General features: G+C 45.4%; 1 protein-coding gene across 1 annotated transcript; it reads left to right on the top strand.

Moving 5' to 3' along the window:
• Positions 1-18,787: 18,787 nt before the first annotated feature.
• On the top strand, positions 18,788-43,386 carry LOC121002609 (MAM and LDL-receptor class A domain-containing protein 1-like). The gene is made up of 4 exons (XM_040434053.1): positions 18,788-18,866; positions 39,621-39,718; positions 43,140-43,301; positions 43,360-43,386. Exons 1-4 carry the CDS (start codon positions 18,788-18,790, stop codon positions 43,384-43,386), a joined length of 366 nt encoding a protein of 121 aa, XP_040289987.1.
• Positions 43,387-72,089: the final 28,703 nt, after the last annotated feature.

The raw sequence follows: 72,089 nt of genomic DNA, 5'->3' as shown, positions 1-72,089 counted from the left end.
GCGAAACGTTTGTTCATCTCGAAACAATGATCAAAGTTGCCAACACCAGCAGCCAGGAGCAATGATTTTGGATCGCTTGTCCTTATACTGTGGAGGTGATCATTGCATGTGAATGTAGTGCTTCACCTCCAGTAACGAGCAGCTGACTGTCGGGAAGGAACTCCTCGGAACGTGTAAATGCGACTTTAGAGTATAAAAGTTAGACACGGTACAAGAAACCTAAAATGACCCTATGACTGTCCATTAACGTACCAGTCTTCCAAACTGCAGTGCAGACCCATATAAATCTGATTTTCGGCCTGTAAAAATGAGCTACTGGTACACAATAAAAACACTGCTGTCCTTTTATTTAATGGTTAAACTAATGCAGCAATATCATTAGCTCCTTGAAAGAAAAAACAAACAAACAAACATGGAGACCTGTGGTGAAGTGGAAGAAAACAATGGCACATGCTGTGCCACATCCAAGCACCATACATAAGAAATGCTTAACTGTGAAGGCTAAGGATTATACTTAAAGGGGTTTTGCCACTTCAGCAAATAGTATTTATTATGCAAAGAAAGTTTCCATGGTTACTACAACCCTGCAGTCCAGCAGCATGACTCTGCTTGTACACAATACAAAAAAGCACCCCAGCTTAAGTATGCTCCCATAGTCCCGGCCACGAGAGAGGCCGGCATTTTTTCTTAGTGTGCAAGCACGACAACTTGTGGATTGCAGGGTGGTTGTAACTAGAGATGAGCGAATTTCTCAAAAATTAGATTCGGCCGGTTCGCCGAATTTATCGAAAAAATTCAGTTCTATCCAAATTTATTTGTGGCGAATCGCGTTACAAAATGTCTATTTCCTGGCTGCAGCAAGCTTTTATAGTGGTGTAGAAAACTGTGCCTTGTAATAACAAGCATAGGGAGTCTGCTGTGGTAGTGAAATAATACTGTGAGTCAGTATGACATGCAAATGACAGGCATCACTCTTAGACTCACTGCACACTTCACTTATTTGGGCAGTCACGGGCCCAAAACTCACCAAATAACTCAAGTGTGAACTCAGCCTAACAGGTCAATGTTAGCATCAAGAAGAAGCGCACTCCTTTTACACCGTTGACAGCTGATTCCAAATAGATGTCTACAGAACCTGTTCTATTAAACGCTTGTACAAGTAGAGTCCCCCCGACAGAGTAGAGAGGGTGTAAGCAGTAAGTTTGTGTTGATGTCACTGATTATTTTGCCCTTCTTCCTATCCGTCAGAACAATAACCCCCAAAAGACAGATACTGTCTGTGGAGCATCCGCCTTCACTCGGTCAGCATTTGGTCAGTAATCCATCAGTATTGCTAAAGCCCAAAAAAGCAGGAGTGGATCCAAAACATAGATGACGTGTGAATGGAATATTTGTATGTCTTCTGTGTTTTGTACCTACTCCTGCTTTTGGCTGCCAAATCATAAGCCAATTCTGATTCAAAATAGGGACCATGTCATGCAGGCCTTACAGGTGTTACATAGACAGGATCCGTTGTGCGTCTAATTTTTCCTTCCTTCTGACAGATCAGAAGAAGGTTCAAATAAATGATGATGTCAGCCAGGCCAAAAGGCAAAATAGGGGCCCAGTCATGAAGTGGGAAGGGTGGCAACAGCATGAGAAGTCCACAGAGTAGCCCTATGACATAGTGATGAGGTGGAAACAGCATGAGGAGACCACAGAGTGGCTCAATGACAGAGTCTGAAGGTGGCAGTAGTATCAGGAGGAGGCCACAAAGTGGCACAATGACAGTGTGGATGTGACAGCAGCATCAGGAGGCCACAGAGTAGCACAATAACAAAGTGTGGAGGTGGCAGCAGCAGCATCAGGAGGAGGCCACAGGGTTGCACAATGACAGTGTGGAGGTGGCGGCATCAGCATCAGGAGGAGGCCACAGGGTTGCACAATGACAGTGTGGAGGTGGCGGCATCAGCATCAGGAGGAGGCCACAAGGTTGCACAATGACAGTGTGGAGGTGGCAGCAGCATCATCAGGAGGCCACAGAGTGGCACACTGACATAGTGTGGCGGCAGCAGCAGCATCAAGAGGAGGCCACAAGGTGGCACAATGACAGTGTGGAGGTGGCAACAGCATCACAAGGCCACAGAGTGGCACAATGACAGAGTGTGGAGGTGACGGCAGCAGCAGCATCAGGAGGAGGCCATAGGGTGGCACAATGACAGAGTGGAGTTGGCAGCAGCAGCATGAGGAGACCACAGAGTGGCACAATGGCAGAGTGTGGAGATGGCGGCAGCAGCATCAGGAGGAGGCCACAGGGTGGCACAATGACAGTGTGGAGGTGGCAGCAGCAGCATCCCGAGGCCACAGAGTGGCAAGGTGACATGGTGTAGAGGTAGCAGCAGCATCAGGAGACCACCGAGTGGCAAAGTGACATAGTGTGGAGGTGGCAGCAGCATCAGGAGACCACAGGGTGGCAAGGTAACATAGTGTGGAGGTGGCAGAAGCATCAGGAGACTACAGAGTGACCCGGTGACAGAGTTGGGAGGTAGGTGGAAATACCAGTACGAGCTGAAGATGATGGATGAAAGAAGGAGCACTTGGCATCAGATGTGTAGCATCAGGCGGGTGGCAGCATCAGAATAGTAGCTGAGGCAGGTAGCCAGATGAAACCGGTCTCTTTTATCAAAGTGTTGGTGTGGCACCATGGATGATCTAGTTTGATGCATCAGGCATTGGTGGGTGGAAATCCTGGCTGATCCACGCCTGATTCATCTTGACAAAGGTCAGTCTCCCCACACTTTGGGTGGACAGGTGAGTTCTTCTTGGGGTAACTATGGCCCCCACCGCACTAAACACCCGCTCTGATGCCACACTACTGGCCGGGCAGGACAGCTTTTCTAGGGAGAACGCTGCCAGTTGCAGCCACAAATCCAGTTTAACTGCCCAGTAGCTGCTCATCAGCGACTCAAGTTGCTGCTGATGGAGCTGGAACTGCTCCTACCCCCCCACCCTGCCACAGCAGCCATGACAAAGGAACGTGAGCGCAGAGGACCCCACGGTCAGACCTGCGAGAGGATGGACGATGGCGCAGATAGGCAGCGGCCAACTGACTACATAGTATGTCTATAGTAGTTCAGTTTGTCCTCCCTCTCAGCGGGTGTAAAAATGGCCCCAATTTTGGAACGGTAGCGAGGTCCTACAAGATGAAGAGCCATAAGTCATCCCTCTGCCGAATGGTGACAATTTGGCTGTCACTATGCAAGCAAGTGAGCATGCATCGGGCCATTTGTGCAAATGACTTGGAGGGACTCCCTGCCTCCATCTCCACTGCATACTGCTACAGTGTGTCTGAGTCCTCTGTCTCGTCTTCCTCATCGACATGTAGCTCCTCTGGCTGCTCCTGCTCCTCGTCTCCTGTCACCTGTGTAGAAAAACCACCCATTTCGCTACACATTGCTTGTGCTCTAATATCCTCCTCCTCCAGTTCAGCCCCCACAGGGCTCATGTGGCCGTAAGATCTAGGCACCACGTCTCCAGTCTCCTGACCAGCCATTTTTACAAGCATCTGTTCCAGGACATGAAGCAGTGGAATGACGTTGTTCAATCTGTAGTTCTGGCGACTGACAAATAACGTGGCCTCCTCAAAGGGCCTGAGCAAACAGCAGGTGTCACGCATGAGCTGCCACTGCTTAACATCAAAGTTACACAGGGGAGTACTCCTGTCCGCTTGGATCATCAAGAAATCGTTTATGGCCTTTCTCTGTTCGTATAGTCATTCCAACATATGGAGGGTGGAATTCCAATGGGTGGAAACGTCGCATATCAGCCTATGATGGGGGATGCCGTTCGGCCACTGCAGCTCAAGGAGGTTGTGCTTGGCAGTGTACGAGTGGCTGAAGTGCATGCAAAGTTTCCTGGCCATTTTTAGGATGTCTTGCAGATAGGTGGAAGACTTCAGGAACCGCTTGACAACTAGATTGAACACATGTGCCATGCAGGGCGCATGGCTCAGCCCTCCTTGATGCAGCACCGTCACCATGTTCTTCCCATTGTCGGTCACCATGGTTCTGATTTTGAGTTGTCGCGGAGAAAGCCAGGATTCGATTTCTTGATGAAGGACACAGAGCAGTTCCTCCCCTGTGCGACTCCGTTTGCCCAGGCAAACGAGGTGCAGAACAGCGTGACACTGCCTTGCCCTGCACATGTAGTATGCTGGAGGGGCACTGTGAATTGTCCCTGCAGTGGAGGCTGAGGACACGGTGGAGGATGAGGAGGCAGAGGCGGACATTGTCGCAGGACCAATGGTGTGAGAGCCTGAAGGCGGAAGCGGCGTCACCTGGCCAAGTTGCTGGTGTGGCTGTGCAGGAACCACATTCACCCAGTGGGCCGTAAAGGACATGTATTGTCCCTGACCGTAGATACAGCTCCACACGTCGGCGCTGCCATGCACTTTGGCAGACACCGACAGGCTCAAAGACTGGCCCATCTTCTGTTCTGCATACGTGTACAGGGCTGGTACAGCCTTTTTGGCAAATAAATGACGGCCTGGGACTCTTCACCTCAGCTTGGCACAAGCCATCAGTTCTCTGAAAGGTGCAGAGTCCACAACTTGGAAAGGGAGGGACTGTAGCACCAGGAAACTTGGCCAGGAGCACGTTCAGCTTCTGCGCCGTTGGATGAGTGCACGCACACTATTGTCTCTTAGCAATCGCTTCGTTGATCGATTGCTGACGGAATGACTGACGAGGAGTAGGAGGAGGAGCAGGAGCATCAGGACCAGCAGATGATGGGAAGGACAGACACCTCCCTTCCGCTGAGGTGGTGGAGCCTTGACTGCCTGAAATTGGGTGAGTGCCACTGGGTGATGCAGTGGTTGCTGCGGCAGGCTGGACCACCACATCAGAGCCATGGTTCCCCAGGCCACTTTATGGTGACGTTGCATATGTTGACGCAGGGCCATGGTGCTAACATTGGCACCCTGGCCACGCTTCACCTTCTGCCCACAGATTCTACAAATGGCCATGTTTACCTCCTTCGGCAGCTTAACAAAAAACTGCCACACCACCGAGTAGGTGATTTTACCCCCAACACTCAGCACTGACTGACTGCTACCGCCGCTGCTTCTGTGAACCACTGCACCACAGGCTCCTGTGAAGCAGGTGGTCTACCCCGGGCACGTTTGGCTCCCGACCTCTCACTGCTGCCACTCTGCTGACACGCTAGATACTTGCTGACTCTGCCGCTGCCTCACGGGCAAGCTGCCACCCTCTTCTCCCCATGATAATGAAGCCCCTAATTCACCCGGCTCCCAAGTGCGATCAGCTACATTATCATCATCGAGTACTGTCTGCACGTCACTGATGTCCTCCTCAATGGTCTCTGGTTCAGGAGCCTGACCGCTCGCAACACCAGCTCCTACGCCACTCTTCTCATCACTACTTACCCGCCTACCGGAGGAAACGGCGGATGTCTCCTCCACATCTTGGCTGGCCAGTAGCTGCTGACTGTCCTCTAGTAGCTTGTCCTCGCTGTATAGTGGAGCTGAACCCACAGCATATAATATTTCTCTGGCTGAGGGAACAGTAAAGGACAGAGGCAGGTTGAGGACAGGTGAGGGCACAGGGCCTGCTCCCGGGTCATGCCAACTAAGGGTTGTGTCTGACGAACTCACTGACTCTTGGCTTGGGGTGTCTGATGTCACTTGGGACAAAGTGAATGACCGAGTCAACCATTCAAGAACCTCTGGGTTGCTGGTCCAGATACGACTGCTAGATGACACCGGGATCTCAGGCCTCTGGCTGCGACTCCTGCTGCTATGCCCCCTTACTCTGCTGTGACCTACGCCTGCACCAGAAACATTTAGGCCTCTGCCACTCCCCTGCGCACGGCCTGGCACTACTCTGTCTCACATACTGTTAGATCAAGTAAATAAATAAAAAGGAAATTAAAACTGTCACGGAACCATGAACCAGACGTACAACAAGAGATAAGTGAAAATAAGAAGGCTTTATTGAAAATAAAGCTGTAAAGCAAAAGTCCAAACGGATGGTGAAACCGAGCAGAGTCTTTGCGAAGCCAGAGGTCAGGAACCAGAAGGGTAGTCAGACGAAGCCAGGATCAGGAACCAGCAGGGTAGTCAGACGAAGCCAGGATCAGGAACCAGCAGGGTAGTCAGACGAAGCCAGGATCAGGAACCAGCAGGGTAGTCAGACGAAGCCAGGATCAGGAACCAGAAGCAGCAGCAGTCTTAGAAGCATGTGAACACAAGAGGACCAAGCAAGGAACTGAAGCCACAGACCTCCTATATATATGAGCTAGGCATCCAGCTCCTCCCAGGGGAAGGAGGAGCCGCAGGGTGGAAGGCTACAAGAAACCCAGAAACCAAGATGGCCGCCAGCACATGTCAAACGAAGGAGAGCAGCAAGCAGGTAAGACCATGACAGTACCTCCCCCTCAAGGGCCCCTCCTCCGCGGAGCACAAAACGGTTTCTGAGGGAAGCGTGCGTGGAAGGCTCGGAGCAAGGCAGGAGCATGGACATCTGCGGAGGGAACCCAGGAACGCTCCTCTGGACCATAACCACGCCAATGGACCAAAAACTGCAACCGACCGCGGACCAGGCGTGAGTCCAGGATATTGCTCACCTCATATTCCTCACGATTGCCCACTTGGACCGGACGAGGCCGAGGAACCGAGGAAGTGAAACGATTACACACCAGTGGCTTCAACAGGGAGACATGAAACACGTTGGAGATCCGCATGCCAGGAGGAAGCGCAAGGGCATAGGCTACCGGGTTTACCCTGCGAAGCACTCGGAAGGGACCAACAAAGCGAGGCGCCAGCTTGGGAGTGGGCACTCGAAGGTTGAGGTTGCGGGTGGACAACCATACACGGTCTCCGACCTGGTAGGAAGGAGCAGGCGCTCGTCTGCGATCAGCCTGGAGTCTCTGGCGCTGCGCAGAGACCTCAAGGGACTTCTGGATCTGTACCCAAGAAGCACGTAGGACGGAAAGGTGATCCTCCACAGCCGGAATATCCTGGGGAGAGAATACCTCCGGTAACACGGCAGGTTGGAACCCATAATTGGCCATGAAGGGAGACGTCCCAGAGGAAGAGTTCACCGCCGTGTTCCTGGCAAACTCAGCCCAAGGCAGGAGGTCAACCCAATTGTCTTGGTGATAGGAGACATAGCAACGAAGGAATTGCTCCAAGGCCTGATTGGATCGTTCTGCGGCCCCATTGGACTGAGGGTGGTAGGCCGAGGAGAAGGAGAGATGAATCCCCAACTGGGAGCAAAAGGCGCGCCAGAACCTGGACACAAACTGACTCCCCCGATCCGACACAATCTCCTTAGGCAAACCGTGCAACCGGAAGACCTCCCTGGCAAAAATCGTGGCCAACTCTTGTGCAGAGGGTAACTTCTTGAGAGGAACACAGTGGCACATTTTGGAAAACCGATCCACAATCATGAGAATGACCGTATGGCCTCGGGATGCAGGGAGGTCCACAATGAAATCCATCCCCAGGTGTGACCATGGGCGCTCCCCGGTGGCTATGGGTTGCAGAAGGCCCAACGGAAGGTGCCGAGGGGACTTACTCTGGGCACAAACGGAGCATGCCGCTACATATGCGGCGATGTCGGAACGTAGGGAAGGCCACCAGAACAGACGTGAAACAGCCCAGGACAGCTGATTCTTTCCAGGATGCCCCGCGGTCTTGGAGTTATGGTAGGTTCGCAACAACCGAGTGCGCAACTCCTCAGGCACAAAACATCTGCCGTTGGGTCTCCCAGAGGGAGCACCAGATTGAGCCGCCAAAATCTGCTCACCCAGGGGAGAGGTCAGGCTGGTGCGAATGGCGGCCAGGATCTGATTCGGAGGTATGACCGAAGTCGGAATCGACTCCTCCCTGGACAGCTCGGAGTACTGCCGTGATAAGGCATCCGCCCTGATGTTCTTGGAACCGGGTAGGTAGGAGACCACGTAATTAAAACGTGACAAGAACAGAGCCCATCTGGCCTGACGTGGTGTCAATCTCTTGGCCTCAGAAAGGTAGGTCAGATTCTTGTGGTCCGTCAGGATGAGAACCGGAACCACCGAACCCTCGAGCAAGTGCCTCCATTCTTTAAGGGCCTGCACGATGGCCAATAACTCCCTGTCACCAATCTGATAGTTGCACTCCGCGGAAGACAGTTTCCGGGAGTAAAACCCACAAGGAAGCAGAGGACCCTCTGGTGTTCTACGCTGAGACAGAAGGGTGCCTACTCCCGTCTCAGACGCGTCCACCTCGAGGACAAAGGGCAACCCAGGGTTGGGATGCGACAGAATCGGAGCCGACACAAAGGCGGACTTTAGGGCCTCAAAAGCTCGGATGGCCTCGAGCGGCCAGACCTGGGAATTACTGCCCTTCCTGGTCAGATCCGTGAGAGGCTTGGCCAGCATGGAAAAGTCCCTGATGAACTTCCGATAATAATTGGCGAAGCCCAAAAAGCGCTGCAGGGAACGAAGACCACTGGGCTGGGGCCACTGTAAGACAGCCGAAACCTTCTCAGGATCCATGGAGAACCCCTCAGCGGAAATGATGTAACCTAAGAAGGTTACCTGGGATCGGTGAAATTCGCATTTCTCAAGCTTACCGAACAGCTTGTTCTCTCGTAACCGTTGCAACACTCGTCTGACATCCAGAATGTGGGCCTCCATGGATTCAGAATATACCAAGATGTCATCCAAATAGACTACCACACACTGCTGCAACAGGTCACGGAAAACATCGTTGATGAATTCCTGAAAGACTGCGGGCGCATTGCACAACCCAAAGGGCATAACCAAGGATTCGTAATGACCGGTCCTGGTGTTAAACGCGGTCTTCCACTCATCGCCCGCCTTGATCCTTACCAGGTTATATGCCGCCCTCAGGTCGAGTTTGGTAAAGACCGTGGCCCCTTTAAGGCGATCGAACAGCTCGGAAATCAAGGGTATCGGGTAAGCGTTCTTGATCGTGATGCGATTGAGACCCCTGTAATCGATGCAAGGCCTCAACTCACCGCCCTTCTTTTTCACAAAGAAAAATCCAGCCCCTGCCGGGGACGAAGATTTGCGAATGTGTCCGCGTGAAAGCGCCTCCCTCACGTACTCCTCCATGGCCTCATTCTCCGCTACCGAGGAACGGCACCAGATTGTAACTCTATGGCACAATCGTATGGGCGGTGCGGAGGTAGGGCAACCGCGCGCACCTTATCGAATACATCCCGGTACTCCTCGTATTCAGGAGGCAACAGAGAGTCCGAGGAAGTACACAGCAACTTGACAGACCCATGGATGCAACTAGCCCCACACTGCGGTGACCACGAGAGGATCTCGACCGATCTCCAATCGAAAGTCGGATTATGCTTCTGGAGCCAGGGGTACCCCAAGACCACCGAGTAGTGTGGAGACGAAATAACCTGGAGGCAGACCGACTCTCTGTGAACGGCACCAATGGCTATCCCCACTGGAAGGGTCTCATGAGTCACGTGTGGCGGCAGAAGGGGTCTGCCGTCTATCGCCTCAAGAGCCAGTGGGGAACCTCGAGCCTGCAGAGGAATGGAATTGGCGGCAGCGAACACACTATCAATGAACAAACCACCAGCACCAGAGTCCACCAATGCCTGGGTCGTCACCGAGCCCCCGACCCAGGAGAGGACAACAGTGATCAGTGGTTTGTCAACACGGGAAACCGGGGACGAGGAGACTCCACCCAAGATCTGCCCCCGACAGGATCTCAGGGTACGAGCGTTTCCCGGACGGTTCGGACATGCCAACCGAAAATGCCCACCGAGACCACAGTACATGCATCGGCCCTCGCGTCTCCGGAGTGCCCTCTCCCCCTCGGACAGGCGAGCAAACCCCAGCTGCATGGGTTCACCCCCAGACAAGTCATCCCCAGGAGGCGTGGGAGGAGAGGGAGGCACGGGTGGGACAGCAAACGTAGGCACCAATCTGTTAGAAGACCTCCGCAGGTTCTCCTTAAAGGAAGGTCTCTCCCTGAGTCTGGTGTCAATCAAAATCAGGAAAGAAATAAGAGACTCGAGCTCAACTGGTAGGTCCTTAGCTGCAACCTCATCCTTCAAGGCATCCGAGAGACCATGAGAGAAAGCAGCGACCAGAGCCTCATTATTCCAGCCCACCTCTGCTGCCAGGGTACGAAACTCAATGGCGTATTCAGCTACGGATCGTGAACCCTGTCTGATGGACATAAGGAGCTTCGCAGCAGAGGCAGCACGAGCCGGCACATCGAATACCTTCCGAAGAGAAGCAACAAAACCGGAAAACTCGGCAACCACCGGATTGTTGTTCTCCCATAAAGGGCTGGCCCAGGCCAAGGCCTTGTCCGAGAGCAGCGAGATCAAGAAGCCCACCTTTGATCTCTCAGTAGGAAAGGCATGTGGCAGCAACTCGAAATAAATGCCCACCTGGTTAAGGAAACCTCGGCACTGAGTTGGCTCTCCCCCAAAGCGCTGGGGAAGAGGGGCAGAACCGGTCATACCCCGAAACACCGCAGGCGCAACAACAGGTGTCGGGGTAGACTCTGGCGCAACAACCGGAGCGGCAGTAGGAGCGAGCCCAGGAGCGACAACCGACCCATCGGCAACGGGAGCGAAATGAGCCGTGCGTTCAAGCAGGGTTTGCAACGCCACAGCGAACCGACCCAACAGGTTATCCTGCTGATCAAGTCTGGCAACCAGCGTGGGTAGCGAGGATGGCCCTGTACCGTCAGAATTCATGGCTTGGTCCTAATGTCACGGAACCATGAACCAGACGTACAACAAGAGATAAGTGAAAATAAGAAGGCTTTATTGAAAATAAAGCTGTAAAGCAAAAGTCCAAACGGATGGTGAAACCGAGCAGAGTCTTTGCGAAGCCAGAGGTCAGGAACCAGAAGGGTAGTCAGACGAAGCCAGGATCAGGAACCAGCAGGGTAGTCAGACGAAGCCAGGATCAGGAACCAGCAGGGTAGTCAGACGAAGCCAGGATCAGGAACCAGCAGGGTAGTCAGACGAAGCCAGGATCAGGAACCAGAAGCAGCAGCAGTCTTAGAAGCATGTGAACACAAGAGGACCAAGCAAGGAACTGAAGCCACAGACCTCCTATATATATGAGCTAGGCATCCAGCTCCTCCCAGGGGAAGGAGGAGCCGCAGGGTGGAAGGCTACAAGAAACCCAGAAACCAAGATGGCCGCCAGCACATGTCAAACGAAGGAGAGCCGCAAGCAGCAAAGACCATGACAAAAACACCCCAAAAAAGTCTGTAATTTTCTCACTTCACCACACAACGCCTAAAAAGCCTTTTTTTTCCTACTAATACACGCCAAAAAGGGCTTTAGAACATATAACTGTACCGCTGAACGGCAAAAAAATATATAATTTTTTGCCACTAATACACGCCAAAAAGAGCTTTCGAACATATAACTGCACCGCTGAACGGCAAATAATAGATTTTTTTGGAACTAAAACACGCCAAAAAGGGCTGTAATTTTCTCACCTCACCACACAACGGCTAATAAGCCCTTTTTTCCCCCACTAATACAAGCCAAAGAATGCTTTAGAACATATAACTGCACCACTGAACGGCAAATAAGACGTAGAAATATTTCCTTGTAATAAACCCTTTTAATGGCTGTATCAAACAGCACTTACACCCCAATAACAAGAACTGTTTGCTGGAATTACAGAGCTGTATAATGGCAATTTGGATTCCCAGTCAGTGCCGCAAGGTGTAATAGGATTGTTCCTATTACCCAGGCTGTAACCTCCCCTACTGAACCCTGTTCTGCTTTAGTACTGTGGAATAATTCCTCCCTATCCTTTCACTGAACTTCTATACAGCAAAATAAAAGTTTTAAAGTCTTTCCTAGCACTGTCCCTAGCGCCTGCTGACGCCTCTCCCTGCACTAAGTACACTGGAAAATGGCAGAATCCAAGATGACTGAGGCTATTTATAGGGCTGTGACATCACAGGGCTGGCTGGCTGCTGATTGGCTGCATGCATGGCATTGTGGGTGAACCCTCGTTCCCAGAGTTCCTTGCTCCATGTCCTATCACGTGCAGCAGCCATTTTAGGAAAAAAAAAATGATTCGTTACCACGAAGCGTGAGGAAATTTGGATTTGGTGCGAATTGAATTTTTCCTGAAATTCGGATCGAATTCCACTTTGTCAACTTCGATTCGCTCATCTCTAGTTGTAACCATGGGAACGAGCAGTGTATAATGTAATGGAAAAATGAACCAAGCCAACAAAGCAGACAATCACAATGATAAATCCATGATAAATGGATGGGGACAGCACACATATAGCATTTGTGCGCTGTCCACCTTTTTTTGCGGCCCCATAGAAATGAATGGGTCTCCATTTGATCCGTAAAAAATTCAAACCGAAAATTTGTTCGTGTGCATGAGGCCTGTGTGTGTATACATACAGTACAGACCAAAAGTTTGGACACACCTTCTCATTCAAAGAGTTTTCATGACTATGAAAATTGTAGATTCACACTGAAGGCATCAAAACTATGAATTAACAGATGTGGAATTATATACATAACAAACAAGTGTGAAACAACTGAAAATATGTCATATTCTAGGTTCTTCAAAGTAGCCACCTTTTGCTTTGATTACTGCTTTGCACACTCTTGGCATTCTCTTGATGAGCTTCAAGAGGTAGTCCCCTGAAATGGTTTTCACTTCACATGTGTGCCCTGTCAGGTTTAATAAGTGGGATTTCTTGCCTTATAAATGGGGTTAGGGCCATCAGTTGCGTTGAGGAGAAGTCAGGTGGATACACAGCTGATAGTCCTACTGAATAGACTGTTAGAATTTGTATTATGGCAAGAAAAAAGCAGCTAAGTAAAGAAAAACGAGTGGCCATCATTACTTTAAGAAATGAAGGTCAGTCAGTCAGCCAAAAAATTGGGAAAACTTTGAACGTAAGGGCCATTTGACCATGAAGGAGATTGATGGGGTGCTGCGCCAGATGACCTGGCCTCCACAGTCACCGGACCTGAACCCAATCGAGATGGTTTGGGGTGAGCTGGACCGCAGAGTGAAGGCAAAAGGGCCAACAAGTGCTAAGCATCTCTGGGAACTCCTTCAAGACTGTTGGAAGACCATTTCAGGGGACTTCCTCTTGAAGCTCATCAAGAGAATGCCAAGAGTGTGCAAAGCAGTAATCAAAGCAAAAGGTGACTACTTTGAAGAACCTAGAATATGACATATTTTCAGTTGTTTCACATTTGTTTGTTATGTATATAATTCCACATGTGTTAATTCATAGTTTTGATGCCTTCATAGTCATGAAAATAAAGAAAACTCTTTGAATGAGAAGGTGTGTCCAAACTTTTGGTCTGTACTGTATGTACATAGCTCTCAGTCACTGATAGTTGACCGGGGGTGATCTTAAAAGTTGTCTCACTTCAGCAAGAGGCATTTATCATGTAGAGGAAGTTAATAAGAGCCACTTACTAATGTATTGTGGTTTCTCCATATTGCTTCCTTTGCTGGAGTGGTTCATTTTTCTATCACATTGTACACTGCTCGTTTCCATGGTTACAACCACCCTGTAACCCAGCAGTGGTGCTTGTGCTTGCACACAAAAAAAAAAAATGCCAGCCTCTCTGGTGGCCAGGACCGTGGGAGCTGGTACTTTTTTCTGTAGTGTACAAGCACAGCCATGCTGCTGGACTGCAGGGTCGTCGTAACCATGGAAACTCTCTCTGCTTAATAAATGCTAAATGCTGAAATGGCAAAATCCCTTTCATTTTAGATGTAGGATAAAATAGTACTTCCCTCCTCATCTAGTCTGGGTTCATATTTGAAATAAATTGTTATAAAGAAAACTAAAAAAAACTAAAAACAATGATACCATATATATACTTTTGCTGGGCAGACAGTGGTTTGGACTCCGCACTGCTTCATGAAATAACCTCTTTCCATGTGCCCTATTGATTCTTATGGGCAAGAGAATTAAGGGCCCCATAACAAGGATAAAACCAGGCCCCCCACACAGGACAGAAGGGTTTCTGCCTAAATGCTTTTCAATGACCCTTGGGCCATTTTCCCACTGCCTCATTTGCTAAAAGTTGTTCCTTTAGAGGGTAGAGTGCTGACCAAGTTTTCACCTCCAGTAGAAGAGGAGATGATCTCAACTGGGCCCCCTTTTGCCCTGGGCCCAATAGCAGTCGCATGGTCTGCCATTATGGTAGTTACGCCCCTGCTTATGGGCATCATAGAGAGGACCCCCACCCTCAGCTCCCTTCTACGACTTACTTGTGAACCCAATCTATCCATTCACCTAGGGAAACAAAAAAACTATGCTCTTTACCCCAGGTCCACGTTAATCACTTGAGGGTCCGCAGCTGAAGCAATGGAGAACATCGGCCATCGGTACAAAACTTGTATGAAGAAAGGTCCAAATCATCATAAAATTACCAACACTTTATTTGTAATCCACAAAAAGATTTCCTCTAATCAGGGCATCATGCTTCGGTGTGTGAGGGAAACACCACACCGAGCATAGGAGGGAAGGGGGGAACATGGAATCAGGCCTGAGAACTAGGGAAGGAAAATGGAAACCTCCTAGTGAAAACCCTAACCAAAATCCTCGTTGACTACCAGTATGAACAGACCCCAAAGGTAGGTGAGTTCATACGCAGGAATACCTATAGTCCTATCAAGCCCTATAGGACCCTGGTACTAATGGCAGGGACGAGACTACCTGTTACTCCAAAAGGAAGGACGAACAGGAGTCTCCTACAGGCCTAATACAAACAATAGGGAAATGCAACACACAGAACCCAAACAAAATACAAAAGTGAAAGGAAAGACTTAACTTCAAAGGAGCAATGGAAGCACCAGGAACTCAGCCGAGATTCAACCACAATCTATCCAAAGGTCCAAACAGAAGCTATAAACCACAGCATTGTGGAAGAAGCAACTATAAATAGAGAAGGTTAAAACCTGGGGAAAGAAGGTTTGGCAAGCACTAGAACCACACAGACGTCATTTGATCCAAATGGAAAACATGTCAGATCAAACCACGTGTTACCAGTCTCCACGATCTCCTGCAACCTGTCGCGGGCCGGGAATTTCTGCAGTCTACCTTGCTTGCTCATGTAGCTCAATCATGACCCACCTGGGAACTTGCATATAAGAAATGCACCTGTAGACTTTATGGTAATTGCCCATATAGGTCAGATCATGACAACCACTGCCTGGACCCTGAATGCGCAGCAGGGGTAGCTTGCCAGAAGACATTCAAGGATCCCCTAAATGCAGGGATCACTTGGCTTTGGAGTCAGGATACGCTTGCTTACTCTGAGTAATTATTTCAGGTCAGAATGATTCTGTCTATTCTGGGCAATAGCTGCATTTTCAGTGCATTTGGAATACAATAGTAATTAAAGGGCCTTCTTCTACAGCTCTACTTTCAGGGGCAGACTGGGAACTTAAAGTGGCCCTGGACAAAAATACTAAAAGTGGCCCTGTTTTGTAGTTAGGTCCAAATTGATGGAAGGCAGGGCAAGCAATACCATATTGTAGCACATTATACCACACCAACAGAGCCAAATACCACAGTCCATCACAAAATACTGCCAGCAGCACAAAATACTTCCCCAACAACTTCCACTGGCTGGCAGTGAAGAGGGCTCAGGGGCCCCCTGGGCATCGGCCCACTGGGAAATTTCCCTGTAAGGTCTATGGCCAATCTGCCCCTGTCTGTTTTTACGAGGCTGCAGAACACGTCCTGCACAGACGTCCCTGGTATTCGATTGTCAATTCACAGATTTACTCCTGCCAGTAAAAAAACAATACATGAGAATATTTAGAATATGTTATGATTATGTTTTTAAAAATTCTATTTGGCTGCTTCGACGGATTTTACAAAAAAAAATAAAGTAATTTGTCACAAAGCACATTTTTTTGTAAGTAGCAGGTGTAATGATAGGGAACTGCGATTGCTCTGCTCCCTGTCATTGAACCCCTCAGATGCCGCGTTCATCACTGATTGCGGCATCTGAGATCAATATTAAAGCATTTTAAAGCCTCTTGCACATGACCGTATGGCTTTTTCAGTATTTTGCGGTCCGAAAAAACGGATCCGCAAAAAATACGGATGATGTCCATGTGCATTCCGTTTTTTTGAGGAACGGAACATATGGCCCCTGTTAGAACAGTATTATCCTTGTCCGTTATGCGGACAATAATCGAACATGTTCTATCTTTGAATGGAAAAACGGAAATGCGGAAATGGAAGGCATACGGAGTACCTTCTGTTTTTCTTGCAGATCCATTGAAATGAATGGTTCCGTATACGGAACGCAAAAATCGGAACAGAAACGGAAAAAAAAAACATTTGTGTGCAAGAGGCCTAAGAGTTGCTCCTAAAATAACAAATAATTAAATTGTACTTACCTCATCTATTTGTATGTGAAGAGGTTGCCGATGCCATCTTGCTTGAAGATCCAGTGCGAAATCTCGTGCTGCGCATGATGGCGTCATCATGTGAGCAGGCGTGGTGACGCCATACGTCACCGCACACAAGATTTCCCGTGGGATTTTCAAGCAAGATGGCCACAGCGGCCTCTTCGCGCTCAAATGAATAAGGTAAGTATGACTTTTTTTAAAATATTACTGCCATTTCAGGGAAAATTGATTAGCTACCACAAAGCACAAGGACATTTGGTTTTGCGTCTGTGATTTCCAGCAGGGATTGTGAGCCAAAACCAGGAGTGGAGGCTACACAGACATCTGGTATAAGGGCTCATTCACATGACCGTATGGTCGCCGTGCCCGTGCTGTGGACCGCAAATATCGGTACTACACCCGAAAGCACAGAAAAGCAATTCTGTTGACATCCAATCCAAGCCCCCGCTCCGCAAAAGATAAGACGTATCTTTTGCTGTATCTTGTGGATCGCGGACTCATTCAAGTCAATGAGTCCGCATCTGCAGCACGGAGTGCACACGGACGGTGCTTATGTATTGCGGACCCAGTTTGCGATCTGAAATATGGGCACGGATGCCTTACATTTGTGTGAATGGGGCCTAGTGGAAAGATTTGCCTATTCTTTGTTTAGAGCAGCACCTAGTTTTGACTCAAAGTCACTGATGGAAATCACTGACCGAACACTGACTGTGTGAATAAGGCGATATTTCACGAATATTTTGGCGAAAAATTTGTCATATATTCACGAATTAGCGAATTCTAGATTATTTTATTGATTGCAAAAGATTGGCAATGTAATATTCGCATAATGCGCGCGAAATACAGGCGTGGGTCACTTTTGATAAATTTTCCAAGCTGCTAGAAGTTTCCTGAGATTGGAGAAAATGGTTGGCACGGCAGAACATTAAAAATGGCTTTATATGCAGTTAGACTGCTCCAATATATTCACAATTGCACTAATCGGCACTAATAATGCGAATATTTTGGCGCAATACGTGAAACTTCACATTTTAGCAGGTCTGCATGTATGTATGGACAGCAGAACCTAACACACTACCTAACACCCTGCACTGCAACAGCTCCACTATATCAGGATCTAACCTACACTGACTATCTCCCACTAAGGCCCACTTTACACGGGCGTTGCGGGTGAGGGCCGAATGCAGTAGGCACGCAATTTCAGTCAGTTTTGACTGCGATTGCGTTCCGTTGTTCAGTTTTTTCCACACGAGTGCAATGCGTTTTGCACGCGCGTGAGAAAAAACTGAATGAGGTACCCAGACCCAAACCCGGAGTTCTTCACTGAAGGACCTTCTATCTTCATTCAGGAGGACCTGCACTGACACCACCACACTCACCACGTGGTGAGCGCGATGACGTCAGCGAAGGTCCTTTTGCAGGCCGTTCAAGAAGAACAAAGAAGAGGATCCCGGCTGCGCGATCAAGTGGATGAGGGGAGTTATGTTTTTATTATTTTTTTACCCTCAATTGACATTATACTTAACATTCTGTATTAAAGAATGCAATTATTTTCCATTATAACCATGTTATAATGGAAAATAAAAAAGTAGATGGGGTCCCGGGTCATACATTCCTTGTCTCCTTAGCAACCATGCGTGAAAATCGCACCGCATCCGCCCTTGCTTGCTGACAAGCCTAATACACTGCAGTACAGAAGTACTGCAGTGTATTATATCAACAATCAAGTGATCTCATCGTCTAGTCCCCTAATAAGACTTGAAAAAAAAAAAGTAAAGTGTCACAGATTTCCCATGACAGATTTTCAGTTCTACCATATATTCTGCATACTTACCAACTTTTTTTGAGAAGACAAAATCACAGAAGAGAATTTTCGAGTGACATTTTGCATGGTCTCTCAAACCATTTCCCGAACTCGGGTTCGGTTCCAAGGTACCACTTGGAACTGAACCCGAGTTCAGGAAATGTTTTTTTTACAGTAGAAATTGATTTATGAAGTTATTACACAAAGTCTCGCGAGTAATAACTTCGGCTCATCGGAGCCAATACATTCTAATACTGTACGGAGCGCTTGCTCCGTACAGTATTGAAACGAAGTTTTATGCGAATCGACTTCGGATGTTTTATCCGAAGTCGATTCTCTCATCCCTAATCACAATGAAAACTGTGATATACCAATAGCAATTGGATATCCTGTTTAAAGGGGCTGTATTCCAATCCAATTTTGCATATTGTTTAGAACATTTCTCAGTTCTGCATAGATGAAATTCAATATGTTTCCAATCATTCTCACATCTGATATCATTGAATAGGCTCCCTCTACGAAAGATGTGATTTTGAGACGGATTTCTGCGGCATGACATCTGAAGGGTGGGTCCGAACCAATGGTTTAGAAATTGGAAGCGCACTTTTGGATCAAAGAGATAATATTACAGGTAAGCTAATAATGTCAATATTTTTTAAAAAATTTTACTGTACACAGTGCATACTTTTTAGAGAGCAGTAAGACCAGCGATATAAGGTTAGGATGTGAAGAGCCTTTCTACCACAACGAGCAGTCCCCGGTATTCATCATCATTTGTATTGCTAACAAATTAGGCAATTTGCTTACAAACACACTATTTCAGGTTCAGATACTCTTTAAAGAGAGACTACACATACCGCTTTAAGAATAGTAAAATAATTAACTACATTTATTAAGGGAATAAGGATAATTAGGCAAATATATGTCCTTTTTAGCAAAATTAGGTAAATTCACCAACACCAAATAGAAAACTTACAAACAATAAGGGGTTAGACAAAAGACAACACACATCTACTGTACTATTTACATACGTACAACCACACTTCATCTAAAGTCCTGACTACATCCAGAATGAAGGTACAGTACTTACATCACCAATTGAGTTAGCATCATCTGAGAGTGACACACATCATCTGGGGAGCCCGTTTCAGCAAAAGCAGTCAGGGACTCGATTGGGAAAAAATTTCTACGTAGGGGGCGCCTCCTTCCCTCATAGATGAACTCCAACTTTTTAACTGAAAAGTTCCAGCTTTTATACTGTTTTAACCAAAAAGCTTCACCCCCTAAGGCCTCCTGCACACGAACGTGTACGCCCTGTTGCCGTATTGCGGACACGGGTGCCGTTCCGTGGGCATTCCGCATCACGGATGCAGACCCTTTCCCTTGAATGGGTCTGCAAATCCGGAGATGCGGAACGGAAGCACGGAACAGAACCCTACGGGAGCACTACGGAGTGCTTCCGTGGGGTTTCGTCCCGTACTTCCGTTCCGCAAAAAGATAGAACATGTCCTATTTTTTTTGCGCAACGGCCGGATCGCGGACCCATTAAAGTGAATGGGTCCGCGATCCGCTGCGGCTGCCCCACGGACGGTGTTTGTGCATTGCGGCCAGCAATTTGCAGGCCGCAGCACGGCCACGGGGCGCACACGTTCGTGTGCAGGAGGCCTAATGGAATGTAGCTTGATTAAGCAATCCATGATGGTCACTGCGCATATCTTGTTTTTCAGTTATTATTTCGGACCTTGGAGTGGCCAATTCTCACACAATAAATACAATCCCAAGACAAACTATGCAGACAATGCTAACTCTCTTATACACACATTTACAACCAAGTCCTTGTTCATTTAGAGGTCCTCTAATAAATGAGACAATACCTAGTACACATTTCAGACCTGCCTTCTTTCTTCAGTCTATCAGGTAGAATGAACAAAGGTTTCCACAGTTTTCTGCTCATTCCATCTGATAGAAATGGACAAGGTCTTGCACCAACAGTTAAGACAGATATTCACTTCATACATAGGTCATTATTTCAATCAGATCCATTCTATTCCTGCTTGGGAGAGATGTGTTATAGTCCATGATGCTTATTCCAGTATGGTCATGACGAGGGTATTGGTTATCCATGTTCGCCTCAACCATTACTTTCATACCCACCTTACTCACCTCTAACCACCATTACACTTTCCCGCCCCAGAGCCCTAATCCCAATAAAACTCGGACCACCAATTGGAAATGTAATGGCCACAGCAGCCGTTTATTAAATAACATTTACAACCATAACACAATACAGTAAAAACCCCAATGGGGGGAGGTCCTTGAAGCCCCAAAACATCGAGCTGTCGAACCGGGGTGAGCCATTCTTGCCTCCAGCCGTACCGCCCAGCTCAAAGGCACCATCGAATGACCCCCCCTCGATTCACCACAACCGCTCGGTCCACCTGGGAGTCCAGCCCCCATCGTGGGGCCCCCCCCAATTGTCCTCAGATTCCACCGTGCCCAACTCCAAGGACTCCCCCCCCACCGCCACAAGCCGCCGTGACAAAAAACCCACTCCCCACAAAAAACCCAGCACCACAACCCCGATCCCCTCAATTCCAAACTGGCCAAAAAAGGGGGAAGGGTGGGTGGGAGCTTTTTCTCTCTACCTAAAATGGCCTCTAGCCTTCCTCTTCCCTGCCTATTTAACCCCTTATCTCCACCCCCTCACACCACCTAACCTATCCTAACCTTTCTCCCTGCCAAAGCCCCCTCCCTCTCCCCTAGCCCGACCACTCCCCCCCCCAGCTCACTAAACCAAACCCCTGTCATGGGGGCCTCCCCTAAAGGGGGCTCCGCCCCCCCTCAGTCCGCCCACTGCTATATGAGGGAGCCTAAAGGAGATGCACTATAAGCCCCCGTCCCAGAGGATCCTGATGGTAGAGGAAAGCCAGATCATTCTCTTCTTTATGTTATGTCTTATCTTCACTGCACCAGTCCATGCCAAAGTAAACCAAACTGATTCAACCTTTAAGCTGGGATGAAAAGTACTGCAAAACCCCAACTATTTTTGAGAACATAGTCATTAGTGTCGAGTGAATCGAACTCCACAAAGTAGACTTTGATCCGAATTTCAGGGAAAATGTGATTCGACGCAAAGCTGAATTTCCTCTGGCTTCGTGGTAGCGAATCGATTTTCCCTGAATGGTGTAAAAAAAAACATACTGTCTTCCTCCGTTTGAGAGCCAGCCGCCGCCATCTTGATTGAAGATCTTGCATGAAATCCCGTGTGCGGTGACGTATGACATCACAACGCCGGCCGATGTGATGACAGCCACACAAGATTTCGCACTAGATCTTCAATCAAGTTGGCGGCGGGTGGCTCGTTGCGATCAAATAGATGAGGTAAGTATGATTTATAAATAAATATTACACACTTTTTACTGTCTGATGCCACGATCAGCTATGAATGTGGGTACATGGGGGGAGCCATGCAATCGCCACTCCTTATCATTGCACCCACTACTTACAAAGAAATGCGCTTCTTGAGGAAGTAATTTGTCACCAAGCTAATTTTATTTTTTTTATTCGGAGAAGCAGCGAATCAAATTTTTTAATACTTCACTCATCACCAATAGTCATCTACGTAGTATTAGCAATCTGACAATGTTCAAATTGGGGGAATTTATCAATTGTCACCCTTCTAGAAGACCATTTTTCAATGCAATTTTGGGAAGTCACCTCACAGAGGGTTCATTGTATATTGTCAAAGGGAAATTCCCAATTGTCCTAAATATCCTATCGGTCCAGACCAGGACCCACTCCAGTTTCAAGAACAGTGCATTGGCATGAATGGAGGAGAGCAAGCTGAGCATGTCGGCTTTCTCCATTAATTGCTACAGGGCTTCAAAAAAAAGCTGAGTGCTGGCTCAGTTATGTTTGAAAGTCCCATAGCAGGGAATGGAGAGAACACTGGTCCTGCACGGCTATGCCTTAATTCTCCACTGGGGAATTAGTGAGGAATGGGCCACTGCTAAGCTATTTTTGAAATTCCCATAGCAATGAATAGAAAAAGCCATGCATTTGTTGCTTGCTCTTCAGTCACATCAGTGCCCCGTTCTAAAGAGAGGAGTGGGTGCCAGAGGTGGGACCCACACCTATCGGACTTTTGTGATGTATCCTATTGAAATGTCCAGATGGGAATATCCCATTATGTAGAATTATCCAAGTGCATATCAAAGAAACCGACAAAACCCGAATAAAGAACATATTCAGTCATAAGATAGAAGGAAGAGGGTGTAGAAAGAATCAGCAATCTCTAGAACAAAAGAAGGTTATGGCCATTGTCAAATAACAAAATGCAACTTGCTGTAAAGGGACTCACTAGCACGTTTCCGAAAGTCATTGAAGGTAGATTTATCATTTTGTTTTACCTGTAAGGCACATGCTCCAGAATTGTTATTACATGGGGAATGCAAGTAGTTGCTAAAACAGACATGTCAGGAGAGGGGACGAGTCCTCTTTAAGCTTTTCTGGACCTCCGTCGTACATGTACGATGGAAGTCTTTGAAGATAGCACCAGCTTGTGAGCGCAGTGGGTGCTATAACTGCCAGTTTCTGCTGTTTTACATAGAAGAGGCCCAGCTCTAATGTCTGCGATTGGTGATGATGCTGATTGCAGCCATTTAATCCCTCAGATGCAGTGGTTAAATGTGGCCACCGCATCTGGGAATGTTAAAACCAGGAGCCACGCACTTTCCGGCCCAGGACGACTTCCCCTGGCTGAGATAGGGGGAAGACGTCCCATACTAGTAATAGGTCTGAGCCTGTACAAGGCTTTCAGGATAATTACTAGTATATTACAATGCTGGCCTGCAGGTGTCAGCACTGAAGGTTGCTGCACTGCATAGTAATATACTGAATGCTGTATTCTGCAATGCATAGATATTCATCACAGAATACAAGAGGCAATCTAATGATTGAATGTTATAGTCAACTGACTAAAAAAAAAGTTTAAAAAGTAAAAAAAAAATTATAAATATAAAAAATAAAAAATGCAGAAAAATTCTGCGCTTTGCGGACAAGAATAGGCATTTATATTGACGGCCGCCCGTTCCGTTCCGCAAATTGCGGAAGGCACACGAGCGGCTTCCGTTTTTATGCGGATTCGCGGTTTGCGGACCGCAAAAAATTGAATGGTCGTGTGCATGAGGCCTAATTCGCATTGCACCCGAGCGATAAAAACTGAACAACTGAACGGGATCGTAGACAAAACTGAATAACTTTGTTTGCGAAATCGTGCATTTTTCACTGAACGCAACCTAATCCGGACACGCTCGTCTGCAAGGGGCCTTATTGACGCTTTTTTTTTATTTACAAAGCACCAGGACTTTCTGTGTCAGTATGGATAATTGCACCCAATTGCTTTAGTATTTGTGCATAAACTTACTTAGTTACAAAGGATGGTCCAGGATTAGAAAAAAGGTCAGTTCTCTACAAAAACAGCACCAATGTTGTACCTAGGATTACTTTGGTGTTTTAGCTGAGTCTCATGAGTAGTGATGAGCGGCAGGGGCTATATTCGAATTTGCGATATTTCACGAATATTTGGGCGATTATTTTCTTGATTGCGAAAAATCAGCAATGTAATATTCGCATAATGAGCACGAAATACAGGCGTGGGTCACTTTTACTACATTTTCCAAGCTGCTAGAAGTTTCCTGAGACTGGAGAAAATAGTTGGCACGGCAAAACATTACAATGGCTTTATATGCAGTTAGAGTGCTCCAATATATTAGCGATTGCGCTAATCGGCACTAATAATGCGAATATTTTGGCGCAATACATGAAACTTCACATTTTAGCAGGTCTGCATGTATGTATGGACAGCAGAACCTATCACACCACCTAACACACTGCACTGCAACAACTACACTATATCAGGATATAACCTACACTGACTATCTCCCACTAAGGACCCCTTCACAGGGGCGTCGCGGGTGAGGGCCGGATGCGATGCAGGCGCATTCAGGGAAAATTGTGCGAGTAGGCACGCAATTTCAGTCAGTCTTGACTGCGATTGCGTTCCATTGTTCAGTTTTTTCTGCACGAGTGCGAGTGCGTTTTGCACGCGCGTGAGAAAAAACTGAATGTGGTACCCAGATCCGAACCCGGACTTCTTCACTGAAGTTCGGGTTCTGGTTTGGTGTTCTGTAGATTGTATTATTTTCCATTATAACATGGTTATAATGGAAAATAATAGCATTCTTTAATACAGAATGCTAAGTATAATGTCAATTGAGGGTTAAAAAATAATAAAAACATAACTCACCTCATCCACTTGAGCGCGCAGTGGGGATCCTCTTCTTTGTTCTTCTTGAAGGACCTGCAAAAGGACCTTCGCTGATGTCATCGCGCTCACCAGGTGGTGAGTGCGGTGACGTCAGCGCAGGTCCTGCTGAATGAAGATAGAAGGTCCTTCTATCTTCATTCAGCAGGACCTGCGCTAACATCCCCACGCTCACCATATGGTGAGTGCAATGACGTCAGCGAAGGTCCTTTTGCAGGTCCTTCAAGAAGAACAAAGAAGAGGATCCCCACTGCGCGCTCAAGTGGATGAGGTGAGTTATGTTTTTATTATTTTTTAACTCTCAATTGACATTATACTTAGCATTCTGTATTAAAGAATGCCATTATGTTATAATGGAAAATAATAAAGTAAATGGGGTCCCGGGTCATACATCCCTCGTCTCCTTAGCAACCATGTGTGAAAATCGCACCGCATCCGCACTTGCTTGACGATGCGATGCAATTTTCACGCAGCCCCATTCATTTCTATGGGGCCTGCGTTGCGTGAAAAACGCAGAATATAGAACATGCTGCGATTTTCACGCAACGCACAAGTGATGCGTGAAAAACATCGCTTATGTACACAGCCCCATTGAAATGAATGGGTCCGGATTCAGTGCGGGTGCAATGAGTTCACCTCACGCATTGCACCCGTGCGGAATACTCGTCCGTATGAAAGGGGCCTAACTATCTGTATTATATATATAAGCTATCTAACTATCTAATGTAATGAGTGTTAAGCACAGAGCGCAGCGATGACACTGCTGTCTCTCTCAGAACTCCATAAAACTACAGAAAATGGCTTATGGGGAATTTCTTATGGAACACATCTACATTCAAAAATCACGACCTACGTCACAGTTATGTTACACACGTCCGTGCGATAAATGGTTGTAGGGCACTGATTATATTCAATTAGAACAAATGTCCAGTTATCGCCATCTGTTATAAGGAATAAGCAATGGTAGTGGAATAAGCAGTGGTAGATAGTTATATCCTCATGTCAGTCGCGCATGCGCGTGCTGCGGCACACCAATGGAACACACGTCCCTGCGATATATGTTGCTTATAAATCATCGCGTTATCTTGAAACAAAAGCCATTGAAAAGCAATTGAAGGTGTTTGCTTAGTTTAGATAACACAACTCAGAAATCTCAGAAAACAGGAGTGTTAACTCTACTAGATCAGTATATATATTAAGCCACATGTCCAGTTAATATCCTCCCAAATATTGCTTGTAGCATCCCATTATATGCGCTGCATATCGAGATATAGACACACTTTCTCTCCTCAATATATTAACAGCACTCCGTGATTCAACAATTGCACCGAAGTAGACACGTATAAAGGGTCACATCAACACACTCATAGTAGTGTACGTTACCAGTCCACCGGCGGTTTCACGTCTTGAGTCTCGCTGTAAAGTTGAGGAACCGCCGTTGAATCGTGCGCCGTTCCTGGCTTCCAGGAAGTGAACAGCAGAGTTGGCTGAAGCTTTTGAAGATTGACAACACGAGATATTCAGCGGCACAATTACAGACATACGAGTCGTCACGTGATACGCCATAACACACATGGGACGCCACGTAGTGCTAACATTGCACGATTCCTCAACTTTACAGCGAGACTCAAGACGTGAAACCGCCGGTGGACTGGTAACGTACACTACTATGAGTGTGTGGATGTGACCATTTATACGTGTCTACTTCGGTGCAATTGTTGAATCACGGAGTGCTGTTAATATATTCAGGAGAGAAAGTGTGTCTATATCTCGATATGCAGCGCATATAATGGGATGCTACAAGCAATATTTAGGAGGATATTAACTGGACATGTGGCTTAATATATAAAGCTGCTGATATATAAGCAACATATATCGCAGGGAAATGTGTTCCGTTGGTGTGCCGCAGCACGTGCATGCGCGACTGACATGAGGATATAACTATCTACCACTGCTATTCCAGTGAAACAGCTAAATTAGGCTTTTCAACAAAGGAGTCGCGCTGCCTCACTTTGGCTATATTTTCTGAGTCTTGATAAGGATAGGATAAGTCAGCTTTTTAGTGATGCCAAACCACAAGATTCCACCAGAGGCAGCGCGTGAGGCAGCGCGATTCCTTCTTTGAATTGACTGTTTTTATGTGAATGAGCCCGCTTCACACGGTGGTCTGCGACGCCAAAAGAAGAAAAGAAAACACAGTGGTGAACTTTTATTTATTTTGTTTTTTGTTTTCTCTTTTTCTTTTTCATTTTTTCTATTTTATTTTATTTATTTTTTATTTAAAGAGCTAAATTAGGCTAGGTCTACACGACGACACTTGTCGCGCGAAATTTTGTCGCACCAATGTCGCGTGACAATTTTTATACTGATAGTCTATGGTGTCGTGCTGCGACTGCAACGCGACAGTCGCAAAAAATCCATTTGAAATGGATTTTTCTGCGACTGTCGCGTCGCAGTCGCAGCATGTCGCATGTCACAGTGCGACACCATAGACTATCATTGTAAAAATTGTCACACGACATTGGTGCGACAAGATGTCGCGCGACATATGTTGCAGTGTAGTTGTGCCCTATCTGTCGCGCAACTTTTTGTCACGCGACAAATGTCGTTGTGTAGACCTAGCCTTAAAAGTGTTGTTGTTACATCATGGAGAGACGGTGTAATCACCCTGCAATACGTAACTGGATGTGACCAATGTTACACAGATGGCGATAACTGGACATTTGTTCTAATTGAACATAATCAGTGCCCTACGACCATTTATCGCACGGACGTGTGTACCATAACTGTGACGTAGGTCGTGATTTTTGAATGTAGACGTGTTCCATGGAAAGTTAACCATATTTCTGTGCGTGTATTACTGAGCGCTATTCATATATACCACATATGAGCAGTTCATGTTGTTTATATATCTTTTACATATTTTATAAGTTTTATAAGTGTATGTTGAATAAATCTAATTTTATTTATTGATTTTGGAGTCTGTGTAGAACCAGATATTTGTGTGCCCTCCAACAGTTACGATATTCTGTTTCTGAAAAAATGCTGACTTTTTTTCCCTATTCCTGGAAACCCTTTTAATTGTGCATCTAGAAACTAAACTATAAAATGCTAAATAAAAATAGCAACCTATTGATATCATCCAGTTGTGTTAGGCAAGAGACTCGTACACTGAATACATATTGTTGTATGAGCTGATGTTATCTTCATTCATTTTGATAATATGCAGTAATTTCAACAAAAGCACAAAGTCCTAGGAACAGTTTCTATTACTAATATCCCTTTACTAAATCATTAACTTTGGCATGATAATCGTCAGTGATTTCATTTTGACTTCAATGGATTTATATGACTGATTATTTGCATTATTAGCTGCCTAAAGATGCATTAAAAGAAAATAGCTAAATTGACATCATTATTTTCATGGTCATGGTGTCTGGTTTATTATTTAATAAGCAATGATGCCAATTATAAAATTCATAGTGAAAATAGATAGGCTGTAAAACTTAATACCGTCATATTGACAAAAATTATGTAAGTAGCAAAAATAAAAAATAAAAATAAAAACCATTGCTAAAAAGAATACTTAACCCCTAAGTGACCAGCCTGTCTTGGGCCTTACTGACTAAGCATTTTTCTTCCTCTTTTCCTTGCCTTCCAAGAGCTATACCTGTTTTTATTTTTCCGTCTTTATAGCTGTAGGAGGGCTTGTTTTTTGCGGGATAAGTTGTAGTTTTGATGGCGCCATTTTGGGGCACACATAACTTTCTGATAAACTTTTATTAACTCTTTCTGGGAGGGTGATGGGAAAAACAGCAATACTGCCATTGAGTTTTTAAGTTAGAAATTTTAGGGCATTTATTTTTCGGTATAAATAACAGAATATCTTTATTCTCTGAGTCAGTACAATTACAGCTATACCAAATACATATCGTTTTTTTTATGTTTAAGGTTACTTTCACACTTGCGGCAGAGTGATCCGTCTCACAAATGCATTGCAAGAACGGATCCGTCTGTCCGTTTGTCATATGGAGAAACGGATCCGTTTGTATTTTTTTTTCACATTTTTATCCGGCGGACGGATCCGGCATTGCGGTATTTTGGATGTAAATTAATGCCAGATCCGGCATTCCGGCAAGTGTTCAGTCTTTTTGGACAGAGATAAAACCGTAGCATGCTGCGGTATTATTTCCGTCCTGAAAAGTAAAAAAAAATGAACTGAAGACATCCTGATGCATCCTGAATGGATTTCTCTCCATTCAGAATTCATGGGGATAAAACTGATCAGTTCTTTTCCGGTATTGAGCCCCTGTGACGGAACTCTATGGCGGAAAAGAAAAACGCTAGTGTGAAAGTACTCTTACTACTTTTGTGCAATAAAACCCCTTTTTTTAAAAGGAAGAAAATCTTTTTGCCTTGCCGCTTCCCAAGACCTATAACTTTTTTATTTTTCTTTCTAGGGAGTTGTGTGAGGGCTTGATTTTTGCCAGACAATTTTCATTGGTATCATTTGGAGTAAATCACGCTTTTGGTTCGCTTGTTATTAACATTTTTTTCGGGGGCAGCTAAGAATAAATGATCAATTCTGTCATTTTTTTTATTTTTTACGGAATTCACTGTAGGGGACAATTTACATTATATTTATGTAGCGTGGGTCGTTGTGGATGCAGCGATACCAAACATAGGGAGATTTTTTTGCAATTTTTTTTCATTGACAAGTGTATTTTCAGAAAAAAATGCTTTTTTTTAAACTGAAATTTTTTTATTTAATAAATGTTTTTTGTTTTTTTTACCCCTTAATAGTCCCATAAGGGGACTATAAGGGCTCATGCACACGACCGTATGGCTTTTTTAGTGTTTTGCGGTCTGTTTTTTACGGATCCGTTGTTCCGTTTTTTTCCGTTGTGTTTCCGTTTCCTTTCCGTTTTTCCGTTCCATTTTTCCATATGCCATATACAGTATACAGTAATTACATAGAAAGAATTGGGCTGGGCATAAAATTTTCAATAGATGGTTCCGCAGTTTTTTTTGCCGGACCCATTGACTTGAATGGAGCCAAGCACCGTGATTTACGTACAAGAATAGGACATGTTTTATCTTTTCACGGTACGGAAATACGGAAATACTGAAATAGAATGCATACGGAGACACTTCAGTTTTTTTTGCTGAACCATTGAAATGAATGGTTCAGTATATGTACAGCATACTGAACTCAAAAAACAGCCAGTATACTGAACGCAAAATACTGTCGTGTGCATGAGCCCTAACTGACAACATTTTGATTGATTTTAAAATACAATGCACTATCCCTATAGTGCATTGCATTTTAATGTCACGGCATGTAAAGTGTTAAACAGCCTGGATCAGCACTCCTGCTGGTCCAGGCTGTTAGAGCAGGAGCGCGGCTTAAAAAGTGATGGCCCAGCCTAAGGCCCCTTAGTGACCGCTATAAAAATTTGTATGGGTGGTCACCAAGGGATTAAAGGGCATCTGTCAGCAGTTTTGTCCCTATGACACTGGCTGACCTGTTACATGTGCGCTTGGCAGCTGAAGGCATCAGTGTTGGTCCCATGTTCATATGTATCCGCATTGCTGAGAAATATGATGTTTTAATATATGCAAATGATCCTCTAGGAGCTACGGGGGAGTTGCCGTTACACCTAGAGGTTCTGCTCTCTCTGCAGTTGCTCCTAGAGGATCATTTGCATATATCAAAACATAATTTTTCTCAGCAATGTGGGAAGATATGAACATGGGACCAACACTGATGCCTTCAGCTGCCAAGGGCACATGCAACAGGTCAGCCAGTGTCATAGGTACAAAACTGCTGACAGATGCCCTTTAAAAGTATCGGTCAGCAGAATTAGCCCTATTAAACCTGGCAGATTGCGTAGAAGGGACCCTGACCCTGCTGATTAAAATAATACCTTTCTTGCGAAAATCAGTTTCTGCATTCCAGAGAAAATGTACTTTTATTCTTTATGCAAATAAGAGCTTCAGTACCCCAAGAGGCAGGGCCTAGTCCCCTGGTGGACCTCACCTTCTTAGTTTCCAGTGCTGGCCATACTCCTTGCCCCCTTGGTGCACTGAAACCCTCATATGCATCAGGATTAAAAGTATTTTTCTTAAGAACACAACAATTTTCACAAAACAGTTATCACTTTAATCAGTAGGATCAGAGCTATAGCTGATCCTGGACATTTAAAGGGTGTTTCCAAGTAAAAAAATGATTAAGACAGGGAGGTTGTTAGCAATAAATAAGTTATACCCAGTGCTCTGAACTCCTGCCACTGCAGAGCGACTGCTCCAGGGCAGCCAAGGGCCTAATAAATATTGTAGTGCATTGCGTATTGTGTAAGCTATTGAAAAATGCAAAAAAAATCCCCTTTTCCACATTAACATTATTTTATGATATAATAAAAAAGTACAAATAAATGGCATCGCTGCACAATTGGTTTGCAGAACTATAAAGCTATGACATTATTAAACTCACACAGTGAACGCCATAAAAAAAATGTTAAGTATAGCGGATCTTGCCATCTTCTACCCACCCTGGACCTACGACAAGGCTTCCAGGTTCCAGTGGGTGAACCTCTCTTCCTTCAGAGAGCAATGCAGGAACAGGAACAGCTCTTACAAGAGCTAAGGATTATACTCTGGAGAGTATAATGATTATAGCAATCCCCAGAGTGTAGTTCTCCAATCCCCCAAACATGAGCCCAGACTTCATGAAGGGTAGAACAGGACACTTTAATGAGGCTACATGCCTGCCTTTTATGCAGGTCTTCCAGCAAGGGACACTCCCCATGGAGACCTTGTGGAAGACTGAGACAGTTTTTACATAAGCATAAACTTCTGTTTTTCATCCCTCCCCATACAAAAAAAACTGAACAAAAAGTGATCAAAAAGTCACATGTACCATATAAAGGTACCAATGAAAAATTCAAGCCGCCCCAGCTCTGTCAACAAAAAAAATTAAAAGTTATTAATGGCCCTGAGAATATGGTGACACAAATATGGTGTTTTTTTTATGTTTTTAATGTGAGAAAGTAGTAAAAGGTCAATATTTGTGATGAGCGAAGTATTGAAAAATTCGATTTGGCTGCTTTGCCGAATTTTACAAGAAAATGTGACAAATTACTTCATCATGAAGCGCATTTCTTTGTAAGTAGTGGGTGCAATGACAGGGAGCTTGGATTGTGCCGCCCCCCGTCATTGTACTCCTCAGATGCCACATTCATAGCTGATCGCGCCACCTGACAGCAATAATACAGTGTAAAATAAAATAAAAACTAATAAAATCATACTTACCCTCATCCATTTCATTGTGAAGAGCCAGCCGCTGCCATCTTAATTGAAGACCTAGCGCGAAATCTCGTGCGGCCCGTGGTGGCGATGTACGTCACTGGTCATGGAATTTCGTGCTAGATCTTCAATCAAGATGGCGGCGGCCGGCTCTTTACGGTCAAATGGATGAAGTAAGTATGATTTTTTTTTTTACCGCCATTTTAGGGAAAATTGATTTGCAACCACGAAGGATGAGGAAATTTGGGCTTTGTGTCGAATTAAATTTTTCCTGGAAGGGAGGTCGCGGTTGATGAGTCTCTCATTGCGTTCAAGGGGAGACTCATTTTCCGCCAGTATGTGCCCTCCAAGCGGGCGAGGTATGGCGTGAAGCTATACAAAATTTGTGAGAGTACCTCAGGGTACACTTACAAATTTCGTGTATACGAGGGGCGAGATTCCCGGATTCAACCCCCAGAATGTCCCCCCACTCTGGGTGTTACCGGGAAACTTGTGTGGGACCTTATGTACCCACTGCTAGATAAGGGTTACCACCTTTACGTGGATAACTTTTATACCAGTATCCCCTTGTTCCAGTCCCTTGCCGCCAGATCCACGTCCGCTTGTGGGACCATGTGGAAAAATCAACGCGGCCTCCCTGCCCACCCCCTCCAGGTACCTATCCCCAGGGGTGAGACTCGTGCCCTTACCACTGGAAACCTGTTGCTGGTCAGGTATAAGGACAAGAGGGATGTCCTTATGCTGTCCACAATTAATGGTAACGTCATCACCCCTGTCCCTGTGCGAGGTACCGCGGCAACGGTCCTCAAGCCTGATTGTATCGTCGACTACAATCAGTATATGGGAGGAGTTGATCTCTCTGATCAAGTCCTCAAGCCATATAACGCCATGCGCAAAACCCGGGCATGGTACAAAAAAGTTGCCGTCTACTTGGTACAGGTTGCCATGTACAACTCTTTTGTGCTGTCCCGGAGCGCTGGCAACACAGGGACATTCCTTCAGTTCTATGAGGCAGTCCTCAAGGCCCTGATCTTTTCGGACCAGGAAAGAGCAGGCTGGAGTACCTCGGGAACTGTAGGCGCCCGGATCGTCCCTGGCCAACACTTTCCAGGTGTGGTCCCCCATACTGGAAAGAAGGGACGAACCCAAAAAAAGTGCAGAGTCTGTTGCAGGAGGGGGATACGGAAGGACACCACTACTCAGTGCGACACGTGCCCCGATCATCCGGGCCTCTGCATTGACGGTTGCTTCAGGGAGTATCACACTTCCATGGAGTACTAAATTTATATCCCAATTTAGCACTGACATCGGATAAAAAAACTGGTTCTCAGACTTGAGACACCCAAAAAAACTAAAATAATTTATTAAAAGTAGACATATTAGGTATCGCCGCGTCAGTAATAATCTCGTCTATAAAAATCCCCTATGACCTACCCCACAGATTAACACGGTCCAAAAAAAAAAAAACGGTGCAAAAAAAGATTTTTTTGTCACCTTACATAACAAAAAGTTTAATAGCAAGCGATCAAAAAGTCATATAGCCCCCAAAATAGTGCCAATAAAACCGTCTGCTTATCCCGCAAAAAATGAGCCCCCACATAAGATATTCGGATTAAAAAAAAAAAAAAATTACACTTAGACTTTAGAGATACAAAAAAAATATTTTTGCATCAAAAAGGATAATATAGTAAAAAACCGAAATAATTATAAAAAAAAAGTAGACTTATTAGGTATAGCCGCGTCCGTAAGAATCTCCTCTATAAAAATGTCCCATGACCTAACCCCCCAGATTAACACGGTCAAAAAAAAACAAAAAAACGGTGCCAAACCGCTATTTTGGACACTTTTCCATTTCAATCCGTTTTTTCCGGTAACAAAACAAGGGTTAACAACCAAACAAAAGTTAATATTTATTACCCTGATACTGCAGTTTACAGAAATGCCACATTTGTGGTCGTAAACTGCTGTATCAGTAAAAGGGAGGCCGCAAAAGGAAAGGACCGACATGGTTTCTGGAAGGCTGATTTTGATGGCCTTTTTTATTGACACCATGTCCCTTTTGAAGCCCCCCTGATGCCCCCCTAGAGTAAAAACTCCCTAAAAGTGACCCCATCTAAGAAACTACACCCCTCAAGGTATTCAAAACTGATTATACAAACTTTATTAACCCTTTAGGTGTTCCTCAACAGTTAATGGCAAATGGAGATGAAATTTCAGATTTTAATTTTTGGTAACCTTGCCTCACAGAAATGTAATATAGAGCAACCAAAAATCATATGTACCCTAAAAATAGTCCCCAAAAAAATACCACCTTATCCCGTAGTTTCCAAAATGGGGTCACTTTTAGGGAGTTTCTACTCCAGGGGTGCATCAGGGGGTTTGAAACAGGACACGGTGTAAATAAACCGGTCCATAAAAATCAGCCCTCCAAAAACCAAACGGCGAACCTTTCCCTCTACGCCCGCTGTGTGGCCGTACAGTAGTGTACGGACACATATTGGGTGTTTCTGTAAATGACAGAGTCAGGGCAATAAAGATACAGTCTTGTTTGGCTGTTAACCCTTGCTTTGTTAGTGGAAAAAATTGGTTAAAATTGAAAATTAGGTAAAAAAATGAAATTCTCAAATTTCATCCCCATTTGCCAATAACTCTTGTGCAACACCTAAAGTGTTAACGACGTATGTAAAATCAGTTTTGAATACCTTGAGGGGTGTAGTTTCTTAGATAGGGTCACTTTTAAGGAGTTTCTACTCTAGGGGTGCATCAGGGGGGCTTCAAATGGGACATGGTGTATATAAACCAGTCCAGCAAAATCGGTCTTCCAAAAACCAAACGGCGCACCTTTCACTCTACAGCCCGCTGTGTGGCCGTACAGTAGTTTACGGCCACATATGGGGTGTTTCTGTAAACGGCATAGTCAGGGCAATAAAGATACAGTCTTGTTTGGCTGTTAACCCTTGCTTCGTTAGTGGAAAAAATGGGTTAAAATGGAAAATTAGGCAAAAACATTAAATTCTCAAATTTCATCCCCATTTGCCAATAACTCTTGTGCAACACCTAAAGGGTTAATGAAGTTTGTAAAATCAGTTTTGAATACCTTGAGGGGTGTAGTTTATAGAATGGGGTCATTTTTGTGTGGTTTCTATTATGTAAGCCTCGCAAAGTGACTTCAGACCTGTAGTGGTCCCTAAAAATTGGGTTTTTGTAAATTTCTGAAAAGTTTCAAGATTTGCTTCTAAACTTATAAGCCTTGTAACATCCCCAAAAAATGAAATATCATTCCCAAAATAATTCAAACATGAAGTAGACATATGGGGAATGTAAAATCATCACAATTTTTGGGGCTATTACTATGTATTACAGAAGTAGAGAAACTGAAACTTTGAAATTTGCTAATTTTTCCAAATTTTTGGTAAATTAGGTATTTTTTTATGCAAAAAAAATAATTTTTTTGACTTCATTTTACCAGTGTCATGAAGTACAATATGTGACGAAAAAACAATCTCAGAATGGCCTGGATAAGTCAAAGCGTTTTAAAGTTATCAGCAATTAAAGTGACACTGGTCAGATTTGCAAAAAATGGCCAAGTCCTTAAGGTGAAATAAGTAGTCAAAAGGCAATTTGACTACGGCAATTCCGGATTATATAATCTGAAAGAAACAGCGCGCTGTAATTCGTAAAGAGGTGACGTACAGAAACCACGTGGGACGCCACGTGAGACGCCTCCAGGTGCACGATTACCCTCCGAATAAATGGGATTACTACTCGTAAGTTTCGCTTGATACGCTACCGAAACCTACATTTATATCGGACTATTGGAAAAAGAAATAATCGCTGATCAAGCGTGAGGTCTGTCTCGTTGAATAAAAAACACTGGGAAGTGGCGAAGACATGGTAAAGAGACTGCTTGTTTCTATCCATATGTTCGTTTATTTGTTTATATGAAGCTACGAATGGTTACATATCCTAACAAAGGAAGTACAAGTGGTTATATATGCTACCATTGGGAATAACACCTGGAGGACTTTGTCACGATTCCCCCCCTTTTTTTCTATCATTCAATTTTTTGTGGTTTTCCAACAATCGATGCTCCTAACAACTGACCCTTTTCTTCTCAACAGTCGATTATAACATCGATTATAACATCGATTTATATTCGAATGTTGATTTGATTTGTTTTAAATGCTATGTTTTAAATTTAAATTTTAATGTTATAGTGATATGTTTATATAAACTTTTTTGATGCAACTCCCTATGACTTGAGTGCCCGTTTCTACATAAATTTACAGAACATGCCCACAACTTTGAAGATGTTTTTTTTTTTATTGTGAAGTAAACAACAAAAAGGACAAAATAACAGAAAAGGTCAATGTGCATAACTATTCACCCCCCCCCTAAAGTCAATACTTTGTAGAGCCACCTTTTGCAGCAATCACAGCTCCAAGTCGCTTTAGACTCTATGAGCTTGCCACATCTTACCACTGGGATTTTTGCCCATTTCTCCTTGCAAAACTGCTCCAGCTCCTTCAAGTTGGATGTTTGCGCTTGTGAACAGCAATCTTTAAGTCTGACCACAGATTTTCTATTAGATTGAGATCTGGGCTTTGACTAGGTCATTCCAACACATTTACATGTTTCCCCTAAAACCACTCAAGTGTTACTTTAGCCGTGTGTTTGGGGTCATTGTCCTGCTGGAAGGTGAACCTCCGTCCTAGCCTCAAATCACGCACAGAGTGGTACAGGTTGTGCTCAAGAATATCCCTGTATTTAGCACCATCCATCTTTCCCTCAACTCTGACCAGTTTCCCAGTTCCGGCTGCTGAAAAACATCCCCACAGCATGATGCTGTCACCACCATGTTTCACTGTGGGGATGGTGTTCTTTGGGTGATGTGTTGGGTTTGCGCCAGACATAGCGTTTTCTTTGATGTCCGAAAAGTTTAATTTTTGTCTCATCAGACCAGAGCACCTTCCTCCATACATTTTGGGAGTCTCCCACAGGCCTTTTCGCAAACTAACAGCGTGCCTTTTTGTTTTTAGCTGAAAGTAATGGCTTTCTTCTGGCCACTCTGCCATAAAGACCAACTCTATGGAGCGTACGGCTTATTGTCATCCTATGTGAAGATACTCCAGTCTCTGCTGTGGAACTCTGCAGCTCCCTTAGGGTTACCTTAGGTCTCTGTGCTGCCTCTCTGATTAATGCCCTCCTTGCCCGGTCCGTGAGTTTTGGTGGGCGGCCTTCTCTTGGCAGGTTTACTGTTGTGCCATGTTCTTTCCATTTGGTTATGATAGATTTGATGGTGCTCCTGGGGATCATCAAAGATTTGGATATTTTTTTATAACCTAACCCTGACTTGTACTTCTCAACAACATTGTCCCTTACTTGTTTGGAGAGTTCCTTGGTCTTCATGGTAGTGTTTGGTTAGTGATGCCTCTTGCTTGGGTGTTGCAGCCTCTGGGGCCTTTCAAAAAAGGTGTGTATATGTAATGACAGATCATGTGACACTTAGATTGCACACAGGTGACATCATTTCACAAATTATGTGACTTCTGAAGGTAATTGGTTGCACCAGAGCTTTTTATGGGCTTCCTAACAAAGGGGGTGAATACATACGCACATGCCAATTTTCCGTTTTCTATTTCTAAACAATAGTTTTATTTATATATTTTTCTCATTTCACTTCACCAACTTAGACTATTGTGTTATGATCCATCACATCAAATTCCGATTAACAAAACATTGAACTTAAGGCTGTAATGTAACAAAATACAAAAAAAGTCAAGGGGGGTGACTACTTTTGTAAGGCACTGTAAATTTGAATCATTGTATTTATACTGAGCTGCAGAATAAAGTTAACCTGTGACTTATACCACACAGTTAATGCCATAAAATGATCTTGAAAAACAAAGCCCCAGACATTGCAGTATTACTTTTTTCCATCTCCCCTAACAAAATGAATAAAAGTTTTTAATGCTGTATACAGTATGTACCCAAAAATACAACACACCTGGAAAAAATACACTATTGTACTGTTCACCTGTACTGTATGGTAAATAATTACAATTTTAGACAATTTTGAAATGACTTTCCGATGAACACTCGGAACTTGTATTTCCAGAAGCCGATTCACAACTCTGTCATATCTGACAAACACTAGTAACTGGTATAATTAAGGAGTTGTCCCATCAGAAGCATCTCCTTTCAAATTGTGGTGCCAAATTGTGGTACCTTCCTCTGGATCAACTTGCAGGATAAAAGGCTGAACTGGATGGACAAATGTATTTTTTCGACCTTATGTACTATGTTACTATGTTACTAGGGTGATCAACCAATTGCCCCAGACCACGCATCTGGCATACAATTGCAACACTGCAGGGAAAATGTAGCATTACATGACAGCCATTCAAAGGACAAAAGGACTGCTAAAATCCGGCAGAAACAGAAATGCTCATACAGTACATAGTGGCTCTGTGTTCTAGCTTATAGAAGGTGGGCCCTAATAGGTGATATAGATAGGGCTTTCCAGGATTTATGCATATATTTAATGTATTTATTTATTTATTTATTTATTGTCTAAGTAGTTGTGTTAAGCCCCATTCACATGTCCGTGCTCAAATCCGTGAGAAGGTGGTCAGTGATGCATCCGTGAAGGATCCGTGTTGGGTCCGTGTGTCCGTCTTTTTCTGTCCGTGTGCCATCCGTGTTTCACTGACAATAATTTTCAAAGCATCTCTTCCTAATGATCCGTGAACCACGGATGGCATCTGTGTTGCATTCGTGGCTTTCACAAACCCATAGACTATGAGGCCTCATCCACAATTCCGTGTCAGTGACACGTCCGTGAAAAAAAGGGTACGTGTTTCATCCGTGAAGAATCCGTGATGGGTCCATGGGTACGTTTTTTCCATTCGTGTGTCATCCGTAATTCACTGACGTTGCTCAGCTGAAAATTAATTTCCAAAGAATCTCCTATCAGTCTTAGTGAAAAACGGATGTGTCCGTGATTTTCACGGACCCATAGACTTCTATCGGTCTGCATCGTTGATCAAAGGAGTGCATGTCTCCGTGATTTTTTTACTGACCACGGTAAAAAAATACTGAAATGTGAGCAGACACATTTAAATCTATGAGTACGTGTGCTGTCCATGGAAAATGCGGACAGCACACGTCTGTGAAAAACGGAAATGTGAACGAAGCCTAATGGTAGTGATGGATCTGTGAACACGGACATAATAGAGCATGCATCTGTGCTAAAAACACTGATGTGTGAATACACACATTAAAATGAAAAGGGACGTGTGCCTTTCCTTGGAGAACACATACAGCACACGTCCCTGGAACACTGATGTGTGAATGAGGCTTTACAGGGGAGGAAAAAACTTTCCAACTGATTTTTATTAAAAATGTTGTATTCTTTTTTATTTTAACCCCCCGTCCACCCCTGGCCGGTTGTGACTGTATTTAAACACTGCGGCCAGGACTTGTAGAAGTCACTGTGTGAAGCAGTTCTCCATAAAATGTACAGGGTGAGAGTAGGAGAGACACCCACGTGGCCCTCCACAGTGGGCGTCTGAAGTTATGAAAGGTACGACAATACAATGATTAAAGTTATTCATCCCCTATGATGTTGTCCAAAAAAGTAAAGAGAATCATGTTCCTGAAATAAACGGATAAGCACAAATTATTTTTATAGAAGGTTCACAGAAAAATAGTTTTAAAATAAACTTATTTATATATTTCTTTTTATTCTAATAGCTAATTTTCTGGTGTTCACATCAGAAAATGCACTTGGCGCCCAAGCCGTTTTACGAAGCATAAATTTCCTTCCAACTGATGATCAGATGTCTTGTCAGGTAATGTATGACTCTGTCGGGACATTATTTAAAAAAAAGAGTTAATGGAATAGGAACTTCAAGATACTGGACCTCACATGGATCCAGAGATCTCCCCATTCACTATTGGTTTATTTAAGGCTGGCAGCTCAGGAGGTGTGCCCTTTGTCAGGGGGGTGTTCTTTCTGATGCAGTTATCTCCCTATCACAGCTCAGGAGGTGTGTCCTTTGTCCGGGGGGGGGGGGGGGCTGTTCTTTCTGATGCAATTATCTCCCTATCACAGATAAGGAGGTGTGCCCTTTGTCAGGGGGGTGTTCTTTCTGTTGCAGTTATCTCCCTATCACAGCTCAGGAGGTGTGTCCTTTGTCAGGGGGGTGTTCTTTCTTATGCAGTTATCTCCCTATCACAGCTCAGGAGGTGTGTCCTTTGTCCGGGGGGGGGGGGGGGGTGTTCTTTCTGATGCAATTATCTCCCTATCACAGATAAGGAGGTGTGCCCTTTGTCAGGGGGGTGTTCTTTCTGTTGCAGTTATCTCCCTATCACAGCTCAGGAGGTGTGTCCTTTGTCAGGGGGGTGTTCTTTCTGTTGCAGTTATCTCCCTATCACAGCTCAGGAGGTGTGTCCTTTGTCAGGGGGGTGTTCTTTCTGATGCAGTTATCTCCCTATCACAGCTCAGGAGGTGTGTCCTTTGTCCGGGGGGGGGGGGGGTGTTCTTTCTGATGCAATTATCTCCCTATCACAGATAAGGAGGTGTGCCCTTTGTCAGGGGGGTGTTCTTTCTGTTGCAGCAGTTATCTCCCTATCACAGCTCAGGAGGTGTGTCCTTTGTCAGGGGGGTGTTCTTTCTGATGCAGTTATCTCTCTATCACAGCTCAGGAGGTGTGTCCTTTTTCGGGGGGGGGGGGGGTGTTCTTTCTGATGCAATTATCTCCCTATCACAGATAAGGAGGTGTGCCCTTTGTCAGGGGAGTGTTATTTTTGTTGCAGTTATCTCCCTATCACAGCTCAGGAGGTGTGTCCTTTGTCAGGGGGTGTTCTTTCTGATGCAGTTATCTCTCTATCACAGATCAGGAGGTGTGCTCTTTGTCAGGGGGTGTTCTTTCAGTTGCAGTTATCTCCCTATCACAGCTCAGGAGGTGTGTCCTTTGTCAGGGGGGTGTTCTTTCTGATGCAGTTATCTCCCTATCACAGCTCAGTAGGTGTGTCCTTTGTCAGGAGGGTGTACTTTCTGATGCAGTTATCTCTCTATCACAGATCAGGAGGTGTGTCCTTTGTCGGGGAGGGGGGGAGTTCTTTCTGATGCAATTATCTCCCTATCACAGATAAGGAGGTGTGCCCTTTGTCAGGGGGGTGTTATTTCTGTTGCAGTTATCTCCCTATCACAGCTCAGGAGGTGTGTCCTTTGTCAGGGGGGTGTTCTTTCTGATGCAGTTATCTCTCTATCACTGATCAGGAGGTGTGCTCTTTGTCAGGGGGTGTTCTTTCTGTTGCAGTTATCTCCCTATCACAGCTCAGGAGGTGTGTCCTTTGTCAGGGGGGTGTTCTTTCTGATGCAGTTATCTCCCTATCACAGCTCAGGAGGTGTGTCCTTTGTCAGGGGGGGTGTTCTTTCTGAAGCAGTTATCTCCCTATCACAGCTCAGGAGGTGTGTCCTTTGTCAGGAGGGTGTACTTTCTGATGCAGTTATCTCTCTATCACAGATCAGGAGGTGTGTCCTTTGTCAGGGGGGTGTACTTTCTGATGCAGTTATCTCTCTATCACAGATCAGGAGGTGTGCTCTTTGTCAGGGGGGTGTTCTTTCTGTTGCAGTTATCTCCCTATCACAGCTCAGGAGGTGTGTCCTTTGTCAGGGGGGGGTGTTCTTTCTGATGCAGTTATCTCCCTATCACAGCTCAGGAGGTGTGTCCTTTGTCAGGGGGGTGTTCTTTCTGATGCAGTTATCTCCCTATCACAGCTCAGGAGGTGTGTCCTTTGTCAGGGGGGTGTTCTTTCTGATGCAGTTATCTCTCTATCACAGATCAGGAGGTGTGCTCTTTGTCAGGGCGTGTTCTTTCTGTTGCAGTTATCTCCCTATCACAGCTCAAGAGGTGTGTCCTTTGTCAGGGGGGTGTTCTTTCTGATGCAGTTATCTCCCTATCACAGCTCAGGAGGTGTGTCCTTTGTCAGGGGGGGTGTTCTTTCTGATGCAGTTATCTCCCTATCACAGCTCCGGAGGTGTGTCCTTTGTCAGGAGGGTGTACTTTCTGATGCAGTTATTTCTCTATCACAGATCAGGAGGTGTGTCCTTTGTCAGGGGGTGTACTTTCTGATGCAGTTATCTCTCTATCACAGATCAGGAGGTGTGCTCTTTGTCAGGGGGGTGTTCTTTCTGTTGCAGTTATCTCCCTATCACAGCTCAGGAGGTGTGTCCTTTGTCAGGGGGGTGTTCTTTCTGATGCAGTTATCTCCCTATCACAGCTCAGGAGGTGTGTCCTTTGTCAGGGGGGGTGTTCTTTCTGATGCAGTTATCTCCCTATCACAGCTCAGGAGGTGTGTCCTTTGTCAGGAGGGTGTACTTTCTGATGCAGTTATCTCTCTATCACAGATCAGGAGGTGTGTCCTTTGTCAGGGGGGTGTTCTTTCTGTTGCAGTTATCTCCCTATCACAGCTCAAGAGGTGTGTCCTTTGTCAGGGGGGTGTTCTTTCTGATGCAGTTATCTCCCTATCACAGCTCCGGAGGTGTGTCCTTTGTCAGGGGGGTGTTCTTTCTGATGCAGTTATCTCCCTATCACAGATCAGGAGGTGTTCCCTTTGTCAGGGGGGTGTTCTTTCTGATGCAGTTATCTCCCTATCACAGATCAGGACGTGTTCCCTCTCTTCAGCAGCTCACTCCTCATTTCGACTCGGGAGGGTATCCTTTCTGCTCAAGCTCTCTCCTTATCATAGCTCATGGGGTGTGTCCTTTCAGCTGCAGCTTTCTTAGCTATCAAAGCTCAGGTTGTGGGACCTTTTTTCTGCAGCTCTCTCACTGTAACAGCTTCTTACAGTAAAAATGGCTGGTGACAGTTGGAGGTTGCGTGTGTGAGAGCATGTGCACCCTCCTCAGTGATGTTACTCAGGTGGACTGAGAAATAAGGAACACCACAAACAGCAGGTGGCGCTTTACAGATACATTTTATTGAATAACTCAGTGGCTGTAATAAAAATTTAATTGCAGGCAATTATAAAAGTATTCAGATCCAGGTACTAGATTAAAAAAATGTAGAATATTTTTTGTGGCACGACCCCTTTAAATAAGTCCAATGTATTAATAGTATGCATTAAGCTCCTAAGCTTCCTCTAGTGGTGGAAGCAGCCAGCAGATAAACAGGCTTTGGACACCATGAACCAAAAGAATGACATGCTATTAAAAGGTGGGGCTTCACTTGAAAGCATCACAATATATATTTTTTTCTCTTCAAGCTGAGAATGTACTACTACTTTGCTGACGTTAGCTCTGTGCTCATGGTGGGACTACAAATGCAGACTCAAGATCAAGTAAATGACATTTGGAAACAAGACTCCAGCCATAAAAATGAATGGAGAAGAGGGGTCATTACTATTAGCAGCTCGGAGCCATTTCAGGTTAGTACTGTATAATTTCATTTTTCTCCGTGATGACTTTGACACAATATTTTCATAGGATCCAGCAGGCAGCACGGCAATATGAAGTGATGTTACGAATTGTAAAAATGGTCAGGTCTTTAAATCATCACATTGTGAGGTTTGTCCTTATAGAAAAGTTTATTTTTACGACAAAAAAAAAAACCTTGTGTAACACGATCCGAAGTGAAATTTTACATTTGCAACTGCAGTCAAAAAATTGTAAATAATTTTGGCAGTCGAGCTCATCAATTTTGTCAAATTAAGTTATCTTAGGACATAGCAACTAAGTTTCTATATACTCCTGTAAACTTTTGAACAAAATATTTGTACCCAATTTAAACTTCACTGCTTCATATTCTGAGCTGTTGTAACTTATTTTACCCCATCCTTCATTATGATCAATGTACCAATTTGCATGTTAGCAAGTTCGTTTCCCCTCCTTATAACTAAATCTTTAAAGGGGCTGTTCGCCTTGGTAAAGCTTTTTAACAGACCTGCATTGGTATTCATACTTACCAGATCCCTGCCGCTGGGATCCATCTCCATCACTGCCCCGCAAGCTCTGCAGGTCCTGGGTCTACCCACGTCAACATCTGGTTTGATACCATGCTGCAGCCAATGACTGGGCACTGCAGTCATGTGTCACATGATCCAGTGACAAGACCACTGGGTGACACATCACTGCTGTGGCCATTCAGTGGCTGCAGAGGTCACATGAACTGGTTTCAAACCTTAGGCTGACATGGAGAGAGAGAGCACCTGCAGAGGTGGTGGTGCAATAATGGAGCCAGAACCCAGAGGCAGGGATCAGATAAGTATGATTACCACCATGAGTCCGGTCATGCTGTGAGGTCTGTTGAAAAGCTCTACAAAGGTGACCAAGCCCTCTGAGATTAGAACTTGGAGTGGGCATTTTGAATTTCAGTCTATGTTATAAAGTTGAATATATGTCTGAAATATGCCTAAATTAAGGGTCTTTTCAGACGCTCACGCCAGGTCTAAAACTGTGGGCATGGGCCAGGAAGGGCCAGCAGGCCTGTCTCATTGATCAAATTCTACGCCTAGGCGTAGGTGTAGAAAATGGTCTAAATGTAAGACAGCAAGGAAGCTGTCTTACATTTAGAACTGGCGCTGGATGCGCTGAAGTTATGGAGAAGCCGGCACTTCTTCGTAACTTCAGAGGATCCACCGCTAGATATGGGTCTTTATTAGGACCGGTGTCTAAAATGCTGGTTTTAATAAATGTGCCCCTATTAGTTTACATTGGTTTTCCAGATTTTTACAAAGATGGCTAATCATTAGGGTAAGCCATCACTATGTGATTGGGGTGAAGGTGAGATCCGTGTACAGATCAGAGATTACATTTGGGCTGGTATATAGATAACAGTGTAGAAAAGTTAGAGGGGTCCTAACTGAAGTGTATTCTTAGTGGTCACACTGAAACTGACCCACTGATACAGGTATTTTGGTCACATTTTTACTGTGCATGTTGAATTTAAATACAACTGACCCCTAAAACACCACAAAAACTACATTAAACGAGTAGGCTGCAGTGTTTTTAAAAAATAAAAAATAAATTCACCAAAAATGCCACCGAAAACATGTGCAAATGAAGTGTGTGACGTGAAACTGTCCTCCCGAGACCAGAGCCAGCTCTTATTGCCAACCCATACAAGCAATGGGATCTTTGATTTTACAGGAGGTTTCCCCATTAGCAACAGTTGTCTCCTATTATTATTATTATTATTATTATTTATTATTAAAGCGCCATTCATTCCATAGCGCTGTACATATGATAAGCGGTGCACATACATAATACAGACAATTGCACTAATCATAAACAAGACGAGTTACAAACTGGTACAGAAGGAGAGAGGGCCCTGCCCGTGAGGGCTTACAATCTACATGGTATGGGAGAAGGACACAGTAGGTGCGAGTTAAGTAGGTCATGGCGGTATAGAGGCAGCAGGGTCACTGGTTGTAGGCTTGTCTGAAGAGGTGGGTTTTCAGGTTTCTTTGAAAGGATTCCACTGCAGGTGAGAGTCTGATACGTTGGGGTAGCGAGTTCCAGAGTATAGGGGATGCACGGGAGAAATCTTGGAGTCGATTGTGGGAAGAGGCAATAAGAGGAGAGAAGGAGGTCCTGTGAGGATCGGAGAGTGCGTGTGGGGATGTATCGGGAAAGTAGCTCAGAGATGTAGGGAGGCGACAGGTTATGGATTGATATCCTATCAATAGGATATTCAGTAAATGTATGACTGCTGGGGTTTCGAGTGTTGTGATTTGTGCTAATCCCAAGAATAGGAGTCTTCTATGTGAATGAAGTGGTAATGCAAATGCTTAACCACCACTCCATTCACTTCTATTAAAACAAGTATTTTATCTGGAGACTAAAAGGGCCTACAAGTTTACTGAATTCACCCAACTAGTCAAACTGATAAGCTCCTCTCAGTGAACCTCCTACCCTGCTGCTGAAACACTGCTCAGAACAAGCGGTGTCCATGATTCTGCAGTGAGAGAGCTCTCCTTTATACAGTAGTTTCAACCTTAAATTGGAACTTCTAGTTCCATCTGCTGCTTTATTTTACTGCAAATCCAGGGAGATTGCAGCTTGAAACCAAGCATTGTGAGATTTCAGCAGCATCAGAGGAGGAGGTACACTGAAAGAAGCTTGTTAGCTAAGTAAACTGGGTGAAGATTGAATTTGGCTTGTGCAGGTTGACCCTTAGTTTTTAATATTTTCACACCCTCATATTTGGAAATGACTTGAAAGAACTGGGTGGCAGAGACCCCTTGGTGGTGGTGGCCCCTGCTAAATTGCCTGTGTTGTTGTTCCTATAATCTGTCTCTGGCAGAGGCTTTATGGTGGAAAGGTGGTCGAGGACCATAGATGAAGGGAGTCTGAAGGAACTGCTCCCTTATAATCCAGCCCTACACACACTAGTCCAGCACTACATTTTTATTATTAATATAACAGGCATTTTTTTTATTTCTTTGTGGACATATGGGATTTCTATAAAAGTTTACAAAATACTTTATTCACTATACAAATTACTTTTACCGACGCGTTTCCATTCCGGGGTTACAGTCCACAATTACTGAAAGCTTTCTATCAGATAGTAATGTTATAAGATTGAAATTACTTGCCGAGGTTTGTCAGAACGCAAGTGACACAAGGTCTATTAGAAAATATTAAGCTTCATTTGCTAGTGCTTACAATGTCTCCGAGATCTTTGCAAGCGCTGACATGTATTAACTCCTGACCCAGTTCTTAAATAAGTAAAAATGACTGTACCTTCAGCAAGAACGATGAAACAATGCAAGACGTCTCTTCTCATTAAAGATCTGTAATGATCTTAATATATTACAAGTTTATATTATATTATTTGTCGAAGGGACAAGCTCTGCTACAGTAAAAAAAAACAACTGACATTAACCCCTTCAGGACCCTGTGATTTGCCGTTTTTTGTGGGGGGTTTTTCACTCCTTGCCTTCCCGGAGCCATAACATTTTTATTTTTCCGTTCACATAGCTGTATGGGGGGGCTTGTTATTTCGCAGGACAAATAGAACTTTTTAATGACATTTACATTTACTGTTGTATTCAATGTAGTGGGAATGTGGGAAAAAAAATTCTAAATGAGGGGGAATTGGAAAAATGTTGTAGTTTTATTCCGGCCGCTTCTCTGCATGTTTGCCGTGCTGCGGCCGGACCTCCAGCCCCCCCATTATAGTGAATGGAGCCAGAGTGGACTTCTGGTGGCACAGTGCACTAGGGGCAGCACGGATCCGGCAGGCTTTTCCCCTGAGATTGGGAGAATGAGAGCAAGAAGTCTGGAAGGTGTGAAAAAACAGAGAAGAGCCAAATACACCGTACTGCAAATATGTGTATGCTCTGTACTGCAGTGATGAAACATCATTCTTAATAAATATCTCCCGTTAATTATTGTATAATAGCTTCATTCCTATGCAGTCACCCTGCCACACCCGACAGGAAACTGAGAAACAATAGGGTCCTTTAACTCCCTTCATTTGTAACTGCAGAAACTCTATTTTATTAGGGGAACTGTTCCCAATTTGTTTATTAATCTTTGCAATACCGAAAATTAGTGTTGATTTACTACTGCAGATGATAAAGGCTTACTTACAAGTATGAGCATTGTTGCCATAGTTTTTCATATTTGGATGAAATATAAAGTCATATAAAGGCTTTTAGAGGGATGTTACAAGTAATCATGACACCCATAGCAAATCTTGTAAGGAGGCCCACTCCACAACGACCAACTGCAGTAGGAAGATCAAAAGACGAAAGACTTCTGATTATTTTGGTCTCCTTGTGCATATCTATAATGCACAAAGAGATGTTACAGTGCACAATTAATGCAAACAGAGATGTAACAGTGCAGGAATAATACACACAGAGATGTAACAGTGCAGGGATAATGTACACAGTGATGTCACAGTGCAGGGATAATGTACACAGTGATGTCACAGTATGTAGATGATGCACCCAATAATGTCACAGTAATGTGATAATGTGCACAGTTATGTCACAGAATATAGGGATGATGCAGTGATGGTACTGTATGGGGATAATGCCACCCATGATGTCACAGTGCAGGGATAATGCACAAAATATAGAAATAATGGAAAAAGTGATGCCACAGAATGCAGATAATGAACACAGTGAAGTCACAGTGCAGGAAGAATACACAAAGTGATGTCACAGTGAGGGTATAATCACACAGTGATGTCAGAGTTTGGGCATATTGTACATAATGATGACAGTACAGGGATAGTGTACACCGTGATTAGAGATGAGTGAATCGAAGTTGACGAAGTGGAATTCGATCTGAATTTCAGGAAAAATTTGGTTCGCACCGAATCCGAATTTCCTCAGGCTTCGTGGTAATGAATCGCATTTTTTCCTAAAATGGCTGCTGCACGTGTTAGGACATGGAGCAATTAACTCTGGGAATGAGGGATCACCCACAATGCCATGCATGCAGCCAATTAGCAGCCAGCCCTGTGATGTCACAGCCCTATGAATAGCCTCAGCCATCTTGGATTCAGCGATTTTCCAGTGTACTTAGTGCAGGGAGAGACGTCAGCAGGCGCTAGGGACAGTGCTAGAAAAGACTTTAAAACTTTTATTTTGCTGTATAGAAGTTCAGGGAAAGGATAGGGAGGAATCATTCCACAGTATTGAAGCAGAACAGGGTTCAGTAGGGGAGGTTACAGCCTGGGCAATAAGAACAATCCTATTACACCTTGCTGCACTGACTGCGGATCCAAATTGCAATTATACAGCTCTGTAATTCCAGCAAACCATTCTTGTTATTGGGGTGCAAGTGCTGTTTGATACAGCCATTAACAGGGTTTATTACAGTGAAATATTTCTATGTCTTATTTGCCCTTGTGCGGTGCAGTTATATGTTCTGAAGCATTTTTGGCTTCTATTAGTGAGAAAAAAAGGGCTTATTAGCCTTTGTGAGGTGAAGTGAGAAAATTACAGCCCTTTTTGACGTGTATTAGTGGCAAAAAAATATATATTTGCCCTTGAGCGGTGCAGTTATACTGTATGTTCTAAAGCCCTTTTTGGCGTGTATTAGTGGCAGAAAATATATATATATTTGCCGTTCAGCGGTGCAGTTATATGTTCTAAAGCCTTTTGTGCCGTGTATAAGTGGAAAAAAATAAGGGCTTATTTGCCCTTCAGTGGTGCAGTTATATGTTCTAAAGCCCTTTTCTGCGTGTATTATTAGGGGGAAAAAAGGGCTTAATAGCCGTTGAGTGGAGAAGTGAGAAAATTACAGACTTTTTTTGGGTGTTTTAATTACCTTTTTACTTATTTATTTGATCTAACAGTATGTCAGACAGAGAAGTGCCAGGCCTTGCACAGGGGAGTGGCAGAGGACTAAATGTTTCTGGTACAAGCAGAGTTTGCAGCAGAGAAAGGGGGCGTGGCAGCAGGAGTCGCAGCGAGAGGCCTGAGCTCCCGGTGTCATCTAGCGGTCGTGTCTTGACCAGCAACCCAGCGGTTCTTGAATGGTTGACTCGGTCATCCACTTCGTCCCAAGTGACATCAGACACCCCCAGCCAAGAGTGGGTGGGTTCGTCAGACACAACCCTTAGTTGGCATGGCCCGGGAGCAGGCCCTGTGCCCTCACCTGTCCACATCCTGCCTCTGTCCTTTTCTGTTCCCTCAGCCAGAGAAGTATTATATGCTGTGGGCTCAGCTCCACTATACAGCGAGGATGAGCTACTAGAGGACAGTCAGCAGCTACTGGCCAGCCAAGATGTGGAGGAGACATCAGCCGCTTCCTCCGGTAGGAGGGCAAGTAGTGATGAAGAGAGTGGCGTGGGAGCTGGTGTTGCGAGCGGTCAGGCTCCTGACCCAGAGTCCGATGAGGAGGTCATCAGTGACATGCAGACAATACTCGATGATGAGGATGTAGCTGATCGCACTTGGGAGCCGGGTGAATTAGGGGCTTTATCATCAGTAGAAGAGGGTGGCAGCTTGCCCGTGAGGCAGCGGCAGAGCCAGCAAGTCGCTAGCGTGGCTTGGAGTCAACAGGGTGGCAGCAGTGGGAGGTCGTGAGCCAAACGTGCCTGGGGTAGAGCACCAGCTTCGCAGGAGCCTACCTGGCCGGAAAGTAGTGGTGCAGGGGTCCACGGAAGCAGCAGTGGTAGCAGTCAGTCAGTGCTGAGTGTTGGGGGTAAAATCACCTACTCACCGGTGTGGCAGTTTTCTGTTAAGCCGCTGGAGGAGGTGAACATGGCCATTTGTAGAATCTGTGGGCAGAAGGTGAAGCATGGCCAGGGTGCCAATGTTGTCACCACAGCCCTGCGTCAACATAAGCAGCGTCACCATAAAGTGGCCTGGGAGAACCGTGGCTCCGATGTGGTGGTCCAGCCTGCTGCAGCAACCGCTGCATCACCCAGTGGCACACACCCAATTTCAGGCAGTCAAGGCTCCACCACCTCAGCCGAAGGGAGCTGTCTGTCCTTCCCATCATCTGCTGGTCCTGATGCTCCTGCTCCTCCTTCTCATCAGTCATTCCGTCAGCAATCGATCACCGAAGCGATTGACAAGAGACAAAAGTATTTGTGCACTCATCCAATGGCGCAGAAGCTGAATGTGCTCCTGGCCAAGTTGCTGGTACTGCAGTCCCTCCCTTTCCAAGTGGTGGAATCTGCACCTTTCAGAGAACTGATGGCTTGTGGTGAGCCGAGGTGGAGAGTCCCAAGCCATCATTTCTTTGCCAAAAAGGCAGTACCAGCCCCGCACACGTATGTAGAACAGGAGGTGGGGCAGTTCTTGAGCCTGTCGGTCAGGGGCGTAGCTAGAAATGCATGGGCCCCATAGCAAAAAAAATGTATGCCCCCCCCCCCCCGTGCCATCCACAGATCCCCCTCCCCTAAATAGTGCCATCCACAGATCCCCCTCCCCTAAATAGTGCCATCCACAGATCCCCCTCCCCTAAATAGTGCCATCCACAGATCCCCCTCCCCTAAATAGTGCCATCCACAGATCCCCCTCCCCTAAATAGTGCCATCCACAGATCCCCCTCCCCTAAATAGTGCCATCCACAGATCCCTCTCCCCTAAACAGTGCCATCCACAGATTCCCCCTCCCCTAAACAGTGCCATCCACAGATCCCCCTCCCCTAAATAGTGCCATCCACAGATCCCCCTCCCCTAAATAGTGCCATCCACAGATCCCTCTCCCCTAAACAGTGCCATCCACAGATCCCCCCTCCCCTAAACAGTGCCATCCACAGATCCTCCTCCCCTAAACAGTGCCATCAACAGATCCCCCCTCCCCTAAACAGTGCCATACACAGATCCCCCTCCCCTAAACAGTGCCATCCACAGATCCCTCTCCCCTAAACAGTGCCGTCCACAGATCGCTCTCCCCTAAATAGTGCCATCCACAGATCCCCCTCCCCTAAATAGTGCCATCCACAGATCCCCCTCCCCTAAAAAGTGCCATCCACAGATCCCCCTCCCCTAAATAGTGCCATCCACAGATCCCCCTCCCCTAAATAGTGCCATCCACAGATCCCCCTCCCCTAAATAGTGCCATCCACAGATCCCTCTCCCCTAAACAGTGCCATCCACAGATCCCCCCTCCCCTAAACAGTGCCATCCACAGATCCCCCTCCCCTAAACAGTGCCATCAACAGATCCCCCTCCCCTAAACAGTGCCATCAACAGATCCCCCCTCCCCTAAACAGTGCCATACACAGATCCCCCTCCCCTAAACAGTGCCATCCACAGATCCCTCTCCCCTAAACAGTGCCGTCAACAGATCCCCCCTCCCCTAAATAGTGCCATACACAGATCCCCCTCCCCTAAACAGTGCCATCCACAGTATCAGGTGCCTCCCCCCCCCATGTGCCAGTCAGTATCAGGTGCCAACCCCCTCCCCCCCCCAGGTGCCAGTATCAGGTCAGGTACCAACCCCCCTCCCCCCATGTGCCAGTATCAAGTGCCCCCCGCTCCCCCCCCATGGCAGTAACAGTCGGGTATTAAAAAAAAATTTATAAACACTTCTACTTACCTCCATGTCAGCTATGCGATGCAGCCTCTTCCTGTATTGTGTCCCGCCCTGTATGTCCATATATGGAGTCAGTGCTTGTATTTCAGAAAAGGTATCTGCTGGGATTCGAACCCACGACCTTTTGTATCAGAGGCAAAGCATCTAACCACTAAACCATAAAAGCTGCCTTGCTGCTGACTGAGAAATTATGAGACTTCTACTGTTATAGCTGGCTAAGTGTACATCTATACACATGACAGCTGCTCATATATAGAGATATAGCAGAGCTGAGTGTTCTGGGATAGCTGTCATATAGAGATATAGTAGTGCTGGGTGTGTTGGGGCAGCTGTCATATGTATAGATGTACACTTAGCCAGCTATAACAGTAGAAGTGTCAAATTTTTTCAATCAGTTGCAAGGCCTCCTTTATGGTTGTGAGGGTAAATGCTTTGCCTCTGATACATTCGAGGTTGTGGGTTCGAATCCCAGACACATCAGGAGACTTTAAAATACAGTAAGATTAGATCACATTAGCGAGGGGGCTGAACATTATGACATCGATATTTAACTAACTTGAAAATAAACTGTCGGGCCCCGAAGCAGCTGCTTCCCCAGTAGTTACGCCACCTCCTGGCTGCCTGTGTGTAGTGTCTGTGTGTGTTAATTAAAAAAAAAAAAAAAAAAATGAATGCAGTCGGACGGCCCCCAGTGGCGTAGGGCCCCATAGCCGTTGCTATGGCGATCCCTACGCCACTGCTGTCGGTGTCTGCCAAAGTGCATGGCAGCGCCGAAGTGTGGAGCTGTAACTACATGTCTTTTACGGCCCACTGGGTGAATGTGGTTCTTGCACAGCCACACCAGCAACTTGGCCAGGTGATGCCGCTTCTGCCTCCAAGTTCTCATGCCATTGGTCCTGAGACAATGTCCACCTCTGCCTCCTCATCCTCCACCATGTCCTCAGCCTTCAGTGCAGGGACAATTCCCAGTGCCCCTCCAGCATAACACATGTGCAGAGCACGGCGGTGTCACGCTGTTCTGCATTTTGTTTGCCTGGGTGAATGGAGTCACACAGGGGAGGAACTGATCTGTGTCCTTCATCAAGAAATCGAATCCTGGCTTTCTCCGCGACAACTTAAAATCGGAACCATGGTGACCAACCACAGGAAGAACATGGTGTCGGCGCTGCATCAAGGAGGGCTGAGCCATGCGCACTCCATGGCACACATGTTCAGTCTGGTTGTCAAGCGGTTGCTGAAGTCTTTCACCCATCTGCAAGACATCCTAAATATGGCCAGGAAACTTTGCATGCACTTCAGCCACTCGTACACCGAAAAGCACACCCTCCTTGAGCTGCAGCAGCAGAATGGCATCCCCAAACATAGGCTGATATGCAAGGTTTCCACCTGTTGGAATTCCAGCCTCCATATGTTGGACCGACTATAGGAACAGAGAAAGGCCATAAACGATTTCTTAATGATCCAAGCGGTCAGGAGTACTCCCCTGTGTAACTTTGATGTCAGCCAGTGGCAGCTCATGCGTGACACCTGACGTTTGCTTAGGCCCTTTGAGGAGGCCACGTTATTTGTCAGTCGCCAGGACTACGGGATGAACAACGTCATTCCACTGCTTCATGTCCTGGAAAAGATGCCGGTAAATCTGGCTGGTCAGGGGACTGTAGACTTGGCACCTAGATCTGACGGCCACATGAGACCTGTGGGGCTGAACTGGAGGAGGAGGAGAAGGAGGACATTGGAGCACAAGCAATGTGTAGCGAAATGGGTGGTTTTTCTACACAGGTGACAGGAGAGGAGTAGCAGGAGCATCCAGAGGAGCTACAGGGCGATGAGGAAGACGAGGCAGAGGACCCAGACACACTGTGGCAGTATGTAGTGGAGATGGAGGCAGGGAGTCCCTCCGAGTCACTTGCACAAATGGCCCGATGCATGCTCACTTGCTTGCGTAGTGACAGCCAAATTGTCACCATTCGGCAGAGGGATAACTTCTGGCTCTCCACCTTGTTGGACCCTCGCTACCAGTCCAAAATGGGGACCTTTTTACAGGTCTGATCTAGGGGGCCCTCTGTGCTCACGTTCCTCTGCCGTGGCAGGGTGGGGGGGGGGCAGGAGCAGTTCCAGCTCCATCAGCAGCAACTTGAGTCTAGAGTCGCTGATGAGAAGCTTTCTTCACTAGCAGGTAGACTTAGAGCAGAACCTGAAGTAGCAGTTCGTGGCATACTTGGAGTGTACCCTTCCACCCCACATCAAAGATCCGCTGGACTACTGGGCAGCCAAACTTGATTTGTGGCTGCAACTGGCAGAGTTTGCCCTGAAAAATCTGTCCTGCCCTGCCAGCAGTGTGGCATCGTGGCAGGGGCCATAGTTACCCCAAGAAGAACTCGCCTGTCCACCCAAAATGTGGAGAGACTGACCTTTGTCAAGACGAATCAGGTGTGGATCAGCTAGGATTTCCACCCACCAATGCCTGATGCATCAGCCTAGATCATCCATGGTGCCACACCAACACTTTGACAAAAGAGACCGGTTTCTTCTGGCTACCTGCCTCTATTCTGATGCTGCCTCCCGACTGATGCCACACATCTGATGCCAAGTGCTCCTTCTTTCACCCACCATCTTTAGCTGGTACTGGTATTGCCATCCACTTCCCCACTCTGTCACCCGCTCACTCTGTAGTCTCCTGATGCTGCTGCCACCTCCACACTATGTCACCTTGACACTCTGTGGTCTCCTGATGCTGCTACCACCTCCACACTGTCATTGTGCCACCCTGTGGCCTCCTCCTGATGCTGCTGCTGCCGCCACTTCCACACTCTGTCATTGTGCCACTCTGTGGCCTCCTGATGCTGCTGCCACCTCCACACTGTCATTGTGCCACCCTATGGCCTCCTCCTGCTGCTGCCGCCACCTCTACAATCTGTCATTTTGCCACTCTGTGGCCTCCTGATGATGCTGCTGCCACCTCCACACTGTCATTGTGCCACCCTGTGGCCGCCTCCTGATTCTGCTGCCGCCAACACCTCCACACTCTGTCATTGTGCCACTCTGTGGCCTCCTGATGCTGCCGCCACCTTCACACTGTCATTGTGCCACTCTGTGGCCTCCTGATGCTGCTGCTGCCACCACCTCCACACTCTGACATTGTGCCTCTCTGTGGCCACATTAAAATCTGCTGGACTACTGGGCAGCCAAACTGGATGTGTGGCTGCAACTGGCAGAGTTTGCCCTGGAAAAGCTGTCCTGCCTGGCTGCTGCCGCCACCTCCACACTGTCATTGTGCCACTCTGTGGCCTCCTGATGCTGCTGCTTCCACCTCCACACTGTCATTGTGCCACTCTGTGGCCTCCTCCTGATGCTGCTGCCGCCACCTCCACGCTGTGTCTTGTGCCACTCTGTGGCCTCCTGATGCTGCTGCCACCTCCAGACTCTGTCATTGGGCCACTCTGTGGTCTCCTCATTCTGCTTCCACCTCACCACTGTGTCATAGTGCTTCTCATGCTCATGTCATGTGGACTTCTGATGCTGTTCCCACCCTCCCCAAGTCATGACTGGGCCACTTTTTTGCCTTTCGGCATGGCTCACATCATCAATTATTTGACCCTTCTTCTGATCTGTCAGAAGGAAGGAAAAATGATACGCACAATGGATCTTGTCTATATAACAGCTGTAAGGCCTGCATGACATGGTCCCTATCTTGCATCAGAATTGTAACATAGTAACATAGTACATAAGGCCGGAAAAAGACATTTGTCCATCCAGTTCGGCCTGTTATCCTGCAAGTTGATCTAGAGCAGCGGTTCTCAACCTAGGGGTCGCGACCCCTTTGGGGGTCGATCGGCCCTTTCCGGGGGGTCGCCTGAGGCTTCCTATTGTGGGTCGCCCGCACAACGGCAGCGGCCCCTTATCCTCGCGCACAGGAAGTGATGTCCTATCACTGCCTGTGCTTGAAGGAGCCTGACGTCTGGACGGGTAAGTCGGGCCGCCTGTCTGCTGAGGTCCGAGTTTTTTCGTTAATGACACCGCCGCTGAGCACCACTGCCACCAATGATTTAATTGAGCCTGGCTGAGCCTGGCTAATTTTATTTTAATTATTTGGCTGAGCAAGGCTTGATTTATTTGGGCGGACATGAAGCACCGCTGATTTATTTATTTGGGGGACCCTGAGCACTTCTGATTTATTTATTTGGGGGACCCTGAGCACCATTGATTTATTTATTTGGGGGGTGACCTGAAGCACCGCTGATTTATTTATTTGGGGGACCCTGAGCACTTCTGATTTATTTATTTGGGGGACCCTGAGCACCATTGATTTATTTATTTGGGGGAAACCTGATGCACCACTGATTTATTTATTTGGGGGTACCCTGAGCACCGCTGATTTATTTATTTGGGGGAAACCTGATGCACCACTGATTTATTTATTTGGGGGACCCTGAGCACTTCTGATTTATTTATTTGGGGGACCCTGAGCACCATTGATTTATTTATTTGGGGGAAACCTGATGCACCACTGATTTATTTATTTGGGGGTACCCTGAGCACCGCTGATTTATTTATTTGGGGGAGACCTGAAGCCCCGCTGATTTATTTATTTGGGGGACCCTGAGCACTTCTGATTTATTTATTTGGGGGACCCTGAGCACCATTGATTTATTTATTTGGGGGAAACCTGATGCACCACTGATTTATTTATTTGGGGGTACCCTGAGCACCGCTGATTTATTTATTTGGGGGAGACCTGAAGCCCCGCTGATTTATTTATTTGGGGGACCCTGAGCACTTCTGATTTATTTATTTGGGGGGGACTTGAAGCACCACTGATTTATTTATTTGAGGGGTACCCTGAGCACCACTGATTTATTTTTTTTATTTTTTTGGGGGGGGGGGGTACTGTGAGCACCACTGATTTTTTTTTTTTTTGGGGGGGGGGGGGGGTACTGTGAGCACCACTGAGTTATTTATTTGAGGGGTACTGTGCGCACCACTGATTTATTTTTTAGGGGGTATTTGTTGTTTATTATTTATTTTAAAATTATTTATTTGTTTTACAAATATTTGGTATTTATGCTAAAGTTCTGTGGTTATGAATGAATACTTGTGTATTTGAATTAACATTTGGTGTATTGGTGTCTGTGCGTGTTTTTGGTGGGTCATCATAACAGTAGCAAAATTAGTTATGACGTAGCAAGGAAAATAAATTTAATGGTTGGGGGTCACCACAACATGAGGAACTGTATTAAGGGGTCACGGCTTTAGAAAGGTTGAGAACCACTGATCTAGAGGAAGGCAAAAAAAAAAACAACTGTGAGATAGAAGCCAATTTTCCCCACTTTAGGGGAATAAAAAATTCCTTCCCGACTCCAATCAGGCAATCAGAATAACTCCCTGGATCAACGACCCCTCTCTAGTAGCTATAGTCTGTAATATTATTACACTCCAGAGATACATCCAGACCCCTCATGAATTCCTTTATTGTACTCACCATCACCACCTCCTCAGGCAGAGAGTTCCATAGTCTCACTGCTCTTACCATAAAGAATCCTCTTCTATGTTTGTGTACAAACCTTCTTTCCTCCAGACGCAGAGGATGTCCCCTCGTCACAGTCACAGTCCTGGGGATAAATAGATGATGGTGTAGATCTCTGTACTGACCCCTGATATATTTATACATAGTAATTAGATCTCCCCTCAGTCGTCTTTTTTCTAAAGTGAATAACCCTAATTTTGATAATCTTTCAGGGTACTGTAGTTGCCCCATTCCAGTTATTACTTTAGTTGCCCTCCTCTGGACCCTCTCCAGCTCTGCTATGTCTGCCTTGTTCACAGGAGCCCAGAACTGTACACAGTCCTCCATGTGTGGTCTGACTAGCGATTTGTTAAAGTGGTAGGACTATGCTCTTATCACGGGCATCTATGCCCCTTTTGATGCAAGCCATTATCTTATTGGCCTTGGCAGCAGCTGCCTGACACTGTTTTTTGCAGCTTAGTTTGCTGTTCACTAAAATTCCTAGATCCTTTTCCATGTCAGTGTTACCTAGTATTTTACCATTTAGTATGTACGGGTGACTTGCATTATTCCTTCCCATGCGCATAACCTTACATTTGTCAGTGTTAAACCTCATCTGCCACTTCTCTGCCCAAGCCTCTAATCTATCCAGATCCATCTGTAGTAGTATACTGTCCTCTTCAGTGTTAATTACTTTACACAGTTTAGTGTCATCTGCGAAAATTGACACTTTACTATGCAAGCCTTCTACAAGATCATTAATAAATATATTGAAGAGAATAGGGCCCAATACTGACCCCTGAGGTACCCCACTAGTGACCGTGACCCAATCTGAGTGTGTACCGTTAATAACCACCCTCTGTTTTCTATCACTCAGCCAGTTACTTACCCAAATACAGACATTTTCTCCCAGTCCGAGCATTCTCATTTTATATACTAACCTTTTATGTGGTACAGTGTCAAATGCTTTGGAGAAGTACAGATGTACAACATCCATTGATTCGCCGCCGTCAAGTCTCTAAACAGTTTACCCACAACAGATGTTAAACTTACCGGCCTATAGTTTCCGGGCTCTGTTTTTTGATCTTTTTTGAATATTGACACCACATTTTCTATGCGCCAATCCTGTGAAACATTCCCAGTCAGTATAGAGTCAGCAAATATTAGAAATAAGGGTCTGGCTATGACATTACTTAATTCCCTTAGGATACGGGGGTGTATGCCATCCGGTCCTGGCGATTTGTCTTTTTTAATCTTTTTAAGTCGCTGTTGTACTTCTTCCTGGGTCAGACAGGACATTTTTAATGGGGAATTTATTTTTACATTCAGCATTTCATCTGAGAGTTCATTTTCCTTAGTGAATACATTGGAGAAAAAAATATTTAACAGCTTTGCTTTCTCCTCGTTGCTCTCTGTGACTCCCCCCTCATTACTCTTTAAAGGGCCGACACCTTCAGATTTATACTTTTTAACACTTATATAATTGATGAACATTTTATGGTTAGTTTTACTCTCTTTGGCAATTAATCTCTCGGTCTCTAGTTTGGCCGCTTTTAGTTTTTTACATGTTCTATTTTTTTCAGTGCTTCTGTGCTACCCTCCTGTTTTAGTGATTTATATGCTTTCTTTTTGTCATTTATTGCTTTCTTTAAAGTTCTATTTATTCACATTGGTTTATTTTTGTTCCTTAACCTTTTATTCCCATACGGTATGTACCTCTCACAATGAGATTTTAGGATGCTTTTAAAGATATCTCATTTTGTGGCCGTATTTTTATTTTTGAGGACTTTGTCCCAGTTAGTTAGGCCTATGGCCTATGGCCCTTTAGTTGGCTAAATTTTGCTTTTTTGAAGTTTGGTATTTTTGTTCCTCCCTGTGGAAACGCTCTTTTGAATGATAATTAGAAGGTTATTACTTTATGGTCACTATTTCCCAGGTGTCCCCCAACCTGCACGTCTGTTGTTCTGTCAGGCCTATTGGTTAATTCTAAGTCCAGTATGGCCGTCCCTCTAGTCGGGTCCTGAACTAGTTGGGAGAGGTAACTGTTTCCTTTATGAGATGTACAGGTCTCAGTTTCCCAGTCTATATCTGGGTAGTTGAAGTCCCCCATAATAACCACCTCATTATGATTTGCCGCCTTGTCTATCTCGTTTAGTAGTAGATTTTCTGTGGACTCTGGTATATTAGGTGGTTTATAGTAAACTCATATTAGTAATGTATTATTCTTTTTAGCTCCATGTATCTCTATCCACAGTGACTCCACATGTTCATGTCCCTCACTTGTATCTTCCCGGAGTGTGGGCTTTAGACAGGACTTTACATAAAGGCATACCCCCCCCCCCCCTCCGGTTTTGATGATCCTTTCTAAACAGACTGTAACCCTATACATTAACCGCCCAGTCATAGCTATCATCCAGCCATGTTTTCGTTATTCCCACTATGTCATAGTCCTCCTCACACATCACTAATTCCAGTTCCCCAGTTTTATTAGTCAGGCTTCTGGCATTAGTATACATACATTTGAGAGGTTTATGTATATTTTTTACCCTACACCTTTCCTTCTGAACTGTTCTAGTCCCTCCTTCCATTCCTCCCCCAGTCCCACTACCTTGCCCCCGGTCTCTATCTACACTATCTTCCCCTCCTATAATGTAATTTCCCTCCCCCCCAGTCCCTAGTTTAAACACTCCTTCAACCTTCTAGCCATCTTTCTCCCCAACACAGCTGCCCCTTCCCCATTGAGGTGCAGCCTGTCCCTACAATAGAGCCTGTAGCCGATAGAGAAGTCGGCCCAGTTCTCCAGGAACCCAAGCCTCTCCTTCCTACACCAGTTCTTGAGCCACTTGTTAATCTCCCTAATCTCCCGCTGCCTTTCTTGTGTGGCCCGTGGTACATGCAGTATTTCGGAAAATACTACCTTTGAGGTCCTTGCTCTAAGCTTTTTACCTAAATCCCTGAAATCATTTTTAAGGACTCTCCACCTACCTCTAACTTTGGCTTATGATTTGGCAGCCAAAAGCAGGAGTGGGTACAAAACACAGAAGACAAGCAAATATTCCATTCACGTGTCATCTCTGTTTTGGATCCACTCCTGTTTTTTTTGGGCTTTAGCAATACTGATGGATTACTGACCAAATGCTGACCGAGTGAAGGCTGATGCTCCACAGACAGGATCCTTTTTTTTGGGGTTACTGTTCTGATGAATCAGAGGAAGGGCAAAATAATCAGTGATGTCAACACAAACTTACTGCTGACATCCTCTCCACCCTGTCGGGGGGCTCTACTTGTATAAGCGTTTAATAGAACAGGCTCTGTAGACATCTATGTGGAATCAGCTGACGACGGTGTAAAAGGAGTGCGCTTCTTCTTGATGCTAACATTAACCTGTAAGGCTGAGTTCACACTTGAGTTATTTGGTCAGTTTTGGCCCCGTGACTGCCCAAATAAGTGAAGTGAGCAGTGATTCTAAGAGCGACGTCAGTCATCTGCATGTCATACTGACTCACAGTATTGTTTCACTACCATAGCAGACTCCCAATACGTGTTACTGCAAGGCACAGTGTTTTACACCACTAGTGAGGTTACAGCATGAGAATAATGCACCCAGTAATGCATTACACCTCATTGTGTGAGGCGGGTCACTGCTCCAGCCAGTGATTGTTTGAGCATTTCCCACCATGTTGAGACAATAGCAGGAGGTGGGGTGCAACAGGGACCCGGCATTGTCAAAACTACAGCGGTGAGGCATAGGTGAGGTGGGCATAAGTTCTGTTTTTACAGCATGTGCAGCCCATGTGCTGGAATATCTCTTTAAATAGCTGCACAAAAATTATCTGAATATAGACTTTTTAAGTTCCAAATTGCACCAAGTAATGAAGAAATATATGTGTTGAGGTCTAATATATAGGTAGGAACCAGGCAGATCGTTTCTGGAATAGTTAAGTAAGTTTATTAATGCACATTTATTTCCCAGGTGGTCAAAAAGAGGGACATTTAAGGAGAAAAGTGGGACAGAGAGACTTTAGTCAAAAAGAGGCATTGTCCCTCCAAAAGAGAGACACTTGGGAGGCATGGACAAGGCCGGTGGGCAATATTAGTCTACGGTCCCTCAGGAGGCACTGAATTGAAAACAGTGTTCTCCTCAGAACTCCCATAGACATGAATGGCCCATGCTGGGAGTTGTAGTTTCACAGTAGCTAGAGTGCTGGAGTCTGATGATTCATGCGCTAGCACATGAATGCTATTTAGTTGTTGATCTTGGCTCATGCAGAGCTGTGAGAATTACAGTAGATAATCAGTAGATATGTTCTCAAGCTCGCATGACAATTTGAATGAACTATGTGCAAACACTGCTCAACCCAACATACAGATTGAACTCTGATTATAGACATTTTAAGGTCCAAATTGCACCAAATAATGAGGTCCAATCAATCAATAGGAACCAGGCAGATAGTTTCTGGAGCAGATAAGTAAGTTTATTAATGCACATTTATTTCCCAGGTCAAAAAGAGGGACTGAGAGACTTGAATCAAAAAGAGAGACGCTTGGGAGGCATGGTGGTGGCCGTGTTAATATTTCAGCAGTGAAATAAGCTGAAGTCCATCTAATTGATATAATGACTGAGCAGTTACCGGGGTGGTCAGATGATGAACGTTCTCTGCAGTTATCTCTCTCCTCACCTGTTGTTCATTCATTGCTGCTGATATGTTGGTCGTCCTGTGTGCATGGAGTGTTAGCATACAGCCGCATCTGCAGGTGATAGATATAATGAAAGTGATGTGTTTACTGGTAAGGCTAGATGGTATTTCCATTGGATTCAGTAATGTTACCAGAATAAAGAAATAAAATAAGTATAAAGTTATTGTATCTTCTGTGATGCAATATGACCACAGTAGAGGTAACTGTACCCTTTAGATTGCAAGCTCCTATTGCATGGTCTCTGCCCCACTCTCTTATACTGTGACTATTTAGTCCTATTTAGTCCTGGATTTGGGGGATTCCTATAAGTCCTATAGTCCTATAAGTCAATGTTCAACTTTTTAAATAGACCATGAGACATGACTCAGATAATAAAAAAGCCAGCATCTCATCTGCAGCTGTTTTGGAGTGATTGCCCCTCATCAGTGCAGAGCAGAGAGTGCTGCCTTAGGCTACTTTCACACTAGCGTTCGGGGCTCCGCTTGTGAGTTCCGTTTGAAGGCTCTCACAAGCGGCCCCGAACGGATCCGTCCAGCCCTAATGCATTCTGAGTGGATGCGGATCCGCTCAGAATGCATCAGTCTGGCTCCGTTTGTCCTCCACTCTGCTCAGCAGGCGGACACCTGAACGCAGCTTGCAGCGTTCGGGTGTCCGCCTGGCCGTGCGGAGGCAAACGGATCCGTCCAGACTTACAATGTAAGTCAATGGGGACGGATCCGTTTGAAGTTGACACAATATGGCTCAATTTTCAAACGGATCCGTCCCCCATTGACTTTCAATGTAAAGTCAAAACGGATCCGTTTGCATTATCATGAATAAAAAAAAAATAATAATTTTTTTGTTCATGGTAATGCAAACGGATCCGTTCTGAACGGATCTAAGCGTTTGTATTATAGGTGCGGATCCGTCTGTGCAGATACCAGACGGATCCGCACCTAACGCAGGTGTGAAAGTAGCCTTAACTGGGTGAGAGGCCTGTCAGGATTCAGGGAATATATATCTCCTTATCGAGAGCATTCCCGAGAATGGATCAGTGCACAGAGGCTGTATGGCTCCTTAGTTTTGAGCCTCACAGCCTCTGTGTGCTGCTGTTGTGGCATCAACATCTGATGAAGCATGCCATAATTTATCTGTCTGTCATGTACTGAATCCAAAAGAAAAACTATTAGAACTTATTGACAATATGTTCTGTGTCCATTCAACAGTAACATTATCACATCAGAAATATTGTCATGGGTTGGTGCAGGTACCTAGGGTAGCCAATGTCACAGGTCACAATCACATCCAGATAAAGGGTCTGCACAAAAAACGGATAATTCAGACTCCATACAGAATTTTATTCAGAACCCCAATGTCATCACAATAACAAGGTACAACTTTTCAGATACTGAAATCCTTTTTCAAGCCGAGTTGAAAATAATGACCAGGACCAGAGGGTTGCCGCTGTGTACGAGTCATTGTGATGACTTTGGGGTTGTCAAATAAATTCTGCACTGATTTGGAATTATCCATTTTTATACAATACTAGGCATGTCCTATGTGTACAATGATAGCAACTAGAGATGAGCGTGAGAATCGATTTGTTCTTCAACAAGAGTTCGTCACCTGCAAGGACCTGTCCCCACTGCGATGAAGCTCCCCTCTGCCACCCGATTAACATGGCTGTATATATAGCCCGGCCCTGGGTATCTCGTGCCTGTACCGCTGCTCCGAGTAGCAGCATAAGCGACAAAGCTCTGCTTGAGCTGCAGAAGCTGCGACTGTGCATTTCTGGGTAGTGGCACATGACAGTCTCTACCTTGGAAGCAGAAGTAGAGCCTTTTCACTTGCATCACTACTCGGAGCAGTGGCACAGACATGAGATTGTCAGAGCCGGACGAGATGCCACTGTCAAAAAAAGCGGCAGACCGGAGCTTCAGCAGCAGGGACAGGCCCTCGCAGGTGAAAAACCTTTGCTTGTCAACGAGTCAATCTGCTCATCTCTAATAGCAACAAAGATTACCATGCAATTAAAAATAGCAGACAATTACATATTCTGTATCGATGGAGGGTGTGGCCCTCAGAATCATTACTTTAAGTGTATAGGCACACAGGCTTTATGCATGTTTTTTCCGTGTGGAAAAACTGCAGCGTAATACTGGAAAAGTGTATGAGATTGGACAAATCTTATGTACACTTTTCTTTTTTTTTTTTTGTGCGGAAATTGACCTGCCCTGTCGATTTTGAAATCTGCAGCACCCTTTCACCCTTTTCAATGGGAGGGTGAGGTCTGAAGAACAGCTGCACCAAGTCAGTATCCAAAAACAATCTAAAAAAGGAAATAAAATATATATATACAATATACAGTATATCTCTCTTAATGGCGTGTAGATTAGCAATTGTAATCACAGTCCCTCTTTTGGTTCCTATTGCGGAGCTCATGCACTTTTGGAACTTTTGTTAATATGTAGCGGTCTTATAAAGACAAATTGTCACCAATTATTATATTCCTCTATCATGTATCATTTTGTATTCATACAATATACTCTTGTTGCCACTTTGTTTTACTTTTCCATATGCAGCATACTTCCTGCACACTTGGGCCATATGCAGTATTTATCTTGCTTACCCGTCTTCTGGTGTGTTTATTTGATGCTGGGAATAATAATTAGTCTAACAGTCGATCTATCAGTCTCTGGAAAGTGGCTGAGGCGTTCTTCATCCCGAAGGGTATTACCAGGAACTCAAAAAGTCCAAATGGAGTAATGAAGGCTGAGCGCTCCCGAGTGTCCTCCTTTAGGGGTATCTGCCAGTACCCCTTGCTGAAGTCTAACGTGGTTACAAATTGGGCACTGGTCAACTGATCCAATAGATCATCAATCCTGGGCACGGTGTAAGCATCACTCTTGGTGGCATCGTTTAATCTCCTGTAATCGATGCAGAACCGCGTTGTACCATCCTTCTTGGGGACCAGGACTACAGGAGAGGCCCAGGAGCTGTGCGATGACTGAATAACCCCCAGTTGTTTCATCTCCTCCAGTTCATTCTTTATTGTGCACAGCCTCTGGAACCTGGTAGGCAGCCTGCTGGATGGGGCATTGTCCAGGGGTTTCCACATGGTGGCTGGTGAGAGTAGTCCACCCAGGCTTTGAAGAAAAAGCAGAATTACTGGGTCTAAGCACGGAGGGAATATCCTTTTGTCTATCCGATAAATGGGAGCTCATGGGCACTTGTTCAAGGGATCCTCCTGCTTGAGTGACCTGGAGAAGATCAGGCAGATACTCATCCTCAGAGTTATCACTAGGGGGTGACAGACAGCTAGAACCAGCAGGGATCGGTTGTGATATTCTTTCAACACGTTGATGTGGACGGCCTTCTGTCGCCGACCACTAGGGTCCAGGGCAATGAGGTAGTTAGTTAGTGTCATAAATTTTTCTGACAACCTTATAAGGGCCTTCCCATGTTGCTTGAAGCTTGTTGGCAGGGGAAGAAATAATCATGAGCACCTGTTGTCCTTTCATAAATTCCCGGGTCCTGTCTTTACGGTCATACCAGGTCTTTTGTCAGGACTGGGCTATTTGCTGGTGTTCTTTAGCAAAGGTAGCTAGCTGGGCAAGACGGTCTCGGAACTCTAGAACATAGGGAATCACAGGCACTCTGGTGTTTGAGATATCTCCCTCCCAGTGTTCCTTCAGAAGAGTGAGAGGCCCATGGACCTTCCGACCTAACAGTAGTTTAAAAGGGGAGAACCCTGTGGACTCTTGGGGAACTTCCCGACCTTTGTTACGCGATAATACAATCCCTTTTCCCGGGTGAAGCTATCTCCATTGTCTCCCACATGCCCAGTTTCTGCCCTTAGCCTAAGGGCTGCCAAGGTAGGGTCACCCTATGTTCTCTTCTAAACTCCTCTCTGTCCCAAGACCCTCCCAAGGTAGGAGCAGGGGATGGATTGCTTACCGAATCTGATGGAGTTTTGGCAGTTGTTCCCCAGTACAGTCCTGATGTTGTGGTGCTCGAATGGTCTGTAGTCGGGTGACGGCTCCCACAAAATTGCACTGTAACTCCCCAATGTCATTTCCCAGGAGGATATCTGTGGGAAGTCCTCCCATAACTACAATCCAGCACAGTTTTCCCCATAAACATAGATTACCGCACAGAAGCTCGCTGTATATATTTGCGAGTACCCCCTGCCAGGACAATGGGGATTCCCGGGCCCCAGTGAATGGTCTCGGGTCGAACCACACGGGGTTCAGCGATAGTCAGGTATGCCCCTGTGTCTCGGAATCCCGACACTTAAGACATCTTGCAGGTGGCATTGCCATTGCTCTGGGTAGCTTAGGGACAAAGGCTGGAGGCAGTACACTCCAGAAGTGGTATCTATGGTGAAGGGTTCGACGGTCCACTCCGGTGGGGGTGGTGGTAACTCTTACTCAGGCGGGATGGAGTGCACAAGATGCACCGGACGAGGTGGGGGTGCGTGGGTCTCCTCCCGAGTCCTTGAGGAACAATTGGATTGCAGTTGCCCGCATCAGTAACATCTCCTCTCTGTGATTCTCCCAGGTCGTTGTCGGAGCTGTTGGGGCACAGGATTGTGAGGTGGGGTTGTCATCGGCCTGCTGCTGGGTGGATGGGCAGATATAACCGGAAGCTGTGGTTTATGGTCCAGAAGCCTCCTCCATTGCGATCGGATAGTAAGAGCCTCATCGGTCAAAGCTGCAGCTCTATCCAAGGTGCGCGGCGTGCGCTCCCGGACCCATTCCCGTATTTTGGAGGGGCACTTGGCAAGAAATTGTTCGATAAGGAATGCAGGTACAACATCTTCCGCAGTGAAGGCTTCCTCCGCTTCCAGCCATCTCCGACATGCGTGCGACATCTTATGGGCATACATCCTAAACGATCCCCCCGTGGTCCATAGGAGGTCTCGGAACTGGGCCCAATATGAGTCTGGGGAAATAGCATGGGTAATCCAGGATAATCCGTTTTACGATGTTAAAATCCCAGTTCCGCGGTGGGTTCAGGGTTCGTTAAGCCTCCACCACGCTTCCGGTCAGGAGTCCCACTAAGAAACGCATCCAGCCAGAGTGGGGCAGCTCCATCACAGCACACTGCTGCTCAAAGTCCTTGAAGAACCCCTCCACATCGCTGGAAGACTCATCAAATGGCTTGAAATCCATCCGGGTGATCCGTACCGGTTCCTGGATCGTTGGGTTAACACTCCAAGTCATGTTACCCCCTCTTTCGGGCTCTATTGCTTCTTGTCTCCACTGGCCTCCTTATACTCCTGGGATATGCCTGGGCCCAGAGCCGCCATCTCTTCTTCGTACCACATCAACCACTGCCTTTTTTTTGGGGTGGGAGTCCCCGTCTCCAACACTTGTCCGTTGGACATCTGGGGGGAGGTGGTCTGGCTATCACCCACCAGTAGATCAATTAAGGCCTCTTTAGTCAGTCCCCGGTAGTTCAGGCCCAGATTTCTGTCTCTCTCCTGTAGACTGGATACGGTCCAGTTTCTGTATTCACTCTGTGGGTGGTTCTCCATTGGGTTGAGCTCTGTTGATCCCACTGCTTGCCACCAGTTGTCACAGGGTCCTACTCCGGTATCCCAAAATCAACAGAGCGAGGAATGAGTGAACAGCCCAAGGACCTTTATTATGCAAACCGAAAGGTCCATAAAAACACTCCACCACACAAAGGGTAAAATAGTCCAGGAACACGGCTACAGTCCAATAACAGGATAAATACCCCAGGAGATGAGGATCACACTCCTTCAGCTTGGAGATCGATATGGCAGTGCGGCTCCAGATGCTTCTTCTCTCTAGAGGCAGTATATTCCAGGGTAAGCAAGGTTCCTCCAAGTCTCTTTGGGGGGCTGTCCCTATCATCAGCATCCCACAAAGGATATCTCTAACTGGCCTCTTGTCCTACTCAGGTGCTGTCCTTATATCCCCAGGGTAGGCAGACAGGGTGGATGGTTTTCAGACCCAACAGACTTGGAAATGGTGCCTCAGTGATCAAGGAACCACAGGGGGTGATCTCCAGCATTTGGAAAGCAGAGGGTCATGAATGGACAGTCAGGAAATGTCAGCAGGGGTTCATCAAGAGGCATGAGGACAGCCAGGCTGCCGATGGTCACTGAGCTGATTCAGTTATCAGACCTTCCTGTAATGTAATTAAGACTGGACAATTCTGGGAATACACAGCATGGCAGAGCAACAAGACAACACTCCTAAAATCAGTAAAATTATGAACAGTGACAAAATAATAAACAACACACCATATCCCACCATCACAACCGGCATCTATTACAAGAGGATAAAAGCTTGGCAGCAATTCTCCCCCAAAAAACACCCATAGTATATACAAAAGCTCCAAATCTAGGACTACAGGGAGTGCAGAATTATTAGGCAAGTTGTATTTTTGAGGATTAATTTTATTATTGAACAACAACCATGTTCTCAATGAACCCAAAAAACTCATTAATATCAAAGCTGAATATTTTTGGAAGTAGTTTTTAGTTTGTTTTTAGTTTTAGCTATTTTAGGGGGATATCTGTGTGTGCAGGTGACTATTACTGTGCATAATTATTAGGCAACTTAACAAAAAACAAATATATACCCATTTCAATTATTTATTTTTACCAGTGAAACCAATATAACATCTCAACATTCCTAAATATACATTTCTGACATTCAAAAACAAAACAAAAACAAATCAGTGACCAATATAGCCACCTTTCTTTGCAAGGACACTCAAAAGCCTGCCATCCATGGATTCTGTCAGTGTTTTGATCTGTTCACCATCAACATTGCGTGCAGCAGCAACCACAGCCTCCCAGACACTTTTCAGAGAGGTGTACTGTTTTCCCTCCTTGTAAATCTCACATTTGATGATGGACCACAGGTTCTCAATGGGGTTCAGATCAGGTGAACAAGGAGGCCATGTCATTAGATTTTCTTCTTTTATACCCTTTCTTGCCAGCCACGCTGTGGAGTACTTGGACGCATGTGATGGAGCATTGTCCTGCATGAAAATCATGTTTTTCTTGAAGGATGCAGACTTCTTCCTGTACCACTGCTTGAAGAAGGTGTCTTCCAGAAACTGGCAGTAGGACTGGGAGTTGAGCTTGACTCCATCCTCAACCCGAAAAGGCCCCACAAGCTCATCTTTGATGATACCAGCCCAAACCAGTACTCCACTTCCACCTTGCTGGCGTCTGAGTCGGACTGGAGCTCTCTGCCCTTTACCAATCCAGCCACGGGCCCATCCATCTGGCCCATCAAGACTCACTCTCATTTCATCAGTCCATAAAACCTTAGAAAAATCAGTCTTGAGATATTTCTTGGCCCAGTCTTGACGTTTCAGCTTGTGTGTCTTGTTCAGTGGTGGTCGTCTTTCAGCCTTTCTTACCTTGGCCATGTCTCTGAGTATTGCACACCTTGTGCTTTTGGGCACTCCAGTGATGTTGCAGCTCTGAAATATGGCCAAACTGGTGGCAAGTGGCATCTTGGCAGCTGCACGCTTGACTTTTCTCAGTTCATGGGCAGTTATTTTGTGCCTTGGTTTTTCCACACGCTTCTTGCGACCCTGTTGACTATTTTGAATTAAACGCTTGATTGTTCGATGATCACACTTCAGAAGCTTTGCAATTTTAAGAGTGCTGCATCCCTCTGCAAGATATCTCACTATTTTTGACTTTTCTGAGCCTGTCAAGTCCTTCTTTTGACCCATTTTGCCAAAGGAAAGGAAGTTGCCTAATAATTATGCACACCTAATATAGGGTGTTGATGTCATTAGACCACACCCCTTCTCATTACAGAGATGCACATCACCTAATATGCTTAATTGGTAGTAGGCTTTCGAGCCTATACAGCTTGGAGTAAGACAACATGCATAAAGAGGATGATGTGGTCAAAATACTCATTTGACTAATAATTCTGCACGCAGTGTACAGGTAGCTTCAACTATAAGAAAACAGAAGGAAAAATCTATAACCACACCATGGGTAAATGTAAAGGGATTCTACAGATGTGGCTTGTGTAGCAATTTTAAGGCCACTGGGTTTAATAGGAAGACGACTAAAATAATGTCTAGGACAAACACATTTAAATGGGAAATTAAGGAAACATTTTCATGTAATAGTGAGGCAGTTATATATGTCCTAGAATGTCCATGTACTAAACAGTACATAGGCCACACAGGAAGAATGTCCAAAACTAGAGTGTCATAACATATTAATAATATTAAGAAAGGATATGAGAAACACACTTTATCATATCACTTTAAGATACATCATGCCAGTAATCCATCAGGTTTGAAATATGCAGCGATCCAATCAGTGAAGAAGGATTGGAGAGGAGGGGACTTTATCTCAAAGATGTCGAGGTATGAGTCTAGAATGATTTATGAATCTGGGCCGTTGCCACCTTTGGGACTCAATTCGGAATTGGAAATTTTTGGCTTCCTATAATCATGGCGGTGGCAGGTTTACACGACATGTCGATGCCAGGCTGTTTTCCAGCCCATCGACATGACCTGTTTCCTCCCACTGGCTCTAAAACATCAGTGAATATATATACAGGTGTAACTGGAAAAATTTGAATATTGTGCAAAAGTCCATTTATTTCAGTAATGCAAATTTAAAGGAATTGCATTAATGCAGCTTAAAATTAGAATTTTGTGAAAAGGTTAAATTTTCTAGGCTTAAAGGGATTCTGTCACCAGGTTTCACCCCTGTCAGCTAAAAATATGCTGATGTTCAGGGCGTCTTCACGATTCCTAATGTGGGCTTATAAATGTCATCTGTGGGCTTATTTAGCTAAAAAACAGCTATTACTAACCTGTCAGTCAAACAAATAAGGTGCCCAAGGGGATGTGAAGCGATGCCAGGTGCCGGCCGCACCCGCCGCCGTTCGTGCCCAGCGCCGCCTTTCCAGACTTCTGCGCCGCCTCCTAATCCTCTGTGCAGCCTCTCGCTCTCCCTACCTTTCCCCTCCTGCTGTAAGATCTCACGCATACAGGGGTTGAGCGAAGTGCCGGCGCATGCGCACTTCGCTGTAAGAAGCTAAATGGAGAAGTCCGCACGGGCGCATCAGGCAGAGCCCTGTGCGCAAGCGCGAGATCTTACAGCAGAAGGAGGGGGGAGGGAGGGAGAGCGAGAGGCGGCACAGAGGATTAGGAGGCGGCGCAGAAGTCCGGAAAGGCGGCGCTGGGCACGAACGGCGGCGGGTGCGGCGGGCATCTTGCATCCATTAACATCCCCTTGGGCACCTTATTTGTTTGACTGACAGGTTATAAATAGCTGTTTTTTAGCTAAATAAGCCCACAGATGACATTTATAAGCCCACATTAGGAATCGTGAAGACGCCCTGAATATCAGCATATGTTTAGCTGACAGGGGTCAAACCTGGTGACAGAATCCCTTTAAAGTGTCCCACTCTAGTCAGCTAATTAATCCATACCCCCTGAGCAAAGGGCACCTCAAAATTGTGACTTTGGGGTTTCATAAGCTATAAGCCATAATCATCCAAATTATAACAAAAAAAGGCTTGAAATATCTCGCTTTGCATGTAATGAGTCTATCTCTTATGTTAGTTTCACCTTTTAAGTTGCATTACTGAAATAAATGAACTTTGCACGATATTCTAATTTTTTGAGTTTCACCTGTATATCATTTCTAAAAGTATAATATTTTTTTTGTATATTATCTATTCATATATTATTGTTCATTATATCTTTATACATGGTGATTAGTGAAGATATTATATAACAAGGGCTTTAAAGGGCTTCTGTCACCCCATTAAACCATTTTTTTTTTTCTTTACTAATAATCCCTACACTGCGATCTCATCATACATAAGCTAATTAATGATTTTTGTTCAGTAGAATTTGCTAAAAATCGATTTTTGAAATATGCTAATTACCTTGCTACCAGCAAGTAGGGCGGCTACTTGCTGGTAGCAGCCGCATCCTCCGTTCGTAATGACGCCCCCTCCGCATGCTGATTGACAGGGCCAGGGAAGGGAATC

The sequence above is a fragment of the Bufo bufo genome, chromosome 5 (assembly GCF_905171765.1).
Source record: "Bufo bufo chromosome 5, aBufBuf1.1, whole genome shotgun sequence".
In the NCBI taxonomy this organism is placed as follows: domain Eukaryota; kingdom Metazoa; phylum Chordata; class Amphibia; order Anura; family Bufonidae; genus Bufo; species Bufo bufo.
The sequence above is the reverse complement of the archived record's forward strand: the minus strand, read 5'-3'. Positions and strand labels throughout refer to the sequence as shown.

Coding starts and splice junctions, on each gene's coding strand:
- LOC121002609 (XM_040434053.1), top strand. CDS start 18,788: ATGACATCTGAAGGGTGGGTCCGAACCAATGGTTTAGAAATTGGAAGC. Junction 18,867..39,620: donor TCAAAGAGATAATATTACAG/GTAAGCTAATAA, acceptor TTATTCTAATAG/CTAATTTTCTGGTGTTCACA. Junction 43,302..43,359: donor GCAGCTCGGAGCCATTTCAG/GTTAGTACTGTA, acceptor ATATTTTCATAG/GATCCAGCAGGCAGCACGGC.